Source organism: Triticum dicoccoides, chromosome 3A (assembly GCF_002162155.2).
Source record: "Triticum dicoccoides isolate Atlit2015 ecotype Zavitan chromosome 3A, WEW_v2.0, whole genome shotgun sequence".
Taxonomy (NCBI): Eukaryota; Viridiplantae; Streptophyta; class Magnoliopsida; order Poales; family Poaceae; genus Triticum; species Triticum dicoccoides.
Genome location: NC_041384.1, coordinates 78355204 through 78427292, shown reverse-complemented (window position 1 = coordinate 78427292; position 72089 = coordinate 78355204). Strand labels below are relative to the sequence as shown.

The window sequence follows — 72089 nt, the reverse complement described above, 5'->3', positions numbered from 1 at the left end:
ATCAGAATATACCATATCGAAGGAAAATAACATAAAATTAATTACAGATAACTGAATGATTATATAACACTGAAATAGAGGTCTAGAATTACGTTTATTATCCCTATGCTACGATATGATGTTCTGGCAATAACATGGTTTATTCGTCTATGCTTGCAGGTATCAATGTATGTAGTCTATGCATTATTTTCTGTCATCCCCAAATCAGTATGACCTCACATAACAATGATGACTGAAACCTTCATTGACCTTTTATCATGCGCCCACATACGTCTGGCATATGGACAGTATTATTTACTCTTGAATCCATCTAATGTTTACCATTGCAACACTTAACTATTTTCAGGAAGACACTTAGCTTAACCACCAGAGTTAATGAAAAGTACCTGTGTCGTGACATACTACAGACCATTCCGTATCATTCCAAAATAAAATGTACACATAACATGCATATTTTAATCACACCTCTTACATCTATGTAATTCTACACATGTTTTGTATCTCCAACACATCGTATGGAGGGAGTACTAATACCTCACTGCAGGCTAGGATATGTATTTCTGAACTTATTTTCCTTTTCGTTCAGAATATTGTTTGTCAATGCTAGGGGATAAGATTTCTCATATGGAATTCCCTAGATTCTATATTTTCATTCCTAGACATTAACGCCATGGACAATGCCACCTCCCAATACAAATCTTCAAGGAAAAGTAGTGTGAGCAAAACTAAGTGCAATCTTACTATACAAAACTGCAGAGATGCGAGGTAGTCTCTCAATTTCACCCTCATTGTTTACTATGCTATAAGACAAATTTGCTTGAATTTCCTAAAAGGGACAAGAGGCCCACCAGAACGTGTCCCCATGGATTTTGTTATGCTACTTATATGTAGCATTTATTATGTTTTAGTTCTTATAATATTAATTCAATCAATTCCCGCAGCAACGCGCGGGGCATCACCTAGTTACATTAAATACACAAGTCTCATGTCGCTGTAAGCATGCACCATGACACTTGGGGGCTAATGCAAAGTCATTTTTTTGCTCACCTTATTGAAGACCCGACTCATCACATGGTAATGAGCCGGCCCTTGGGGGCTACCAATTGCCTCTGTCAATAATTTAAGGTACAAAGCTTTTTATCCATTACATTGAAGGGTCCACTGCTCAGTTGGTAAAGCACAAGACTCTTAACCTTGTGGACGTGAGTTCAAGCCCCATGATGGGGGTTACATCATATGATGTTATTTTCATTGAAGAATATATCAAAGTCCCAGCTCAATATTATCTTACTGAGCCGACCCTTGGGGGCTACACGTTGATGATCAAAGTTTACAAGATTATATTTACAAAGTCCTTGCTCATTATTGCATAAATGACCCGGCCCTTGGGGGCTACACTGGTTGAAGTTTTTATGAGAATAAGGCAATTTCAAGTCCCAGGTTGCTGCAAGCATGACAACCCGGCACTTGGGGGCTACATATGTAGAATACTCAATTCTGACTAGTGACTGATGAACAACCTGGATTTCTTCAAGATTATGATATTCATATTGAAGCAAGTCTTAAGCTGATGCTATGCTACCTTCTTAAGACTTGGGGGCTACAAGTGATAGGCATATAAGAGGTATATTTTCAAGCTTCATGTTTGAAAGGGCATTTCCCTACTTTATGTTTTGGATGATGATGACAACCCTTTGTGGTCTAAACGTGTGCTATATGTTTCAGGTTCTCGATGCTTAGGCTTACATCAGATTGCTATTACCTCTCGAAGGAAAAGATCGAAGACGTGTCCTCTACGTTTTTATTTTCTTTGGTCGTAGAGTACCCGTACTATCAAGAGGGAATCCTCATTAGGAAGCTCTGGGGGAATCAGTTCACGTACACTTTTCTCACCCTCTCTTTGCCTTCCTCAGGTGTGTGTGAGAGAGTTTTCCTTGCCTCTTCCCCTCTTTCCTGCTCACTGTTTCTGCCCAGCGGTTGTACCGCTCTCTGGAGCGGTTGTACCGCTGGGTCTTGTCGCTCACCAGCTTTTGCTCGAGCGGTTGTACCGCTGCCTCCGGGCGGTGGTACCGCCACCATGCTCTGCAACAGCTAGGGCGGTGGTTCCGTCCATGTACCGCTCTCGCCTCTGGTTTGATGCTGTTCTTGGGCGGTAGTTGCCCGGTTGGTCCGGTCGTTCCACGATGACCGGTACCATCGATGGTCCGAGCGGTTCTTCCGCTCAGAACTTAGCCGCCCAAGAGCTCAAGGCCATGCTGTTGTTCCGGCCAGGTGCCGCCCAAGTACCGGTCAAGCTCCTGTTTTGATGCGGTGGTTGTGCGGTAGCCAGGCGGTTAGTCCGGTTATCTTTCTTAGCCGATACTACCGCCCGCTTGTCCGGTTGTACCGCTTGGTAGGGTTCTGCTGTTACACCGTGAGTCCCGATTGTACCGGGACGAGGACCGGTTGTACCGCTGCAGTGTAAAAACGCAGTAACGGTTGGATTTTGAGGGTGACTATATAAGGGAGCTTCTCCCACCTACCACTCTCACCTTTGACCTCTCTCACTCCACCATTGATGCCCTTCAAGCTCTCTTGCCCGATCTCTCTCTCTAGCCACTCAAACTTGTTGATTTGCTAGGGATTGAAGGAGGAGACCTAGATCTACACTTCCACCAAAGGATATTTGGTTCCCCCATACTTTCTTGTGTGGATTTTGTTACTCTTGGGTGTTTGAGCACCCTAGATGGTTGAGGTCACCTTGGAGCCATATTCCATTGTGGTGAAGCTTCGTGGTTTTGTTGGGAGCCTCCAATTAAGTTGTGGAGAGAGCCCCAACCTTGTTAGTAAAGGTTCGGTAGCCGCCTTCAAGGGCACCAATAGTGGAATCACGGCATCTCGCATTGTGTGAGGGCGTGAGGAGAATACGGTGGCCCTAGTGGCTTCTTGGGGAGCATTGTGCCTCCACACCGCTCCAACGGAGACGTACTTCCTCTCAAAGGGAAGGAACTTTGGCAACACATCCTCGTCTCCACTGTCTCCACTCTTGGTTATCTCGTGCCTTTATTTAAGCAAGCTTACTTGTTTCATATCTCTTGCTTGCTTGTGTACCTATCCTCGTTGCATCATATAGGTTGCTCACCTAGTTGCATTTCTAGACAACCTATTTTGATGCAAAGTTTAACTTGTTAAAGAAAAGCTAAAAATTGTTAGTTGCCTATTCACCCCCCCCCTCTAGTCAACCATATCGATCCTTTCAATGTTAACTACAATTATGACCTGGTGCCATCAATATTTATAAACCGACAAGTTCAAGTCTTAAACCGGCACAGTTCTACATTCTTAAACCGGCTGAAGATCAAATGAGTATTTCAAAGGCCAATATTTTTGTTAAGCATTGGGAGCTGAAGTCAAAGGAGTTATTCTTCACAATATTTCACTATGACAAACCGATGTCAGCAAATTGATTATGAAGCTGGTCTATTAACTCGGATTTTATAAAAGAAGGAAGTGACAAGGACTTAAGGATAATCAAGATCAGTTTAACATGGATAGATCCAAATTAAACTGGGGGCTAATGTCGGGGATATACCCCGCGGTATGACCCGGCTGGAGTTGTAAACTGGCTGGGATTTGGTAAACCGGCGGATGGTAAACCGGCGGAGAGTTAAGACAGAGAGTCAAGACAGATGGCTAAGGCAGACAATGTTAAACCGGCAGACAATGTTAAAACCGGCAGACAATGTTAAACCAGCAGACAATGTTAAACCGGTAGACAATGTTAAACCGGCAGACAATGTTAAACCAGCAGACAATGTTAAACCGGCAGACAATGTTAAACCGGCAGACAATATTAAACCGGCAGACGTTAAGAAGCCCAGGAAGGGAAGTCAAAATAGTTTAAGTTAAAGTCCAAGTTGGACTCCACATGTAACCCGCCCCTTCAACATATATAAGGAGGGGCAGGGCTCCTCAAAGGGGGACGAGCAAGAAACAATCTTTAGGGTTAGACACAACTAGAGGAGAGCCGGTTTACGGCGGCTCCCTTGTGATGATAATGAGATCTAGCCTCAAACAGCATGTAGGGTTGTTACCGGATGATGTTTCCCGGGGCCCGAAGCTGTCTAAACCCTTGTCTTGTGTTGCCTCTCTCGATTCCACTCAACCCCTCTCAAGCTACCACATAGATGCGTTGGCCTCACGACTAAGTCCTCACACTAAGGACATCTGACGTGTTAATTCCACGACAAGTAGTGTACTTATTGAGGCCTTTTTTGGTTTGTAGGAATGTCATAGGATTTCTATAGGATAGGATTTGCATAATTTTTTTTCTTTGAGGCCCTTTGGTTTGTAGGAATGGATTCCTATTTCTATGTAGGATAGGAATCAATTCTTCATATTTTGGAGGAAAAAAACATTAGTTGAGACTCAATAGAAAAAATTCCTATCCTATACATCAAATGACATCTTTTTCTCTATAGGAATTGTGATGCATATCATCTCATTTCCTATGATTTTCCTATTCCTACAACATTTCTATCCTATCAACCAAAGGAGGCCTGAGAGAGGGTTGTGGTGAGAAACAGATTCACAACACGAGACAGAGACCAGGAGTCCTCCGGTTAGATAGATGGCGGGGGCAGAAACATCTTTGGACTCCGCCTACTGCAACAATCCGGCTTCTCTCGTGGCTAGCGACGCGTTGGATTGGCAGAGTTTCCTATTCGACGCGAAGGCAGGCCCTCCAAGTGATATGGGCCGGGCCATTTAGACCGATTTTTTTCTCTGCTCGTGTATGAACAGCAGGTTTTATGCGAAATCACTAATTAAGGAGTACTCATTGCAAAGAACACTTCACTTTCCCAGGTTGTGACAAGTGGCATACATGCAACGCGCCACTTGTCGCAACCTGGGAGTTTTCCCTTTTTTCGTAGATCCGTTTATTCAAAACGTTTTATCTTTTGAACCGTGTGTCCAAATCTTGAACCGTTTTCATCGTTGGATTCCTCGCGTCAAGATCTTCAAAACTAGATCCCATGTTGATAGGTTTTGACGAACTTTTTTTTTCATGAAAAAACCGGACGAAACCAGGCAAAAAAAACCGAACCGGGAGCACGGTTTTTTTCCCTTTCCGATATAGGCACGCCTGTGCCTCTCGTGAAATCACACACGTGTCTCTTGTGGAAGCAAAACCGTGACTCTCGTGGAAGGAAAAAAACCAGAAAACGCGTTTTTTCGTTTCCGAGAGGCACGGCCGTGACTCTCGCGAAAGCACAACCGTGCCTCTCGTGGAAGCAAAACTGTGACTCTCGTGAAAGAAAAAACAGAAAACGCGTATTTTTCCCTTTCTAAGAGGCACGGCCGTGACTCTCACGAAAGCACAACCGTGCCTCTCGCGGAAGCAAAACCGTGACTCTCGCGAAAGAAAAAAAAACAGAAAACGCGTTTTGTTTTTCCCTTTCCGAGAGGCACGGCCGTGACTCTAGCGAAAGCACAACCGTGCCTCTCGCGGAAGCAAAACCACGACTCTCGTGAAAGAAAAAAAACAGAAAACGCGTTTTTTTCCGTTTCCGAAAGGCACGGCCGTGACTCTCGCTAAAGCACAACCGTGCCTCTTGCGAAAAAAACCGTGACTTTCGCGAAAGAAAAAAAAAGGAAAATGCGTTATTTCGTGCAAAAAAAATCTCGAATTTTTTTTGATCGAAAAGCTAAGGAAGACCGGAAGAAAACCAAACGTCGAAAAAACCCAGGAAAAAACCGTTTAAAAAGCCGAAAATGCGTGCAAAAAAATAAAAAACAAAATCCGGAGGGAACGTCCAGAGCGCGACACGTGGCGAATGGCTGAGAGCACGCCAAGTGGCGCTGATCGTTGCGAGGCTCCCGAAGGAGCGCTCGTTAACTAGTTGCTCCGGGTTTTATGTTCTAAAAAACTAACACCATGTTTTCTTTGGTTTTCATGGATGTTGTTCTGCTTTATATTTTATTTTCAAGTTTTTCAACAGGCTTTCTGTACAGTTTTTAGTTTCTTCTACATAGACAATTTAATTCAAGAATAATTATAAAATTCATGAACTTTTTTAATTGATGAACATTTTGAAAAAGATGAATATTTTTCTATTCTTAAATGCTTTTAAAAATTCTTGATCATTTTCAAATTTCATGAATATTATTTGAATTCACATTTTTAGATCTGTAAATATTTTACATATGTGAACATTTTTTTACTGATTTTTTGACCTAGATCTATGGGTTCTCGAATGGTGAGGCGCACCAGCAAGCTAGTCGAGCGAAGGGAGGGAGAGGGCTATTGGGCTATAGCTTAGGTGCGGGATATAGCGACGATTGCATGCTAAAGGCGTGTATTAGGAGCTCTTCATTTGGGAGCATCCACAACACCTCTCTAACATCAATGGGGTGTGACGATGTTGTGGCACCCGGATAGGGCAAACGAGGCACAACACCATCCCATTGACCGTATGACCCGAGGACTCGTGCCCATCGGCTAGGCGGGGCGCTTCCACCTTCTTGAGGAACAAGGCGGCAAGCCGGCTGACTCGGCAACCTTGGGACCGGTACAATCCGGTAGCACACACATCAATATGTAAACCGACCGAGCTAAGTAACTAAACACAGAAATAACTTGCATTATACTTAATATAACTAAAACATGTAAATTCATCATGTGCCTAACATAAGGAAATTCTGATGGGCCGGAATACTAGTTATGATATACCAAATAAGCAAGCTGATATAAGTAAATACATTAAGTTCCAACACATCACTAAAGCTCAATTTACATGAAACAATTGGATACTTACGCAAGCATTTAGTTAGAACAATCCTTGCCTTTTTTATGAAACAAACTGAATAGAGATTGCAAAAAGAATAAGAAACTAATTAGTAATATATCTTCAATACACACAATGATTTATGAAGTGGATATCACATGCAAGAAAAATGTACAACATCTTTACCAAAGTAATCATACCCACCAACCCTTCGTCAACATACTAAGAGAATAACGAATCATCTACAGTCTCACTCAAGAAATCCCCTTTGCTGCCGACAATATTATTAGTGTCTATAGCCATTCCCATGCTTTAAAAAAGCATCACTATTACAAACAATCAGAGCAACTAAATAATTAGCAAAAAATGGTTAACTACAACTTCCTCTCCTACACATACACAAGTATATATATAATCCACTTTAATAGGCATGACTAATTTGACACAAACATTAGTTCATCAAAATACTTTTTGGTGAAAGGTGCATTTTAGACCAAAAACTAAAATCATATAGCAAGTCATCTACTGTTATGGGCTGCTTAGCTATTAAAACTATAGAAGAAAATAAATTAAATGGACAAAAATAATTGAAAATCTATTTTTGCTCATAGATAGAATTCAACTACTCAAAGGTTGATCTAATACTGAATTGCACATGCATGTACCAATAATTGCATAAAAGCAAGTAATTTCTATTTTCATGCCCCTGGTCCCTTAGTTGTGCTCAGTTTTGCCCAAGCCAACTAAGAGCATCTCCAGCCATTGGCCCCCCGGGGGGCGCCTAAAATCGTCGCCTGGGGGTGAGCCAGCGCAAAAATTGGGCGTGGGGGTGAGTTGGTCCCCAGCCGCTGGCCGCAGGGCCGCCCCCAGGCGCGTTTAAAAATAAAAATTTTATAGCAAATTTCGGTACAGTTCGGCGAAGTTCGGCTAAACACGATAAATTTCGGCAAACTTGGGCATATATTAGACATGTTCGCCGGTTTTCATTACATAGCAAAATAGATAACTAAACTAAAAGAGAAACTGGCTGAACACCGAGTAGTCGCCGTCGTCGCCGCCGTCGTCGGACTTCTCCTCCTTGACGCGTACGACCTAGAACGTACGACCTCGACTTCCTCGGCGAAGTAGTTGGGCTTGGCCACAGCGTCGGGCAACGGGGGAACGGGCACTCCCCCGTCGCTGAGCCTCCACCTCGTCGGCCCGGCCCGCATGTCCAGCGGCGCCGGGATGTTCGCTTGGAACAGGAGCCAGGACTCCTGTTCGCGCAGCGAATGGCGGCCGAAGCCGTTGGCCGCCGCCTCGTCACCGGGAAAACGCTCTGCCATGGCGACGGGCTCGGGAGAGGTAGAGAGGGAGAGGGAGGGGCTAGGCGGCGGCGCTCCGGAGAGGCAGAGGGAGGGGCTGGGGCGGCGGCGAGGGGCGGGGCTGGTGTGGGCACATGCGAGTGAGGCCACCGGCTATATAGCCGCGCCGCACCCGTGTGAACGTGTGCGAGGGAGGGGAAGCGTCGGCGCGCCGTACCGTGACGCGCAGCCCGTGAGAAATCAATGGCAAGGCTGACCAGTGGCAACCTTGCCATTGATTACCCGCGGGAACCGAGGCCGTTGGGGGAAGACGAGGTGCCGTGTCACTGACACGGCTGGCCCGCGGCTTTTTCGCGCCAAAACAGCTCGCCCCGGCGCCCCCCAGCGCGCCGGGTTCGGCCTGGGTCCGCCGGCGCTGTTTTCGGCCCAGGCCGGCGAAAATCGGGCTCCTGAGGGCGCGACTGGGCCGTTTTTTCAGCGCCGGCGCGAGAAAATCGCCTGGGGGGGCCTTCCTGGGGGCGCGGCTGGAGATGCTCTAACCTTGCTCACTTTTACCCTCCCCCGCCATCACCTGCTCACAAAAACCCGAACCCTGCATTATTGTCCGGTCAAAGCCTTTGATTGTTACCTCATGACTAGTTTTTTAGGGGTATCTCCTGACTAGTGATGCCGCCTGATATCTTGACAGGTGGGGCGGAGGCAACTTACTACGGGTGGACGTCTCTCTCTCTCTCTCTCTCTCTCTCTCTCTCTCTCTCTCTCTCTCTCTCTCTCTCTCTCTCTCTCTCTTTTGAATAGCCCGTACCCGAGTCGTTCCACCCATTCAGGAGGTGACACATGGCGCCAATATGCTGACGACAAGGTCGTCGGCATATCCGTGCCATGTGGCGCCTCCTGGTTGGTTCCTATTCGACAGTTATGCCAACGGCCAAGCCACCGGCATAACTTTGCCCTCTGGCGGCCATTGGCCGTCGGCATATCTCTATCTATGCCCGACAGCCCCGACAAAAAGCCGTTGGCATAGAAAATGCCATCAATATATAGGGTTATTCCAGTAGTGAGCGAAGTCTCGTGTCCGGTTGGGGAAAGAAGCTAGGGCGAGAATGCAGAAAGAGATGGAGAGTTTAATTACTCACCATTTAACAAAACAATGTTAAATATTCAAATTAATTACTCCTCAGATCGGTAACACTCTTAGTTCGAAACTGTGACACTTATCTTGGAAGGTGATGCGGATGCAACACTTATGAAATGCACAATCAATTTAATAAGCAGATTATCTATGGGATTACTCTCCGGCTGTTACAGGCACGAGATAGCTGGAGATTGCAGTGCGCATGTAGGTGTTGGGTCTTTGCATATCGAAGTCCTGCACATCCAGCAACTTCCCCTGCTTGATGTCGACAGTGATCACTCTCGAGTTCCTGGAGGTTCTGCTGCTAGCATTGGTCCTGAGGTACAAGAAGCCATCTTCGTGGGCGCTGAGAATGGGGTTGGTAACAAACAGAGACTGGGGCAAGTTGTAGTCGGAGATATCACGAGAATGGAGTTCGTGCTCCTGTCGGAAGCACAAACCACCCGGGGTCGTTCCCAAGCCCTCATTGAGCCCCTCCAGGATCCATGTGACCACCGTCCAGCCAATAGGGGTTTCTGAGTAAGGGATGTTGGGGTCGGTGTGGATCTGCAAGTCAATGAACCTGATGATGCCGGAGTCTTTGACAAAGACAATGTCCCGAAAGCGGCATCCAATGTCCATGGAAATAGGGAGCCAATTTTGCGGCTGCCTTGGCTCCGGAAGGGAGACATAGCGAAGCGGGCTGTAGGGTGTGTGGTCTGCGAGCACGTCGGAGAGTAGTATCCCGTTCCAGAGGTCGACCCAGCCCATGATGCCACGGCTGGAGCCACCGATGGTGATGACCATGTCGATGTCGCAGATATAGTCGGGATGCAGCAGCGGCTGTGGAATAGCAGCTGGCTTCCGGGTCCAAACCTTGGCGTTGGAGTCGTAGATGCACAGGTAGTATGGGCCATGAGGGCTATTGCCAGAGTCGTGGTAATAGTCATAGGCAAGCGCTGCGATTCTGTAGGCATCGAAGTTGTCATCCTCCTTGGGGAGGGGGTGAGCATCATGGGTGGAAATGTTGCTGTTGTAACGCACGACACCAATCGAGCTGGAAGGGATGCAGTCGACTCCCGTACTTGGCAACATGCTGGCGGGGATGTGCGGGACCCAGATGAGTTCCGGGTTCCCCGCCGGTGAGGGTGGTGCCTGGTAGACCAAGTATTCGTAGTTGTCCTTCTTGGACCCGAAGGCGGAGGGACAGCTGCGCCCGTGGCAGAGGGTGATGACGGCGAGGTTACCCTCCACGGCGAACACGAAAGGCTCGCGGAAGAACAAGCGGGTGTCTTCTTCTTCTCCTCCATCGTCGTCAGGGCAGTAGGCGAGGCAGCAGAAGTGGGAGACGCGAGGCGGGGGCGCCAAGCACAAGGTCACCCGCATCTCCAGCCGCTTGCCGTCCAGGTTCCTGGTGAATCGACAGCGGGTGGAGGTGTGGTTTTCGTGGTCGACCATGTAAGCGACGCGGTCGAGGAGGACTTCCCCCCAGTCCCACTCTGTCGCCGCCGGCGCATCATACAAGGCCGGCGGACGCAAAGAGGCTTCGTAATAGCCTTTGTGCGGCATGGTGGGTCTTGTGCGACCTCACACAGGCGTACTCCTAATCCTCCTATCTAGGACTGGTGGTGCTACTTATTGAGAAGAGGGGCGATCGAGGTCTAAGAATCGGAATCAGGTTCTAGTCGGAGCCGGATTCATGGACAAACACGAGATGGAGAGCAAGAGTCCTCCCTCCGGTCAGAAACTTATTTTGTTACCAATCACTTGGTCATGGCCGACGCGCGCTTGCCGATTTGTCTCAAACCGTGGACAGACAGAGTCACCGCCCAGCTGCTTCCTGATAGATACTGTGGATCGGTTAGGCTAGGATTCCGGCAACAGTGATAGGTATTACCTTTCCTTGTGGCTCGAGGAGCTCCGGTTGCCGGCTATGGCACCGGTGCTGGTGTGATGGCAGAGAGTGATGGTGGCGGTGCTTCCCATCAGCACTGCACTAACCCTAAATCGGTAGGGGATTAGGTGGGGTGTACGGCGCTGCGACAAACCTCGTGATGCGAGCCGCCGGCCCCCACCTCTTTATATAGTGCAGGTGACAGGGGCCCATCACCCATAGTGGGTTGAGTGCCCCCGATCAGGGCGCGGATCTAAGGGCCCGGTGGGCCGTTGGGCCCACACGGTGGAGATCCTCCTAGCATTCTCCCCCTTAATCTCAAATTTTACTTTTGACCTTATACTTTTACTTTACTCGTTTTATAACAGATCAATACATAGAACATGTTTCATCGTCACAGCTCAATTACTGATAGAATCGGACGGCCACAACGTACCTCTCTGTTTTGAAACAAATTCTTTAACCTTGGGTCCTTTTATTGTACGGAAATTTTAGACTATACCATAATACCCATGTCGACTGTGTGTTCTCGGAACACACTGGGCGGTAAGCCTTTAATAAGCAGATCTGCAAACACTTGTCTGTTGCTTTTATGCTTCAAGCATTCCTACGTAATTCCGGACTTTCTCCTTTACAACGCATAACTCTGTGTCAGTGTGATTGGCATCAACACTTGACTCGTTGTCATAGGAGCGAAAGACTTAAAATAGTTATCGATGTTGTCAACCATTATCAACTCTGGGTACAGGTCTCCTTAACCATTTTGCCTGTCCCTCAGCCTCATATCAAGCTATAAAATATTGTTGCATCACATTGATGATAATTGCTTCATTCTTTGGAGCTTTTCCAGACAAAAACCTCCAAGTATGAAAGTTAGCGATAATTGTGGATTTCGCTATACATTTCACAAGTCATGTCTTTGTACTCACAATCTTTTGAGAGCGCTTATTTCGTTCAGCATGAGGCCGATATCTTTGACTCCATTCCAGTTATCTATATATGGACTGGACATTGCCAAAACAACCCGGATACGTGAACTGTGCCAGGGTAAAGTATTGAGCTTCCAACAACTGAAGCATATGGTACCATATCTGTTTTCAATCTTTTCTCATCAACTCTTGGAACACCATAGTTTCCAGTTCCATTACCCTTGACTATAAGAACAGGCGTAGGTTTTATCGCATGCATACTTTAGAGACCTTTCTTAGCATGTCCATTCGACATCCCTAATACCCCCTTTTATTCTTTTCTTTGTGAATCTCGCTACTTATAACGAGAGACACTCTACCGAGAACATTCTTTTAACTTTCAGGACAAGAACTTCTTTTCTCCTCCTACAGTAGGTTGACATCACCACTAGCAAGTAGGATGTCATCCACATGCATAGGATTAGGAAATGAATTTCCCATTCTATAACTTTGCACGAATACAATTGTCCTCTCATTTTCTTTAACCCAAAACAACATTTGATTGCTTTAGTCCATAAACGACTTCTTCAGGCAGTATCCCCTGTGTTCTTTACTTTCATCTGATGTAACTCAGATCATGATGTGCTACCAACACTCATTGTAATCTATTCAGTGCAAAACGCGCAAAAACCTTTCGATTTAAGTCATGTTCTACACCTTTACATATTTCCTTTGGAGTCACATTGACCTTGTAGACCCTTTACCGCCTACTGTTTATGCTCCATTGGAAATTACTTATGAGTCCCAAACATCGTTGGGATTCACCAATTTTATTTCATCTCACATAGTCTCTTATCATTTAGATAAGCGGACACTTCTCAAAGCTCGAATGAGCCCTTTAAATGAGGTGGGATCAACCTCCATTTGAATTTCACTAACATAGACTTTATAGTAATCAGAAGTATCTGATTTTCTCATTCCTTGAGACCATCAGTGTCTCAGGTACTGGCACTTCTTTCATATGGGGATGTTGTTGCTCTGTCATTGCAAGAGGCAAACTAATTCTATAGTCTTTCATTTCCAAGAGGCAATAGGTTTTATAGGGACCTGTATCACAAGATCCATGTTTACTCATTCATCCTTTATAGAGCTAACAACATGTGTTGTATAGGTCATACAACATGCTCCCCCAGATTACTCCATCTTCACTAAAAATGGCGTATCTTTAAACTTTATAATTTGGGTTTATTCTGTTAAAACTTTCTTTATGGCACTTTAAGCACCGTCTTAGTATTCCTTACTCTGCTTTCGGAACTGTAAAAGATCCAGAAATACAACTATTTCTTTTCTTTAGGGGTATTAATATGACCGTCATACTCCCCCAGACGATCACATTCTTCATCACATTATCTAAAGTATAGGGGAGTTTCAGCATTCTTAATTTATCTCATATATCTTTCTCCCCCTCGAAATGTGGCAAGAACTTTTCTGCCACAATTTCGAAAACCATTGATAACTTTTGTGAATTGAGGAAACTTTTATTATCTACTTCATTCATCAGATTACTTCATACGAAATGAAGTTATCTCTTCATACAAAATGAAGTTATCTTTTAACTAGTATGGGAGTACTTTTTCCTCATTCCATTTCAGAAAATCAACAGAGTTCTTTATCGTTAGTACTTTTGCAAGTCACACTTGCATATCATTCTTATCTTTAGTTTCGTCTGTAACTTTTACTCTCTTCGGATTTATTGAGTGCTTAATGACCGTTACACATAAGATGTACGGTTGATACTAGGAAAGCATAATAGCTACTCCATATTTTTCTCCCTGAGTGGGACACATTAAAAGCACATGAGTCATCATGTCTTTCTCCTGTCACACAGGATAAGTCTGAGAAAATTTCTGCCGCCATACGGGTTACGCAGGGATTTTCCCAGAATTATCCTGCCATGCGGGATTTATCATAATCATCTTTTCCCGCCATGCGGGTAATTCCCTGCAAGGGACATAAATGCCAGAATTGGCTCTTTTGACTGCATATTCAATCATCAAATTTATAAATAAATCCGAATGCTCTTTGACACACATGCTTGATCCGAAGTTGGTCAAATTAAACACGCATGTTGCTTGTTTTATCTCAAATCATAGAGAGTACATGAAAGACATTCGTCAACTAAGACTCTCAATGATCTATCTGTTTTCTTCTCTTGGATTAATATCCAAGAATTCTTTTCTTTTGAATCCGTTCTTTAGAGAGAACATACTCCCTCACGTTATGACCTTTCCTGGTCATCTTTCGGGTCACAAGTACCCAGCCATTCGCTTTCATGAATGAAAGCATGAAAAACTTTTAGTCTGAGAAAACATAGCCAATAATCAACAATAATGAGCATAAAAATAACCCTACGTTGGTCTGGTTAAAAATTATGCACATTAAACTTTTGTAAAACTTCATTTTTATACTCTAAATCACCGTTGTGGTAGAATTAGAATAAAACTCATTCTTCTACATTAATTCCATATCACCCTTGGGCGGAAATGGAAATAATGCATATAACTCATAAACAATGTGATGATAGTATTCCTATTAAACAACTTTGCTAAGAAATAATCATCATCATCAACTTTATTGCAGCGGAAAACGAGCAATATACATTTCTAGTCTTTATCAAGTTCTCTGAAAAAGGTCACTTTGATACAAAATTTATCAGAGATTTGAACTTTTGAACATAAGACTCATAGAAATATAGTATTGTTATCATCAACGTTGGTCAGAAATAACAATACTATATTTTAACTTTAAAAGAAATATCTTTCTTTTATCATATCGGAAACTATGTGCATCTTATTTCACCCACAGGGAAAAACATTGCTAAGAACAATTCTTCCAATTAATTTAATTGAAGGATAAAACTTTTTCTTTGCAATAGAAACTTTACAATATTCTAATCAGAAACAATTCTGTACTCTTTTACTCTCTAAGCAATTTTAACCGATTTGTTCAAAATTGCATTAGAGAAGCAACAATTTAATCTTTTACTTTAGTTCTATTCACTTTTAGAAGAGCACTTTTATCTATTTGCAGCGGAAATAGATATAAAAATTCATCAACTTTATTGTTTTCATCAACTTTTATTTTACTTTTCTATTTTCTAGACAAAAAAATCTCTGAATAATTTGAATAGAAAAACCGTGTCATATTTGCCCAAAAAAACTGGACAAAAACAAAAAAGGACAGTGAAAGTGTTCTGTGCGCGCGCGCCGCTCGTGGCCCACGGCCTGCTGGGCGAGCTTCGCTCGGCCGCCCGAGCTCCTCGGCCCACGGCCCACAGCGGCAATGTGGCTGCAGCCTGGTCCACCGGACCAAAGACCCGCCTTACTTTCGGCCCATAAGACCCAGCTTCGGCTAGGGTTTTGATCACGGCCGTCCGTGACGATCCGACGGCCCAGCGCGGATATCGCTGGATCAAAACCAGTCCCGATCCGCCTGGGAAACCCTAATCCCATTCGATTCTTTCCCGTCACAGGCTCTTTCTCGCACGCCCGGCCACCGCGCCGCGCCCGGCCGCCGGCTACGGCGTCGACGGCCAACACGCCGCGCCAGGGCGCCGGCGACGGCGTCAACTGCCACCGCGCCGCTTTCTACTTCTCCCTCCTGTTCTTTCCCTACCCACCGTCATCCACTGGCAGAGAGGGAGGGACGTGCTTGCGCCCTCCTCTGCTCCCCTTTGCGCTCGACGGCGCCCTTCTCTGGTGGAGTAGCGGCTGGGAACGGCTGCGCCGGCAGCAAAACCACCGCGCCACGCGAGCGACCTCCCCTCCCCTCTCCTTTTCTTCCTTCTTTTCTGTGGCAAAGAGAACGAGAGAAGGAGAGTGTCGCGGCGCCGCTGCGCCCCCTCTGCCCCCTTCCCATCTGCGACGTTGCCATCCCCTTCGCCGGCTGCGCGTTTGCCTCGCGGTGAGCGCGCCGCCGTCAAACGGTTTGGCCGCGGTGCCCCTTTTTCCTTTTTTTATTCTTCTTCCGACGCCTCGGCTTACCGATGCGCGTCCGGATCGAGAGGAACGGCGCGGCCTTGCGGCGGCGCTCTTTGCCGGCGAGCTCAAGGCCCTGCCCTGTGATTTTCGGGTTTTGCCCTGTCTAGAGTTCTTGGGGGGAAAGGAGGATCTTTCTTTCTCTGTATATGTTTTGTACCGAAGATCTTAGCCTAACATGGCTCTGAAACCATTGATAGATAATGTGGGTCGGTTAGGCTAGGATTCCGCCAACAGTGATAGGTATTACCTTTCCTTGTGGCTTTAGGAGCTCCGGTTGCCGGCTATGGCGCCGGTGCCGGTGTGATGGCAGAGAGTAATGATGGCGGTGCTTCCCATCAGCACTGCACTAACCCTAAATCGGTAGGGGATTAGATGGGGTGTACGGCGCTGCGACAAACCTCGTGATGCGAGCCGCCGGCCCCCACCTCTTTATATAGTGCAGGTGACAGAGGCCCATCACCCATAGTGGGTTGATTGCCCCCGATCAGGGCGCGGATCTAAGGGCCCGATGGGCCGTTGGGCCCACACGGTGGAGATCCTCCTAACACTTCCATCTCCGCGGTAGAGCTGCATTTAAGCTTACGACCTTGCCGCATGGAGCATGCCGAGACCTCCTTCCTCGTCGCGGGAGAGCCACAGCCGCAAGTGGTGCAGCGGAGCGAGGTCCAGGGCCCAGCGAAGGGTGGGGGCGGCCGGGCGGTCCCGGCGATCCTCTCGCTCGTGGTCACCGGCGGCTTAACGTCGGGGCCGTACTAGACGCGCGACCTCGAGCTCGTGGTCATCGCCACCTACCTCCCCGTGGCGCTCTGCTGCTGCCTCCGGAAGCTCGTGCTCCTGCGGCGCGAGGACGACCCGGCGGCCGCGCCCGAGCGGCGGGGGCAGTGCACTGGTTCTCCATGTGGGCGGCCTCGCTGGCGCTGGGGTGCATCATCGCGGCGTGGGTCCCGAATGCGACGCCGAACCATGCGCTCAAGGTCGTCATGTGGGTGCTCGTCGGCCTGGCCATGGGCCTCTCCTGCTACCTCTTATATGCCCGCGACGGCGGCGATGCCCGTGCGGACGGCGGACAATGGCCGGAGAAAGTTCCCCACGATGTGTCCCCGGAGGAGAGGGTTTGAGGATTTGAGCTATACGTGTCGTGGACTTGCCATTGCTTCATTCTTTATTTATTTTGTAATTTTGTTTACTTGATTATTATTGGATGGTAAGCTTTCGAATGAGTTTCGGCTTTCGCCTTTTGATGTTAGGCTTAGGTAAGTGGTTTGGGTAGTGGCCCAGCTAGCACCCCTTCATCATATTGAATAGGAGTAGCGGCATATGTTGCCAAGATGATGAATTCAGGCACATTGTTGTAATACTTTGTACGGTCCTCGAGAATAATCAATAAAGTGGCCGTATGCATCTCCCAGATGCAGAGGCCGGGGTCATCCTCCTTTTCTAAATAAAAAAAATTGGATGGTAAGCTGTTCATATATTGATTGGGTATGGGGACATACGGACAACCCGAACATACTGGGACAGAATGAAGGGTTCAGTTGAGTGACATTTTTCTTTCTCTCTTTTGTTCAAGCAGTTATCGTCCGTCTAAATGTTTGGGTAAAGTTTAAGGAGACCAATTATAGATGTTCTAAGCTTCCTAGACTTGAAGTCTTCTAACGTGTCCGAAGCCATGGAGACGTTGCGGTCCAATGAAAGAGTGTGCCTTGTTGGTTGCGTGTTTTTGTTTGTTTCTATTTTCATCAATTTTCTTTTCTCGGGATTTTTTCTCTTTCTTTTTTTCACGTTTTAATTCATGAACCCTGGTGTGTCGGGTTGTGGCATCACGTGTGCCAGTAAGGGTGTGTGTCACTGGTTGTTGGTCTGTTTTTTACTGACTTTTCTTCTCTTTATTTTGAATTTCTTTTTCACATTCTTCATGCACTTTATTAAAACAATTAACATTATTTAAAATCCTCGAACATTTCTGAAATGCATGAATACTTTTAAAGTTCACAAACATTTTTAAAGTTTATTAATATTTTTAAGTTGCGAACTTGTCTTAAATTGAAAAATAATTTTGAAATCCATGAATATTTTAAAATTCCTGAAACATTTTAATTCATGAATATTTTGAAATCCACAAATAATTTACAAACATTTTTATATAGACCTCACATCTACTCTTACCATGTCAATATGTGAGGTGGTACAGTATTCAAGTTACTGTCATAGTGCGTATACGCTGACTGGCTGGTGACCATACTGCATATAAAAGAATAAAAGGAGTTGCGACCTACTCACTCAGGTCCAGGGAAAAGTTAATGGACAGACCAAAGGCCCAAAAAAGCTTGTAATGTAGTCATTTTTCTTGCACAGGTTCCCTACTAAACACGATCATTTTTCTTGTAAAGCACTCATTTTTCTCTAAAAAAATGAAGCACATCTATAAACAAAGCAAGGGATGAATCCATGCATGCATATATACCGTTTGTATAAACAAGTATGTGTTTTTAGCCACAAATCTTGCAAATTATTATTATATTATTTTCAAATTTGCATCGATTTTGGTTATCATGGTATATATATAGCGAAAGCATATTGAAATAATTTGATATATATCAAAATCAAATGGTATTTCAAGTTTATATTATATTTACAAATCAATACTGTGTAAATCAAAAAACCATAGAAACTGAACCATAGATATTAGAAACTAAATAAACCAAATGCACAAGAAAGTCAGAAGTTGACCACGGTTTGCCAAAGAAAAGGATAACCGCAGGAAGAGTCATACGCGCATGTTAAATTTTAACTGTGATTGTGAAAGGACGTGCTGCCATGGAGCTTCCGCAGAAAGAGTCACACTTGCGGATGCAAGTGGACGCCGTTCGCATGTTCGTGACCATCCGCAAAGCGAAAATTGCACTAATATGTATTACTTTATTTAATAATCATGTTAGTTTAATTGACGGTCTTGTCTTCGTAGGCACGCATCTACTTAGTACCCCCTCTCAAATTTTCATAAGATTTTTATATATGAGTGTGGTTAGATCTTTGTTGACTAAAACTTAATCAAGTCTCAATTAAGCGACAAGAGATATATAAAAAATTACACGGATCATCATGTAAAATTTCATGAGTATAGCATCGACTGAGACTTTAAATCTCAATCGACTTAGATTTAATAGTCCCATCTAAATCTACATATAGATTATCAAAATACTTCTTTGTAAAGAAATTGTATAAGAGAGCGTTTAGATCACTGAAACTTTAAAGTGATCTAAACGCTCATTTATACGTCCACACAGTTGCCAAAGAAAAGGATAAATTTTCAAATAGAGCTCAGCGCAGCAGAGAAACAGTCGACTAGTGCTCCTCGATCCGTCCCCGCCGGAAGCCGCTCAAATGGTGCCCGCGACGTACGCCCCTTTCCCGCTCGCGCAAGATCAAGAAGCGTTGTCGGGGCCGCCGCAGACTGTACACCTGGGCCAGGCGCCACAGCGCGGGGGTGGCTGGCGCGCCTGGGCACGCCGCGCGTACACGGTGATCGCCCTGCTCGCCTTCACCGCCGGCTTCGCGTGGGCGATGCGCCGGACGCGCCGCAGCCCGTGCGACCTCGCGTTCGTGATCACAGCCTACTACCTCGTCGCCGTGCTCTGCTGCTGCGTCAGGAAGCTGCAGCTCCAGCGGCTCGACGACGACCCGTCGTTGGCCCCCGAGCGGCGCCGGGCCAGGCTCGCCGCGTGGGCGGCCTCGGCGCTCTTCGTCGTCGCCTGCTTCGCGTGGGCGGTGTACCGCGCGCGCCGCAGGCCGCGCGCCCTGGCGTTCGTGATCGCCATCTACTACCTCATCGCCGTGCTCTACTGCTGCCTCAGGAAGCTCGAGCTCCTGCGGCTCGAGGACGACCCGGCCGCGGGGCCCGAGCGGCGGCGGACCAGGCTCGCCGCCATGGCGGTCTCGGTGGCGCAGGGCAGCACGGTTGCGCTGAGTGCCGCGGACAGGATGCCGAACCTGGCGCTGAAGCTGGCCGTGTTTGGGCTCACCGCCATGGCGTTGGGCCTCGTGTACTTCTTCATTTTCAGCCGCGTAGATGGGGAGTACGGGCGTGCTCAGTCGGAGAGGCCTTTGCACGAGCAATCCCCGGAGCAGAGGGCCTAGCTATGTGGAATGCGTGCTCGTTGCATTTTGGACCGAGGACCGTATTCGTAGATTGCATTCTGTATAGACAACTTTATTGTGCGCACGGTAACAGAGAATATGAGTATAGTACACGTGTAGTGTAGTTTCAAAAAAGAGAGTACACGTGTAGTGTGCAAAATGGAAAGTCAAAGTGAAAACACTTTAGCTGTATATTGCCTGATTTTCAAATTTTAATAAGTCATTTTTTAAAATTTTGTCAAAGATTTGTGATGTTTTTTTTATTTCTTGTTGTTTCATGGTTTTCTCGCTGAATAAAACAGTGCTCACGTACACACAGAGCTTCATGGTCGAAGGCACCTCATGGTCATGGGGTACTCCGAGGTCGAGCGGCAAAGCATTGCTGGCCGACTCGATTGTCGGATGGGGATTACCTATCTCTTAGTCCTTCTGTTCCCAAATTGATGGCATATAAATTCAGCCAAAAATCAATCTCTCTAAGTTTGACCAAATATATAGTAGAAAATATCAACAACTATAATACTGCATACATAGGTTATGAAAATATATCTAATGATGAATATAATGATATTGATTTGATACTGTTTATTTTCATATAGACTTGATCAAAATTAAAAACATTGACTTTTCTTTATAGAATTTATACACCAACTATTGAGGGGCGGAGGTAGTGTCTGGCAATCCCTATTAGCGAGTCTAGCCTCTCTATTACCGATCTGCGTCCAATTGTGATCAAAATCTAACAAAGAGTCAAGCCTTGGCAGGCAGGTGACTCTTCAAGGCGGCAAGAACAGTGTTGATTTACCCATTCATGTCGAGTCTTCTCATGTTTATTATAGGTTTCTATAACTTTTATGAAACCCTACACCACGAGATTGCAAAGTTTCAATCCAATTTTTTCTGGGCTGACAATAGATGGACAGACATTTGCAAGCCTAAGAAAGAAATACAGTAAATTCCTTTAGAGGAACAATAAATTTCTAATCATAAAAATCATCTTCAGACTAAGTGAGTTGAATTATTCAGAAACTATTTTTTAGTTATCACCTGGCTATCCCATGACCAAATCTGAGGAGAATTATTATTCAGACGCGCTTGCCGATTTGCCTCAACCGTGGACAGAGTCGCCCCTCAAAAAAAGAAAAAAAAACATGGACAGAGTCGCTGTCCGGCTGCTCCGTCTCACCATGACCATATATGAAGGCCAGCGCTGCTCGCGACAGAGAAACACCCTCGCAGCACCGACACCTGCATCGCAACCCGTCCACTCGCGCAGTTACGCCGGCCGGCATCAGGTGCACCCTTTAAGCTCACGACGACCTTGCCCGGCGGCCAGTGGCGTCGATGGAGCCGACAGAGACCGCCTTCCTCGTCGCCGGAGACACGCCGCCGAAGAAGACGGTGCAGCTGGGCCAAGGTGAGGGCTCTGCGAAGCCCGGGTGCGGACGGGCGTTCTGGGCGATCCTCTCGCTCGTCACCGGCAACTTGGCGTGGGGGTTGTACCGCGCGCGCCACAGCAGCGCGCATGACCTCGCCTTCGTGATCATGGCCTACTACCCCACCTACTTCTGTCTCTGGGGGCTCTACGTCTGCACCAGGAGGCGCGAGCTCTTGCGCCGCGACGACGACCCGGCGGCGGCGCCCGAGAGGCGGCGTGCCAGGTTCAGAGTGTGGGCGGCCTCACTGGCGGTGGGCGCCATGATCGTGCTGCAGCTCGCGGGTGACACCCCGGACCTGCCGCCCAAGTTCGCCTTGACCGTGATCGGCTGTCTCGCCATGGCACTCGCCTGGTGCTGCATATACGCCGGCTACAGAGCCCGTGCGGACGCCGCTGGAAGCTGGCCGGAGAAGGATCTTCACGAGGTGTCACCGGAGCACAGGGTTTGAGCTTTGAAGCTTTGAACTGTACATACGTGGAAGCAGCAGGTTGTTTATATTCTTGTTAATCTTGTAACCTTTGTCTCTTGATACTTTTTTTTAAACTGGTATCTTGAAACTTTATTGGTGAACTGTTCCGTCGGCGTCTGTCTATAAACCATACTACCTCTGTATTATAATGTTTTACTTCATCTGTCATCTGTCCTAAAATATTAATGACTCAACTTTATACTAACTCTGTACTAAAGCTAATATAAAATTGAGTCACTTATTTTGGGATGAAGGAAGTATAATAAAAGATGTTTTTTTGACATTTTAAGAAACATCTTATATTATAGTAATGCAGAGGGAGTAACTAGTTGTATGTGTCTATTCTGTAAAGTTTGGCTGATGATTATATTTTTGAGATTTTTTACATCTTTCCGCTGTTGTTTTTTCGTCTCATTTCTTCAACTCTTTCCACCATCGCACAATAATACAGGAACACCCGCATGCCAACAATGTAATCCAACACGACACGCAAAAACATCTTGTCGTCAAAATGCGCTTCTTTTCTCCTATGTGTTTCATAAGCAAAAGTAAAAAAACAAAACAAGGAAACCAAAACCATGTATCAAAATTCTTCAACAACTATCACGCCATGAAGAAGAAGACGGCGAGGGGGATGGGGGCGACCATCCCTGTTCTGACCATAGAACCAGAGAGGTCTTACCTTAGTAGCTTCTTGACAAAGTCGAAGCTGACCGTGCATCGTCAAATAGAGAAGCCATCTTCCCCTAATAATAACTAGCAAAAAAGCCCGTGCGTTGCAACGAGAGAGAAAACATAACACACGCTCTTAACTCAACAATCATCACTCAAGACCACAATAGGTCCATCTTCTTTATTTTTGCGAGGCATCATATTTGTATTGCCGCTTATTCTCCTTCTCATCCTCGCCGGTGATGGCATCAGTGTTCACACAAAACAACAAAAAATGTGTGTTGAATATGGTTAATCCTAAGACGTCTCTCTCTACCTCTCTCCTCCATCTACCTCTCTCTCTCTCTCTAAGAAATCTGTTGTTTTCCCCTGCGACATTTTTCAGAGGTATGCATGCGTAGTTATCGATGTTTTCTTTTCCCTATATAGTTATAGTGGGGTGTTTATTTGCAATCTGGATCGCCGCCGGCATGAAAAAAAGGATCTTGCGCTATAAATTATAAGTTTGCTTCCATAAAAATATTTTAAAAATATTTAACAGGTAAAATAAAAATCATATTTAGATTCAACACATTTTTCTAATAAAATTTCATATATAATATGTTAAAATCAAAGTTACGGTTTAAAAGATATAGATAATTTATAGAATCATTTGGTTGACTCAAATATATTCTAAAATAATATTTTTAAAATACTTAACAAGTAAAAATAATCTCATATTCATATTCTACATATTTTTCTAATCAAATTTCATATATAACATGTTCAAATTGGAGTTACGGTTCAAAAGATATGAATCATTTAAAAAGCATTTTTTTGACTTAAATATGATTCGTTGATGAATTACCTAAAACATTAGGGGGGTTTTGAAAATGTAAAATAACGGTTCGGGTGTGACTTAAATCCGAACGGCGGGTTGATTTCAAGAAAAAAGACAGAGACTTTTGTGTAAAATACGAAAATAACGATTCGTTTTAACTTCAAACAGGACTGCGGGTTGAATTCTCTGAAATAGAAGGACTTTTCTAAAAAACGCCATGACGGCGTTCGTCACAGCATCTTTTAAAAAAGTCCCTCTATTTCAGAGAATTCAACCCACAGTCCTGTTTTAAGTTAAAATCAATTGTTATTTTCGTATCTTTACCTAATAATAAAGCAAATTGGATTTTTTTCGTTCGTCATAGCATTTTTTTAAAAAGTCCCTCTATTTCAGAGAGTTCAACCCGCAGTCTTGTTTTAAGTTAAAACGAATCGTTATTTTCATATTTTACATAAAAGTCCATATCTTTTCTTGAAATCAACCCGCCATCCGGATTTAAGTCACACCCTAACCGTTATTTTACATTTTTTGAAAACCCCCTTGATGTTTTAGATAATTCATCCGCAGATCATATTTAAGTCAAACAAATGCTTCTTAAAATCATTCATATCTTTTAAACCGTAACTCCGATTTAAACATGTTATATATGAAATTTGAATAGAAAAATATGTAAAATATGAATATGAGATTATTTTACCTGTTAAGTATTTTTAAATATTATTTTTAATTATATTTGAGTCAAACTAAATGTTTCTAAATTATCTGTATCTTTTAAACCGTAACTTTGATTTTAACATATTATATATGAAAGTTTATTAGAAAAATATGTGAAATCTAAATATGATGTTAATTTTACCTGTTAAATATTTTTAAAATATTGTTATGGAAGCAAACTTATAATTTATAGCACAAGATTTGTTTTTTTCATACCGGCGGCGATCCGAATTGCAAATAAACACCCCACTATAACCATATACGAAAAAGAAAACATCAATAACTACACATGCATACCTCTGAAAAATGTCGCAGGGGAAAACAACAAATTTTCCATCGCGAGAGTGAGAGAAAGCGAGCGAGAGAGAGAGAGAGAAAGAGAGAGAAAAGGAGAGGGGGGAGAGAGGGAGAGAGAGACGCCTTAGGATTAACCATATTCAAAAACACACGTTTTTTGTTGTTTTATGTGAACACCGAGGCCATCGCTGGCGAGGGTGAGAAGGAGGATAAGCGGCAACACAAATATGTTGTACCAGCTCAGAGCCTAAGTGTTGCAAAACGGTCTAAGCCACGTATAAACGCGTACTGATGGTGTATCCGACCGCTGAGACGTGTGTCAGGGGATGACGTGGCATGCTCTTTTACAAAAAGAACCCTTACTTTTTATTTAATCACGCATATATCCTGTGTGTGTTAAAAAAAGGCCTTGCCACAAAAATAAACGAGATGGACCTATTATGGTCTTGAGTGATGGTTGTTCAGTTAAGAGCGTGTGTTATGTTTTCTCTCCCGTTGCAACGCGCGGGCTTTTTGCTAGTAATAATAACCAACGATTGCTTCTGGTTGTCTGTCATCGGCCTTTTTGCAAAAAGTCCCTCAGTTTCTGCGAAATTAACTCACAGTCCTATTTTAAGTGGATATATGAGAAAACATTTATTTGCAGGAACACCCCTGCATTTGAGAGTATTCAACGTGCGATCCTTATGTTTCTTTTTTTGCGAGTTAATTGCAGGGAACTACCACACTTCAGCACGTCGTAACGAATCAGTACCATTAGTCATTTTTTTGCCATGCAGTACCAGCTCAGAGCCTAAGTGTTGCAAAACGGTCTAAGCCACGTATAAACGCGTACTGATGGTGTATCTGACCGCTGGGACCCGTGTGTCAGGGGATGACGTGGCATGCTCTTTTACAAAAAGAACCCTTACTTTTTATTTAATCACGCATATATCATGTGTGTGTGTGTTAAAAAAAGGCCTTGACACAAAAATAAACGAGATGGACCTATTGTGGTCTTGAGTGATGGTTGTTCAGTTAAGAGCGTGTGTTATGTTTTCTCTCCCGTTGTAACGCGCGGGCTTTTTGCTAGTAATAATAACTAGCTATTGCTTCTGGTTGTCTGTCATCGGCCTTTTTGCAAAAAATCCCTCAGTTTCTGCGAAATTAACCTGCAGTTCTATTTTAAGTGGGTATATGAGAAAACATTTATTTGTAGGAACACCCCTGCATTTGAGAGTATTCAACACGTGATCCTTATGTTTCCTTTTTTGCGAGTTAATTGCAGGGAACTACCACACTTCAGCACGTCGTAACGAATCAATATCATTAGTCATTTTTTTTTTTGCCATGCAGTACCAGCTTAGAGCCTAAATATTGCAAAACGGTCTAAGCCACGTATAAATGCGTACTGATGGTGTGTCTGACCGCTGGGACCCGTGTGTCAGGGGATGACGTGGCATGCTCTTTTACAAAAAGAACCCTTACTTTTTATTTAATCACGCATATATCCTCTGTGCATTAAAAAAAGGCCTTGCCACAAAAACCATGTTTTTCGGGAAATAACAGCCCGCGCATGTGCCGCCGGGTTTCAAACTCGCGACGAGCTGTTGGAGGGGGAAGCTCGCCGTCGCTGCGCTACTACTCGTTTTGCGGTAACAAGCACACGTAAATATTTTTGTACTTTGTGTCATTCGGTTTTTTCTACAAAGTAGAAAATCACGCGCCGGTCCGCCAGAAATCTCGATCTCGCGCACGTTTGCTTGCGCATCCTATGCGTCAACGTACGGGTATACGTCTTTAAACTCCGTGCCGTTCCGGTTTTTATACGATACTAACAAAAATATTATATGACATTAAAAAAAGTTTGTCGCGCCGTATAATTGAAAATATGTTCATTGCATGATATATTAAAAAGTTCATCGTTTATATATTGAACATTTTATAATATACAATGTCTGAAGAATAAACCTGCTGGTCTCTGCCTTGTTTTTGGTTGATGTTCAAAATTTTTAAAATTACTCTGAAAGGTAAATAAAGTGTTTGTGCATTTGAAGAAAAAATGTTCAGAACATTTTTGGGAAATGTTGAACGCGTATTTAACAATTGTAAATGTATTTTATAAAATGTTCGTCATGCATTATAAAATTTATTACGATTACACAATAATTTTTAGTACATGTTATCATTTTTTTGAATAACTGTGCATTAAAAAAATACAACAAATATATGCAGTAACTGTGAGTTGGGCATATAATTTTTTTAATTGTGTATTTCAAAAGTATATTGATGATGCATAATAATTGTGCATGCGTGTGATCCTGAGTGAAGACACATAAATTTTTTCTTACATTTGTGTTTTAATCCACATAAATTTTAGAAAAAAGTTCATACTTGGCACTAAATAATACTAACCCACATAAAAACTTACCGTGCATGGGTCTGGTGCTTTTCACTAAATAGTAGTAACATATAATTCCAAAAAAACTGATAAAGAATGTGCTGGCCTCAGAAAAAAAATATGTTGGCCTCACTGGGCCGCGATTGGGCCGTCCTGCAGCCCATGCTACGCTGGCTCGTCTACCTTGAGGGGATCTGGGACTCGGGGACGAGGCACACAGCGGCGGGGTTCGGATCCAGCGCTGGTTTCCCGTTCGGGCACCGGCGACCACGCCGCTGTGCGGCCCTCAACCCTCGTCGCCTAACACCAGATCTGGGCGACGCCCACGCCGCCACCATCTCCAACCCGTGCGTCCCACCAGCGTCGCCGACCACCACTGCCCTGGCGAGCTAGCAAAGAGGAGAGGAAATAAAGGAGAAGGGAGAGGGGCACCGGGGCTCTGGCGAGCCAGCGGCTGCTCCGGCGAGCCAGCGACTGGTCTCCGGCGAGGGGAGGCCGGCAAGGTCGAGGTGGCGGGGCTTTGAGTGATTAAATTTACAACAAGGGTGTTTTCTGTAAAAAAATATGCCAAGTTTGCTTCTGGCACACAGGTCCCAGCGGTTATATACACTGTCAATACGTGTTTATACATGGCTTAGATCGTTTTGATACTAAGTATTAGTGATAAGATTATAGAAAACGAGTTTTTAGCTGATTTCTAGGAAAACCGGTTTTGCTATCCTTTTTATGGAAAACGTGTTTACAGCAAACTTTGTTTGGGTTAGGAAAATTAATAAACTGGGTCCGTAAAGTTTTGTGTTTGGATAGCAAACATTAGTCTTATACTTCCTCACTTGTGACCTTCTTTGCTTTGCGACTTCCAACCTTGATATCGTACCATACGAGTCCACCGTTCAGACTGCTGCTGTAGTTTCTTCCGGCCTCCATGACTCCGCGTGCGACCTTCAGCGGGCGCTTCCCCTGGTATCGGAGGTCATCTCTCCGGGCTACTTCTTGCCTCCCCATGGACTCCACTGACTCAACGCACGACCGACGGCAAGGGCTTCCGTTGGCCTCCGAGGTTGTCGCCCTCCCCTGCACTAACCCTTCCTCCCGTCGCTTCCCCTCCGACCTCCACTTATTCTGAACGCAGCCGCCGGCGAGGGCTTCCGCTGGTCCTCAGTTCGTCATCCCCCTGCACGACTCCGCACGCAGCCACCGGCGAGGGCTTCCGCTGGTCCTCGAGTTTGTCACCCCCCTGTACTGACTCTTCCGCCGGCTGCATCTCGCGTCCCCTCCGGCTTGCACGACTCCACACGCAGCCACCGGCGAGGGCTTCCGCTGGTCCCCGAGTTCGTCATCCTCCTATACCGACTCTTCCGCCGGCTGCATCCCGCGTCCCCTCCGGCCAGCACGACTCCACACGCAGCCGCCGGCGAGCGATTGCTCTACTCCCCGAGGTCATCGGGCTAAGCGCCCTCGTTGTGCCCCCTTCATCCCGGCCAGGAAGCGCGCTCTGTTTCCGTTGGAATCCAGATTATGTAAATCGCGTTTGTGGAAAAACAAGTAATAGTCGTTTTTCCATATACCTGAAATCTGGGTTTTTGGAAAACTAAGTTTTCTGCATACGCGGATTAGTTGGAGTTGCCAAACAGGATTTTAGTTTTGTTACACCGTTTCCTTGGTTTGTAGAGATCCGGTTTTGTATATACTACCTATCTAAACAACGCCTTAGGCTCTGAGCTGGTACTGCATGGCAAAAAAATGACCAAGTGTGGTAGTTCCCTGCAATTAACTCTTTTTTGCAGGGGGCGGCCATGGGGAGGGGAGGCGAATCGGGGAGGCGATGCTGTGCTCCGGCGCCGGATCAAGCTGCGGGGGAGGCGGGAGCCACGCGAGGAGACGAAGGAGGAGAAAATGAAGAGGCATGGAGGAGAGGCGGGCGAGCGGGAAGGGCTGGGGCGTCGCCCACGACGCCGAGCTTGACGGCGGCCTTGCGATGGTGCAGTCGGCGAGGACCTGTCGGATCTGGCCGGATCCGGTGGGAAATTGCACGCAAGGGGCGGATCTGGAAGGAAGACGGCCGGAGCTTGGAGCACAATGGCTGGTGGACGCGCCATGGCCCACGCCGGCGAGAGAAGAGAGAGATGAGTGGGAGAGAAAAGAGAGGACGGGAAGGAGATGAGAGGCCAGATGGAGAGAGAAGGGAGTGGTGGTCACTTCAACGGGCTGCAGCGTGGCACCGCCCCGGCCGCTGAGCCCGCCCGACCGCCCCATCGCCGAGTCGCCACCCCCACTGACTGCCCCGTGCTCGCCCTTAGACCAAGTCGAGCCAGCGATCGTTGCCCACATCACCGAACCTCTCTCCCCTTCTCCACCCCAGCAAGCACACACGCTTGGAGGCGCCAAGGAGCTCGCCGGCAACACTCAGCAGACGTAGGAGAGCTGCGTGCATGGTGCGTTTGAATGTGCGGACGCGAGGCAGTGGAGGGCTCAGCAAGGTTTGGTTTCGGCTCCAAATTGTTTTCAGAATCATCTTCTAATCTAATCTAATGGCCGTTTCTGCTGCAGTTAACAAATTATATTGCCTTGTACTACTTTTTAACAACTTGGCTCCTACGAAGACTAATGGAAGGATCATCAGACCAACGTAGTCAAATTGGCTGCTTCAAATTTTTGGGTATGTGCATTGACGGTTTACCTTAATGCCAGTAATTCTTGATTTTCGCTTCATATATGAAATGGTTTAAGTAGCTCTTGATGAATATCTTTCGGTACACCTGTAAGTTCTGTAGCAAATGGTTCTTAGCAATTCTGATTGTACACTGAAATTTAGGTGCTTTTGGAGAGCTGATTGTACAATAAAATGATGTACCTTGCAATATCATTTTTCTCGCAAATGATGAAATTCAGAGCATCTAAGTCTTAAATTTATCTGCTAAAATATTGATATCTATCCTTCATGTTGTCCGGTAAGTTGAGATGTGCATTGCTTAATTATGTGATTACAGCCTTGGAGCTGATCAGCAGCACGCGGACATGCATCAGGAAGCCGACGGACAGCCAGAGCAGGAAGGCGTGGATCTTGAGCTGCAGCGACAACAACAACTTGGGCGTTGCCTGCAAAAAAAAACAACAGTTCAAGTGCTCAATCAAGTGTAAGTTTGCATTCAGTCAATTATTGCAGTTCTACAATGACACATTCAGATTCTTGCATCCAAAGTTAGATAGGAACAGGGAAAGAATCTCCAACGCTTATTTACATGGGAAAGAACACTCTTGTAACTTTGGTTCAGATCCTCAGTCTATCTAAAGCACCATAGATTGAGTTTGCAAGCAAAAGGATCACACAATCTGACATTACAAGGAGCAGTCTTTTTCTTCACATCTTTGTTTTAGCTTGCATCCGACAGTTGTGTGATCCAAGATTCGGCAACCAAAACTGAACTTATGACTACATGAGTGCATGAAGAACTGTTAATAACTCTTATTTGACTAATCTTTGGATTGACTGGAGATGAGATTCTCTGGCTTTGGGGATGGTCCTTTGGCGTTCTATTGGGGTTCTATTCATGTGCACTAGGCACTTCTCAACACTTCAATAATTATTCTAGAACCTCTTTAAATTTGCAATGCTCATCAGATTGTACAGGTTTTGCAGTCAACTATTCAGATTATTGACTAGGGACGATATTTTCAGTCCTACTGAGTCTGCAAAGGATGCGCCAAGCCAAGATTAATTATGGTTTTTGTAAATTGCATCGGTTTACTTATGTACCTGCTCCTTAGATGATTGTGAATTTGTGATTCAGTCGTGGAAATTTTGGTGCTTTCTTCGAGTGTCCTGAAAAATGGTTCAACGCGTGTTTGCCAGAAACTGTAGATTAGCAAGACTAACGAGTGTTGAGCATGTCAATCTATGTGTGGGCACGAGTGAAAATGTAAATCATGTTAGAGACGAGTTTCTGGAAAAAGTCCCGGAGACGCGCTGCTGCTGCTGCTGCTCTTGATAGCCAAAGTGGAGGCTGCAGTTCTAAGACTTCAAGGAGGAAAGAATACATGGTTGCTTCTTGGAAAGGTGAGTTGTTTCCCTGCAGAAAAATAAATCTCTTAGAGTTGTTTAACTGAACCTGTTCCACTGTCATTGTTGTGTTCAGATAAAAATTGTTATTGGTCACTCAATCCTAAGCTGTTGTGGATTAATTTGATTTGAATTGGATTGTACTCCAAGAGTCCACAAGATGTCATTTCCGAATGTGGTACTAATTTCAGAACATAGCACCATTTTCTAAAAATAAGGTTGGGCAACATGAGCCAACCACATGGATGTTTCAAGAGGAATAAACTCACTGTAGCTGCCGAATTGGTATTAGTAAGTTGCTGTTCCAACTTCCTAGAGAACCACAGGTTTTTTTTTACTATTATTAGCTGCAGCACATGGTGACAATGACGAGCACTTGTATTTTTAAGTGTTGCACCTCTTTTTCGTTGACCTTTGATTCATGTATATATGTAAATTATATTGAAATGTATCATAGCAAATGTGAATACATAACTCTATGGTTGATGTCTCTATTGATATTGATGTGTCTATTAATATTAAGTTCTTTTTTCATTGGTTTCTTATTTTTCCTGACAGTTATACCAGACTGGGATATATCACCTCCCTATTTTGCCAAAGTTTTTTTTACACACTACTTTGTCAAACCTGACACCCACATAACCCTTGCTCACAGTCCAACTATGAACACGTCACTTAAGTATCCCACTAAGAATATTTTTTTGCATTGTTAAACGTGCATCGCACGTGCATTGTTAAATATCACATGATGTGGGTTGTGCAAAAAACAGCTGCAGAAAAATATATTTTCAAAAAACAAAACATTAAAAAAATATTATACAGAAAAATGCTATTACACCTCAAAAAACAAAACATTATTACCCCTAAAAAAACTCTTTGCAAGAAAAGCATCTGTTCGAAAAATGATCTTTGTCATAAATGTGTTCACATTTCATAAAAATGTTAACTATTCTTAAAAAATATTTCAATTCTTATGTAAACATTACCTTCTATTTTAAAAAAGAAAATTTTAACATTTAACATTATCATTGAAGTTTATTACAATTGGATATAAAATGGTGCATAATGGCACGGGAGGCAGGTTCTGCCATTTTTCGCCCGGTGCAACGCACGGACATGTGTACTAATAAGGCCAAAACATGATCCGTTGACATCCACTCCGCCAATCAACGCCGGCCAAGAACACCTACCTAGACGAAGCATAGACATAAGCTAGACTTAAGACCTGGCCCTTACTGAAGCTCCACATATCCTCCACAAAACACTAATCAGCATCGTCAGACCGAGGACAGGAAGGAGACATCTTATTCCATGCCGTTGATGACATCATCGTCTCGCCACTAGCGACCAAACATCTAGATTGAGCCATGCCCAAAACTAGGACGACCCAGACATGGCCACTCTCAAACCAGGGTCACCAAAGCTCGTCGACGTTAGAAGGCATCCAGAGGCGAGAGCGGAATCGGAGGTGGCGGCACTTACATGGAAACCCTTAGGGCATCTCCAGTCACGCCCCAGGAAGGCCTCTTCAGGCGTTTTTTTTGCGCCGGCGCCGAAAAATTGGCCCAGTCGCGTCCTAGGAGCCCGATTTTCGCCAGCTTGGACCGAAAACAGCGGCGGCGGACCCAGACCGAACCCGGCGCGCTGGGGGGCGTCGGGGCAAACTATTTTGGCGCGAAACAGCCGCGGGCCCGCCGCGTCAGCGACTCTACCCTCTTCTCGGCCCTTCGTCGTCCTCATCGCCTTGTTTCCCGCGTCGAATCAATGTCAAAGCTGCCGCGCTGCCGCGCCGGTCAGCCTGCGTCATTGATGCCTCACGGGCGGCGCAGTGAAGACCGGATGACGCGCGTCCCTCGCCCTCCCTCGCCCGCCACGCGTACTCACGGCGGCTCGCGCACGGGCGGCGCCTCGGCCTATATAAGACGCGCTCCAGAGCACTCAGCGACTCGTACTCTCTCGCCGTCGTCGTTCCTCCCTCGCCTCTCTCTCGCCGTCGTCGTTCCTCCCTCTCCCCTCTCTCGCCGTCTCCAGCACCCATGGCCGAGCGCTTCCCAGGCGACGGCGTAGCGGCGAACGGCTTCGGCCGCCGCCATCTTCACGAGAGCGAGGCTCGCCTCCTTTTCGAGGCCGAGTACCCGGTCCCGCCAGACATGCGGGTACCCGGGGCGTGGAGGATCAGCGCCGGCGGCGTGCCGGTGCCCCCGATACCCACCGGCGCGGCGCGGCGTGCGGAGATCGCACGCATCCGCTCGTCCCTACCGCGTGCGGCGAGGGAGGGACCACGGTATGTCCCTGACAGCCCGCTCTGGGAGCCCTACTTCCGCCGCCGTCACGCCGAGCAGCTCGAGGCCACCAACGGCGTCGAGCCCTCCGGCAGGCTCAACGCCGTCGGCCGGCGTCGGTGGTGGGGCGTGCCCGGGCGCACGTTGGAGGCCGTCCTCGAGTACATCGAGGGCGGCAACACGCCGCGCCTCGAGTACCCCGCTCCCCCGTCCTTCACACGCCGCCGGGGAAGCTCCTGGACCCCGAGGCGCATGGAGACCGGGGGGTCCTCCTCCTCGTCCGGTGGCTCCCCCTGCCTCCACCTCCGCCCCAGGGCGCGCCTGTCAGCGCGCGCACCCGCAGCTCCGGCGTCCGCATCGGCGACAATGCCTCCCCCACCGGCCGCTTCGTCCTCGTCGAGCCCAAGCCGGAGCCCAAGCCGGAGCCCAGCCTCCCCGTGGAGTATGAGGAGATAGCCCGGCGTGGCTTCTCCGACGAGGACGCCCTGCGGTGGGCGCGGGACGACTACCTCCGCGACGAGATGGTCCGGCAGCGCCGGGCCCTGGAGGAGATCGCCGCCCGCAAGCGTGGGCGCGAGGACGAGCACGGCGTCGTGGTCCTCAGCGACGACGACGACGACGCCCCCGGACCGTCCAACCCGCCACGCCAACCGGGGGAGGGATGCAGCAGGGACGGCGGAGGCGTCGGCGGGGGCGACAACGACGACGACGACGGCGATGACTACACGCGGTTCTACCGCCTCCTCGGCATGTAGAATTGCGTGGGCGGGCGGCGAGGGAGACGGTGGGGGTAGCCCGCGGTAGTTTTCCCTTTTTTGTAAACTATGTTTAAATTTGAATGAACTCGCCGATATTTGCGTTAAATTTGAGTTGTGTTTGCGCCGTATTTGACTTTTTTTAAATCCCGTGGGGGGCCGCGACTGGGGGCATCACGTCCCCAGTGCACGGTTTAGCGCCGGTGCGCTCCCAGGAGGCGATTTTTTTCCCCTCTTAAGGGGCCAACGGCTGGAGATACCCTTACCACCTTTCTTTCTAAAGAGGTAGAAGGCGAGAGATAATTCATTGCATATTTCTTGTGTTGCTCTTTTACATGTGCCGGATCACAATATGTCTATCCAAAAAAATCAGCAAAAGTAAAAAAAAAACACCTTGTCACTAAGCGAGTTGGAACTTGGAAGCTAGTACCCAGTTGGCCATGATCATATCTGAGGAGGCGTGGGGAGCGTTCGAAGTATCAAATGCGCTTCCCGGTCTCGTCCTATCGTGGACAGAGACTAGTCAGTAGTCAGTAGTCAGTACAGAGTCGTACTTGATGGCTACTACTCCCTCCGTTTCGAATTACTCCCTCCGTTCCGAATTACTTGTCTTAGATTTATCTAGATACAGAGGTATCTAGCACTAAAATGGGTCTAGATACATCCGTATCTAGACAAATCCAAGACAAGTAATTTGGAACGGAAGGAGTACTTTTTTAGATTTGTCTAGATACGAATGTATCTAGCACTAAAATGAGTCTAGATATATCTATATCTAGACAAATTCAAGACAAATAATTCGAAACGGAAGAAGTAGATATCAATCATCTCTATATGCACCAACGTTTTTTCTATACGGTGTTGCTACTTCTTCGACTGAAATATTGCCAGGACTCATTCTCACCGGCCGTCGGATCAATGAAATAATTAATTAAATGTTCGTGTTCACGATAAATGCGTTCAAGTTGCATGCATAGGCTTGGGCTTTTTCTATTTTCTTCGTGTGGCCTTTTGTTTTGTTGTATGGGCTTTATTAATAGGTCATCAGGTCTCACATGCTAGTATTGTTATCTTCATTTCTTTTTTCAGTTTTTGTTTTTATTGGGATGTTGTTGTGGCCCATTTTTTTTTTGGTAGATGCATTTGGTTGTACCTTTCCGAAACTGACCCACGTGAGGTTCCTACATAGGCAGACTTTTTGGTTTGATCTTCTTTTTCTCTGGTTTCTTCAAAATAAATTATGTTTTCCCTTTTCTATTTCCTTTCTAGTTTTAGTTTTCTTTTTCTTTTTCTGTTTTCCCATTTCATATTTACTAAAGGTTTTTTTTCAATATACATGAATAGTTATAAAATCATATACAAATATATAAAAGTACATGTTATATGAAGAATTGAACACTATTTAATACGTATTACACAATTATTTATGCAATTTCTCTCGCGCATAACTATAGTTGCCCACTCCTGGGTTGTGCGTAGTTGGATGTTCACCCCCAGTGTGCAACTCTTTTGCTAAATTGTTTAATATCTTTTTTCAATATTTTTCTTTTGTTCTCTTTTATTTGTATTTTTAATTTCTATCTTTTTTGCCTGGGCTTATTCATTTTTTTCCCGCCCAAATGTGCCTCTGACTACAACCGCATGTCTTCAAACATTGGCAGAGATGGCGGCCTCTGTGATTAAATTCCCCATAGGTTTCCCTTTATAATTTCTTCGAACTATAATATGTTGCATCATATAACTACTCCCTCCGTTCCTAAATACTTGTCTTTCTAGGCATTTCAACAAATGACTACATACGGAGCAAAATGAGTGAATCTACACTCTAAAATATGTCTACATACATCCGTATGTAGTAGTCATTTGAAATGTCTAGAAAGACAAATATTTAGGAACGGAGGGAGTAGTAATTTGTTGTCACCTGCAAGTGTGTTCACCATTCATTTCAAGGAGCTATAATCAAACAAAACAAGAAATACCAGAGAAAATAGGGTCAACCAATGACCGAGCACCTCATTCTCATATTTCCCTTTGTTTTTGTAGTGGAACTCATTGACCCAAGCCTTTCACTATTTTTCCGGTCGCACTTGGAATTTTGCTAGGTGTGTTCCTCCATATAAGATTAGCATACTCTGGATGATCGACAAAAGGATTTCGGTTGTGCTGGTAAAGGCTACAAACTCTATCATTCCGACGTTGCTCTGATCTCGATGGTGGATCTAGTTCATTCCATTGTAGAAGAGCTGAAAGGAGGCCCATCCTCCTCCTTTCTAAATAAACAAGCAACAAATATTTGGCATTACTAAAGAAGCAATGCAATGTGACTGAAGTATGAAATAATTGACATATATCATGTATGCAGCTAATAATACATGTGTGTGTCAGGCCAATATATCTCTTATATATCTATATCTATACCAATACAAAAATCACCACTACCTTGAAATCTGAATGATCTTCTGCAGCCATCTAGCTATAACCAGGCAATTCTTAAACTTAGTTTTATTTCCCTCCCCCCACAATGTAGCCTTTTTGTTGACCCTCTGTACAATGAACATTAATTTTTAATTTAAGAAAGCACCAGGAGCCTCTCCTGCTGCATTGTGTTGCTCAAAAGGAGATGATTGGTGAGAATACTACTAATTTATCTCAGTTAGTCAAAAAAAAGAAAATGTTATGAAAAAATACACCAGATGTATGAACTACTTACGAATACTTGGCGAATCCGAAAGTTCCAAATGTGGGGCTGCATCTTTCTGTCCAGATCCATAGCTCACAGCCATGTACATCAGGGACCTAGCTACATCTCCACGCACCTGAAGAAAGTAAAAAATAAAATAAAAAACCTGGAAACATTGGTACTCCAAATTGTGAAACCTTACAAGAACAATTGCTCTTCACATGGTCAAAGCCCAGTGGTATTCATGTACAGATGTGCTACTGGACTTTCACTGGTTGCAGTTGACATTCCAACTAATTTAATATAATCTGAAACTTGAAACCCATTTTTAGAATAAGTCCCTCCTATTTATGGCACATAAGTGCAGTTCTCAGTTCTTGCAACTGAAGATATTGCTCAAACGAATATTATAGGTCATATAAAATGTGACACAAATATGGATGAACAATCTGGATAACACATGTGTGTTTCATTATTTGGACAAAGGTTTTTAATACCTGAAAAGGGGGTGCCCATCTTTCACTGTCTGTTTCAGTGTCAGGTGCAGCTTCACGATTTGCTGGCCTTGCACATTTTTTCGACGTCGCCGCACATCCTCCATAATACTTGTTTCCCCTGGACGAATTCACTGAAACAGCATTTCTATATTCAGATAAACATTTGTTTCTCCTCAGGCAAGAAAGCAAACCATTAAATCTGTCACTGATGGAGCACTGTTATCATACTGAAAGAGGAGTTTTCTATGCTCATGGAGTACTTTGGATCAACTACACCGTACAAACCAACTGACCATTGGCATCCGCAGGACGAATGTTGTGCAGATCGGTTAGAGAAGGATGGCGGGTTAGCCCATATGATCGCGGCCAGAGGTGTTCTCCTACACAGCAAAATGCACAAAATATGGCTAGGAAATAACGCAAAGAAAAGATGAACCCATCCTGTCTTGACAAGTCGAGCAAAATTTCAGAATGCAATTACGCAACTCACTGTTCCATCCATCCGACTTGCCTGCCAAGAGCTTCGGCACGGCTCTCTGCGAGTATATCTCGATCCTGGAACAAAGCACCGCAGCTTAAATCAAGTGAGTAACCAAGAGCAAGTGATATATTAGACTGTTATAGACTGTTGGAGAGAAGCATACACTTCAGAGGAGGCTTCTGGGTGGTCTGCATCAGCTGCATCCAGAATCTTGAGCGCTTCCCACACCTACTAAAGATCCATACATCACTTGTAATCATTGTCTGCTCATTCCAACCCAAATGTATTTCACCAAATGAGCACGAAAGCAGATAGCTAGAGGCAAACCAACATCTTTGTAGCGCAGTGAGGCGTGAGGCGAGACGACAGCGCCGAGCTTCGCCATCAGCACGTCACCGGACAAGCCCTCCATGCCCTCGTAATACCTCCGGACGTCTTCGCAGGGATACGGGGTACTCGGCTTCAGACGCTCGCCCATGGAGGAGGCATGGGCAGGGATGATATCCGGAGGACAGAGCACGAGCGCGAGAGCGGCGGCGGCGGCGAGCGCGCGGAGGCAACGTGGCAACCATGGCCGGCGGCAGGAGCGCGCGGATCCCAGTGAGAACAAGATGGACTGGGGTGGTTCAGGGGTGGTTTTCTTAACGCATCGAGCGAGGATTGGGCGGGAGACAGAAGGGGAGCGGATTGTTCTACCGGAGAGCGTGCCGGGAGCGGGGGAGAAGATAACGGCGGCGAAGGCCAACATTTCTTCGTAAGGCTCCTCTATCTCGAAAATGGCTATTTTTTTTAAATAATACATTTTCTTATTAATTTGCACAAATATCTCGAAAATAATACACCGTCGGCCCGCAGCAGGCCGAGTAGACCTAGTCGGCCCACAACAGGCCGACTGAGACCATATCGGCTAGCTGCTGGCCGATTGGCCTGTCGGCCACCAGTTCAGGTCCAGTTGGCCAGTAGTGGGCCGACAGAGTCTAATTGGCCTGCTGTGGGCCGACAGCGACTAATTGGCCAGCTGCGGGCCGACAGGGACTAATTGGCCTGCTGTGGGCTGACTGGTGCATGCCATCATTTTTTTCCCGAACACTCCCTGGATTTTTTTTATAAACTACGACGTATTTCGTGCAACCCTTTGCCCGTAATATTTTCCCGCCATATGTTCGCGCCAACTCTTTCCCGCCATATGTTCGTGCCAACTCTTTCCCACAACCCGTTTCCCGCCATATGTTCGCGCCAGCTCTTTCCCGCCACCCGTTTCCCGCCAATCGTTTCCCGCCAATACCGCAGTCGTTCTTTCCCGCCATTTTCTCATCCCTACCTATAAAACCCCCTTCAGACAGAGGAGGATAAGCATTCCAGTGTAGTGTAGTTGAGATGTCCCATTATCCTTTTGATCGTAGTTTTCACCCTGAGATGAGCAGGACTCTTCTGAGGCTAGCTACCGATTTCAGGATGGACAATAGGATAGTTCCATGGGACGAACTCACCGGTAGTGACACCATAATGAATGAGTTGGCTCATAAATTACGTATGTCTGGGTGGCCTGAAAGGATCTATGAGGAGGTACGTATAGAACTTCTTAGGTTACATGCAAGGTGGAAGAAGGTAGTGGAGCAGGAGAGTGAAACTTTCAGAAGGACTGCAGAAAAGCATCCATTTTTATGGACTGAGGAGAGCGAGGACGAAGATGATATCTTCATGCCGCCGCTTCCGGGTTCTGCATCGTCAAAGAGCAAGAGTTTTGCATCGTCCAAGGGCAAGAGTACTGCATCCTCGAAGGGCAAGAGTTCTGCATCGTCCAAGGGTAAGAGTTCTACATCCTCGAAGGGCAAGAGTTCTGCATCGACGGAGGATGACGATGATGACTTCATGTAGTTTTTATGATGTATGTTGTAATTTTAGTCGTATGTACCGTTAATTTAGATGTAGTTCTATCTAGTTGTTTATACTGTCTTGTTGTACCAGCATTATGTTCTATCTAAATATGATGTTGTAGTTCGGATAACAGAGTACTAAAATAAAGTAGGCATATGTCTCATACATAAGTACATAGTCATTTGTCTCATATATAGAATAGACATAAGTCTCATACATAAGTAGATGGTCATGTTATTGGGTTTCGTAGTAATTTCAAAAAAATTCCTACGCACACGCAAGATCATGTGATGCATAGCAACGAGGGGAGGGGGGGAGTGTGATCTACATACCTAGTAGATCGACAACAGAAGCGTTTGGTTGATGTAGTCGTACGTCTTCACGAACCGACCGATCAAGCACCGAAACTACGGCACCTCCGAGTGTAGCACACGTTCAGCTCGATGATGATCCCCGGACTTCGATCCAGCAAAGTGTTGGGGAAGAGTTCTGTCAGCACGACGGCGTGGTGACGATCTTGATGCACTACAGCAGCAGGGCTTCGCCTAAACGCCGCTACATTATTATCGAGGACTATGGTGGCTGGGGGCGCCGCACACGGCTAAGGAATAGATCACGTGGATCAACTTGTGTGTTCTAGGGTGCCTCTGCCTCAGTATATAAAGGATCAAGGGGGGAAGGTTGGCCGGCCACATAGGACGCGGCAGGAGAGTCCTACTCCCTCTGGGAATAGGATCCCCCCCCAATCCTAGTTGGAATAGGACTTGTGGAGGGGGGAAAAGAGAGAGAGGGGCCGGGCCCCTCTCCTTGTCCAATTCGGACCAAGGGAGGGGAGGGGCGCACGGCCCATGTAGGGCTGCCTCTCCTCTTTTCCACTAAGGCCCATCATGGCCCATTTAGCTCCCGGGGGGTTCCGGTAACCTCCCGGTACTACGGTAAAATCCCGATTTCACCCGGAACACTTCCGATATCCAAACATAGGCTTCCAATATATCAATCTTTATGTATCGACCATTTCGAGACTCCTCGTCATGTCCGTGATCACATCCGGGACTCCGAACAACCTTCGGTACATCAAAATGCATAAACTCATAATATAACTGTCATCGTAACCTTAAGCGTGCGGACCCTACGGGTTCGAGAACAATGTAGACATGACCGAGACATGTCTCCAGTCAATAACCAATAGCGGGACCTGGATGCCCATATTGGCTCCTACATATTCTACGAAGATCTTTATCGGTCAGACCGCATAACAACATACGTCGTTCCCTTTGTCATCGGTGTGTTACTTGCCCGAGATTCGATCGTCGGTATTCCAATACCTAGTTCAATCTCGTTGTCGGCAAGTCTCTTTACTCGTTCTGTAATACATCATCCCGCAACTAACTCATTTATTTGCAATGCTTGCAAGGCTTAAGTGATGTGCATTACCGAGAGGGCCCAGAGATACCTCTCCGACAATCGGAGTGACAAAACCTAATCTCGAAATACGCCAACCCAACATGTACCTTTGGAGACACCTGTAGTACTCCTTTATAATCACCCAGTTACGTTGTGACATTTGGTAGTTCCCAAAGTGTTGCTCCGGTAAACGGGAGTTGCATAATCTCATAGTTATAGGAACATGTATAAGTCATGAAGAAAGCAATAGCAACATACTAAATGATCGGGTGCTAAGCTAATGGAATGGGTCATGTCAATCAGATCATTCTCTCAATGATGTGATCTCGTTAATCAAATAACAACTCTTTGTTCATGGTTAGGAAACATAAGCATCTTTGATTAACAAGCTAGTCAAGTAGAGGCATACTAGTGACACTCTGTTTGTCTATGTATTCACACATGTATTATGTTTCCGGTTAATACAATTCTAGCATGAATAATAAACATTTATCATGATATAAGGAAATACCTAATAACTTTATTATTGCCTCTAGGGCATATTTCCTTCAGTCTCCCACTTGCACTAGAGTCAATAATCTAGTTCACATCGCCATGTGATTCAACACTAATAGTTCACATCACCATGTGATTAACACCCATAGTTCACATTGTCATGTGACCTATACTCAAAGGGTTTACTAGAGTCGGTAATCTAGTTCACATCGTTTATGTGATTAACACCCAAAGAGTACTAAGGTGTGATCGTGTTTTGCTTGTGAGATAATTTTTAGTCAACGGGTCTGTCACATACAGATCCGTAAGTATTTTGCGAATTCTATGTCTACAATGCTCTGCACGGAGCTACTCTAGCTAATTGCTCCCACTTTTAATATGTATCTAGATTGAGACTTAGAGTCATCCAGATCTGTGTCAAAACTTGCATCGACGTAACTTTTTACGACGAACCTTTTTGTTTCTCCTCCATAATTGAGAAATATTTCCTTATTCCACTAAGGATAATTTTGACCGTTGTCCAGTGATCTACTCTTAGATCACTACTGTACTCCCTTGCTTAACACAGTGTAGGGTATACAATAGATCTGGTACACAGCATGGCATACTTTATAGAACCTATGGCTGAGGCATAGGGAATGACTTTCATTCTCTTTCTATCTTCTGCCGTGGTCGGGCTTTGAGTCTTACTCAACTTCATACCTTGTAACACAGGCAAGAAACTTTTTCTTTGACTGTTCCATTTTGAACTACTTCAAAATCTTGTCAAGGTATGTACTCATTGAAAAAACTTATCAAGCGTCTTGATCTATCTCTATAGATCTTGATACTCAATATGTAAGCAGCTTCACCGAGGTCTTTCTTTGAAAAATTCCTTTCAAACACTCCTTTATGCTTTGCAGAATAATTCTACATTATTTCTGATCAACAATATGTCATTCACATATACTTATCAGAAATGCTGTAGTGCTCTCACTCACTTTCTTATAAATAGAGGCTTCACCGTAAGTCTGTATAAAACTATATGCTTTGATCAACTTATCAAAGCGTATATTCCAACTCCGAGATGCTTGCACCAGTCCATAGATGGATCGCTGGAGCTTGCATATTTTGTTAGCACCTTTAGGATTGACAAAACCTTCTGGTTGTATCATATACAACTCTTCTTTAAATCCATTAAGGAATGTAGTTTTGTTTATCCATTTGCCAGATTTCATAAAATTGCGGCAATTGCTAACATGATTTGGACAGACTTAAGCATCGCTACGAGTGAGAAAATTTCATCGTAGTCAACACCTTGAACTTTGTCAAAAACATTTTTCGACAAGTCTAGCTTTGTAGATAGTAACACTACTATCAGCGTCCGTCTTCCTCTTGAAGAACCATTTATTTTCTATGGCTTGCCGATCATCGGGCAAATCCATCAAAGTCCATACTTTGTTCTCATACATGGATCATATCTCAGATTTCATGGCCTCAAACCATTTCGCGGAATCTGGGCTCATCATCGCTTCCTCATAGTTCGCAAGTTCGTCATGGTCTAGTAACATGACTTCCAGAACAGGATTACCGTACCACTCTGGTGCGGATCTCACTCTGGTTTACCTACGATATTCGGTAGTAACTTGATCTGAAGTTACATGATCATCATCATTAGCTTCCTCACTAATTGGTGTAGTAGTCACAAGAACAGATTTCTGTGATGAACTACTTTCCAATAAGGGAGAAGGTACAATTACCTTATCAAGTTTTCTACTTTCCTCCCACTCACTTCTTTCGAGAGAAACTCCTTCTCTAGAGAGTTTCTGAATTTAGCAACAAAAGTCTTGCCTTCGGATCTGTGATAGAAGGTGTATCCAATAGTTTCCTTTGGATATCCTATGAAGACACATTTCTCTGATTTGAGTTTGAGCTTATCAGGTTGAAACTTTTTCACATAAGCATTGCAACCTCAAACTTTAAGAAACGACAACTTTGGTTTCTTGCCAAACCACAGTTCATAAGGCGTCGTCTCAACGGATTTTGATGGTGCCCTATTTAACGTGAATGCAGCTGTCTCTAATGCATGACCCCAAAATGATAGTGGTAAATCAGTAAGAAACATCATAGATTGCACTATATCCAATAAAGTACGGTTATGACGTTCGGACACACCATTATGCTGTGGTGTTCCAGGTGGCATGAGTTTGTGAAACTATTCCACATTGTTTTAATTGAAGACCAAACTCGTAACTCAAATATTTGTCTCCGCGATCAGATCGTAGAAACCTTATTTTTCTTGTTATGATGATTTTCCACTTTACTCTGAAATTCTTTGAACCTTTCAAATGTTTCAGACTTATGTTTCATCAAGTAGATATACCCATATCTGCTCAAATCATCTGTGAAGTTCAGAAAATAACGATACTTGCCGTGAGCCTTAACACTCATCGGACCGCATACATCAGTATGTATTATTTCCAATAAGTCAGTTGCTCGCTCTGGAGAACGGAGTCTTATTCATCTTGCCCATGAGGCATGGTTCGCAAGTATCAAGTGATTCATAATCAAGTGATTCCAAAATCCCATCAGCACGGAGTTTCTTCATGCGCTTTACACCAATATGACCTAAACGGCAGTGCTACAAATAAGTTGCACTATCATTATTAACTTTGCATCTTTTGGTTTCAATATTATGATTATGTGTATCACTACGATCGAGATCCAACGAACTATTTTCATTGGGTGTGTAACCATATAAGGTTTTATTCATGTAAACAGAACAACAATTTATTCTTTTACTTAAATGAATAACCGTATTACAATAAACATGATCAAATCATATTCATGCTTAACGCAAACACCAAATAACACTTAATCAGGCTCAACACTAATCCCGAAAGTATAGGGAGTGTGTGATGATGATCATATCAATCTTGGAACCACTTCCAACACACATCGTCACTTCACCCTTAACTAGTCTCTGTTTATTCTGTAACTCCCGTTTCGAGTTACTAATCTTAACAACTGAACTAGTATCAAATACTGAGGGGTTGCTATAAACACTAGTAAAGTACACATCAATAACATGTATATCAAATATACTTATGTTCACTTTGCCATCCTTCTTATCTGCCAATCACTTGGGGTAGTTCCGCTTCCAGTGACCAGTCCCTTTGCAGTAGAAACACTTAGTCTCAGGCTTAGGACCAGACTTGGGCTTCTTCACTTGAGCAGCAACTTGCTTGCTGTTCTTCTTGAAGTTCCCCTTCTTCCCTCTGCCCTTTTCTTGAAACTAGTGGTCTTGTCTATCATCAACACTTGATGTTTTTCTCGATTTCTACCTTCGTCAATTTCCGCATTACGAAGAGCCTGGGAATTGTTTCCGTTATCCCTTGCATATCATAGTTCATCATGAAGTTCTACTAACTTGGTGATGGTGACTAGAGAATTCTGTCAATCACTATCTTATCTGGAAGATTAACTCCCACTTGATTCAAGCGATTGTAGTACTCAGACAATCTGGGCACATGCTCACTAGTTGAGCAATTCTCCTCCATCTTTTATCTATAGAACTTGTTGGAGACTTCATATCTCTCAACTCGGGTATTTGCTTGAAATATTAACTTCAATTCCTGGAACATCTCATATGGTCCATGACGTTCAAAACGTCTTTGAAGTCCCGATTCTAAGCTGTTAAGCATGGTGCACTAAACTATCAAGTAGTCATCATATTGAGCTAGCCAAATGTTCATAACGTCTGCATCTGCTCCTGCAATAGGCCCGTCACCTAGCGGTGCATCAAGGACATAATTCTTCTGTGCAGCAATGAGGATAAACCTCAGATCACGGATCCAATCCGTATCATTGCTACTAACATCTTTCAACACAATTTTCTCTAGGAACATATCAAAATAAACACAGGGAAGCAACAACGCGAGCTATTGATCTACAACATGATTTGCAAAATACTACCAGGACTAAGTACATGATAAATTTAAGTTCAGTTTAATCATATTACTTAAGAACTCCCACTTAGATAGACATCCCTCTAATCCTCTAAGTGATCACATGATCCAAATCAACTAAACCATGTCCGATCATCACGTGAGATGGAGTAGTTTCATTGGTGAACATCATTATGTTGATCATATCTACTATATGATTCACGCTCGACCTTTCGATCTCCGTGTTCCGAGGCCATATTTGTATATGCTTGGCTCGTCAAGTATAACCTGAGTATTCCGCGTGTGCAACTGTTTTGCACCCGTTGTATTTGAACGTAGAACCTATCACACCCGATCATCACGTGGTGTCTCAGCACGAAGAACTTTCGCAACGGTGCATACTCAGGGAGAACACTTCTTGATAATTTAGTGAGAGATCATCTTATAATGCTACCGTCAATCAAAGCAAGATAAGATGCATAAAAGATAAACATCACATGCAATCAATATAAGTGATATGATATGGCCATCATCATCTTGTGCTTGTGATCTCCATCTCCGAAGCATCGTCGTGATCACCATCGTCACCGGCGTGACACCTTGATCTCCATCGTAGCATCGTTGTCGTCTCGCCAAGCTTGTGCTTCTACGACTATCGCTACCGTTTAGTGATAAAGTAAAGTATTACATCGCGATTGCATTGCATACAATAAAGCGACAACCATATGGCTCCTGCCAGTTGCCGATAACTCGGTTACAAAACATGATCATCTCATACAATAAAATTCAGCATCATGTCTTGACCATATCACATCACAACATGCCCTGCAAAAACAAGTTAGACGTCCTCTACTTTGTTGTTGCAAGTTTTACGTGGCTGCTATGGGCTTAAGCAAGAACTAATCTTACCTACGCATCAGAACCACAACGATAGTTTGTCAATTTGACTCCATTTTAACCTTCGCAAGGACCGGGCGTAGCAACACTTGGTTCAACTAAAGTTGGAGAAACTGTCACCCACAAGCCACCTCTGTGCAAAGCACGTCGGGAGAACCGGTCTCGCATAAGCGTACGCGTAATGTCGGTCTGGGCCGCTTCATCCAACAATACCGCCAAACCAAAGTATGACATGCTGGTAGGCAGTATGACTTATATCGCCCACAACTCACTTGTGTTCTACTCGTGCATATAACATCAACATATAAAACCTAGGCTCGGATGCCACTGTCGGGTTTCGTAGTAATTTCAAAAAAAAAATTTACGCACACGCAAGATCATGTGATGCATAGCAATGAGGGGGGGAGTGTGATCTACATACCTAGTAGATCGACAACGGAAGCGTTTGGTTGATGTAGTCGTACGTCTTCACGAACCGACCGATCAAGCACCGAAACTACGACACCTCCGAGTTCTAGCACACGTTCAGCTCGATGACGATCCCCGGACTCCGATCTAGCAAAGTGTCGGGGAAGAGTTCCGTTAGCACGACGGCGTGGTGATGATCTTGATGCACTACAGCAGCAGGGCTTCGCCTAAACTCCACTACAGTATTATCGAGGACTATGGCGGCTGGGGGCACCGCACACGGCTAAGGAATAGATCACGTGGATCAACTTGTGTGTTCTAGGGTGCCTCTGCCTCAGTATATAAAGGATCAAGGGGGGAGGCTGGCCGGCCACATAGGGCGCGCCAGGAGAGTCCTACTCCCTCTCGGAGTAGGATTCCCCCCCCCCCCCAATCCTAGTTGGAATAGGACTTGTGGAGGGGGGGAAAGAGAGAGAGGGGCCGGCCCCCTCTCCTTGTCCAATTCGGACCAAGGGAGGGGAGGGGCGCGCGGCCCATGTAGGGTTGCCTCTCCTCTTTTCCACTAAGGCCCATCATGGCCCATTTAGCTCCCGGGGGGTTCCGGTAACCTCCCCGTACTCCGGTAAAATCCCGATTTCACCCGGAACACTTCCGATATCCAAACATAGGCTTCCAATATATCAATCTTTATGTCTCGACCATTTCGAGACTCCTCGTCATGTCCGTGATCACATCCGGGACTCCGAACAACCTTCGGCACATCGAAATGCATAAACTCATAATATAACTGTCATCGTAACCTTAAGCGTGCGGACCCTACGGGTTCGAGAACAATGTAGATGTTGGAAATATGCCCTAGAGGCAATAATAAAAGCATTATTATTATATTTCCTTGTTCATGATAATTGTCTTTTCATGCTATAATTGTGTTATTCGGAAATCGTAATACATGTGTGAATAATAGACACCAACATGTCCCTAGTAAGCCTCTAGTTGACTAGCTCGTTGATCTACAGATAGTCATGGTTTCCTGACTATGGACATTGGATGTCATTGATAACGAGATCACATCATTAGGAGAATGATGTGATGGACAAGACCCAATCCTAAACATAGCACAAGATCGTATAGTTCGTTTTGCTAGAGTTTTCCAATGTCAAGTATCTTTTCCTTTGACCATGAGATCGTGTAACTCCCGGATACCGTAGGAGTGCTTTGGGTGTACCAAACGTCACAACGTAACTGGGTGACTATAAAGGTATACTACGGGTATCTCCGAAAGTGTCTGTTGGGTTAACACGGATCAAGACTGGGATTTGTCACTCCGTATGACGGAGAGGTATCACTGGGCCCACTCGGTAATGCATCATCATAATGAGCTCAAAGTGACCAAGTGTCTGGTCACGGGATCATGCATTACGGTACGAGTAAAGTGACTTGCCGGTAACGAGATTTAACGAGGTATTGGGATACCGACGATCGGATCTCGGGCAAGTAACATACCGATTGACAAAGGGAATTGTATACGGGGTTGCTTGAATCCTCGACATCGTGGTTCATCCGATGAGATCATCGAGGAGCATGTGGGAGCCAACATGGGTATCCAGATCCCGCTGTTGATTGTTGACCGGAGAGCGATCTCGGTCATGTCTACATGTCTCCCGAACCCGTAGGGTCTACACACTTAAGGTTCGGTGACGCTAGGGTTATAGGGATATGTATATGCAGTAACCCGAATGTTGTTCGGAGTCCCGGATGAGATCCCGGACGTCACGGGGAGTTCCGGAATGGTCCGGAGGTAAAGAATTATATATATGAAGTGCTATTTCGGCCATCGGGACAAGTTTCGGGGTCACCGGTATTGTACCGGGACCACCGGAAGGGTCCCCGGGGTCCACCGGGTGGGGCCACCTGTCCTGGGGGGCACATGGGTTGTAGGGGGTGCGCCTTGGCCTACATGGGCCAAGGGCACCAGCCCCAAGAGGCCCATGCGCCTAGGGTTTCAAGGAGGGAAGAGTCCCAAAGGGGGAAGGCACCCCTAGGTGCCTTGGGGAGGAGGGATTCCTCCCCTTGGCCGAACCCCCCTAGGAGATTAGATCTCCTAGGGCCAGTGCCCCCCCCCTTGGCCCTCCTATATATAGTGGGGAGATGGAGGACTTCTTACCTTGATCTTCGGTGCCTCCCTCTCCCTCTCCAACACCTCCTCCTCCTCCATAGTGCTTGGCGAAGCCCTGCCGGAGTACTGCAGCTCCACCACCACCACGCCGTCGTGCTGCTGCTGGAGCCATCTTCCTCAACCTCTCCTTCCCTCTTGCTGGATCAAGAAGAAGGAGACGTTACGCTGACCGTACGTGTGTTGAACGCGGAGGTGCCGTCCGTTCGGCGCTAGGATCTCTGGTGATTTGGATCATGTCGAGTACGCCTTCCTCATCCCCGTTCTTTGAACGCTTCCGCGCGTGATCTACAAAGGTATGTAGATGCAATCCGATCACTCGTTTCTAGATGAACTCCTAGATGGATCTTGGTGAAACCGTAGGAAATTTTTTGTTTTCTGCAACGTTCCCCAACAGTGGCATCATGAGGTAGGTCTATGCGTAGTTCTCTTGCACGAGTAGAACACAATTTGTTGTGGGCATTGATGTTGTCAACTTTATTGCCGCTACTAGTCTTATCTTGCTTCAACGGTATTGTGGGATGAAGCGGCCCGGACCAACCTTACACGTACGCTTACGTGAGACCGGTTCCACCGACTAACATGCACAAGTTGCATAAGGTGGCTGGCGGGTGTCTGTCTCTCCTACTTTAGTTGGAGCGGATTCGATGAAAAGGGTCCTTATGAAGGGTAAATAGAAGTTGACAAATCACATTGTGGCTTTCATGTAGGTAAGAAAACGTTCTTGCTAGAACCCTACTTCAGCCACGTAAAACTTGCAACAACAATTAGAGGACGTCTAACTTGTTTTTGCAGCAAGTGCTTTGTGATATGATATGGCCAAAGTTGTGATGAATGATGAATGATCGATATGTGATGTATGAGATGTTCATGCTATTGTAATAGGAATCACGACTTGCATGTCGATGAGTATGACAACCGGCAGGAGCCATAGGAGTTGTCTATATTTTTTGTATGACCTACGTGTCATTGAGAAACGCCATGTAAATTACTTCACTTTATTGCTAAACGCGTTAGCCATAGTAGTAGAAGTAATAGTTGGCGAGCAACTTCATGGAGACATGATGATGGAGATCATGATGATGGAGATCATGGTGTCATGCCGGTGACAAGATGATCATGGAGCCCCAAGATGGAGATCAAAGGAGCTATGTGATATTGGCCATATCATGTCACTATTATTATTTGATTGCATGTGATGTTTATCATGTTTTTGCATCTTGTTTGCTTAGAACGACGGTAGTAAATAAGATGATCCCTCATAATAATTTCAAGAAAGTGTTCCCCCTAACTGTGCACCGTTGCGACAGTTCGTTGTTTCGAAGCACCACGTGATGATCGGGTGTGATAGATTCTAACGTTCACATACAACGGGTGTAAGACAGATTTACACATGCAAAACACTTAGGTTGACTTGACGAGCCTAGCATGTATAGACATGGCCTCGGTACACAGAAGACCGAAAGGTCGAGCATGAGTCGTATAGAAGATACGATTAACATGAAGATGTTCACCGACATTGACTAGTCCGTCTCACGTGATGATCGGACACGGCCTAGTTAACTCGGATCATGTTATACTTAGATGACTGGAGGGATGTCTATCTAAGTGGGAGTTCATTATAATTTGATTAGATGAACTTAATTATCATGAACTTAGTGTAAAATCTTTACAATATGTCTTGTAGATCAAATGGCCAACGTAGTCCTCAACTTCAACGCGTTCCTAGAGAAAACCAAGCTGAAAGACGATGGCAGCAACTACACGGACTGGGTCCGAAACCTGAGGATCATCCTCACAGCTGCCAAGAAAGATTATGTCCTACAAGCACCGCTAGGTGACGCACCTGTTCTCCCTGCAGAACAAGACGTTATGAACGCTTGGCAGGCACGTACCGATGACTACTCCCTCGTTCAGTGTGGCATGCTTTACAGTTTAGAGCCGGGGCTCCAAAAGCGTTTTGAGAGACACGGAGCATATGAGATGTTCGAAGAGCTGAAAATGGTTTTCCAAAGCTCATGCCCGGGTCGAGAGATATGAAGTCTCCGACAAATTCTTCAGCTGTAAGATGGAGGAAAATAGTTCTGTCAGTGAGCACATACTCACAATGTCTGGGTTACATAACCGCTTGACTCAGCTGGGAGTTAATCTCCCGGATGACGCGGTCATTGACAGAATCCTTCAGTCGCTTCCACCGAGCTACAAGAGCTTTGTGATGAACTTCAATATGCAGGGGATGGAAAAGACCATTCCTGAAGTATTTGCAATGCTGAAATCAGCAGAGGTAGAAGTCAAAAAGGAACATGAAGTGTTGATGGTGAATAAAACCACTAAGTCCAAGAAGGGCAAGGGTAAGAAAGCCTTCAAGGAAGATGGCAAGGGAGTTGCCGCGCCCGGCAAGCAAGCTGCCGGGAAGAAGCCAAAGAATGGACCCAAGCCCAAGACTGAGTGCTTTTATTGCAAGGAAAGTGGTCACTGGAAGCGGAACTGCCCCAAATACTTAGCAGACAAGAAGGCCGACAAAACAAAAGGTATATGTGATATACATGTAATTGATGTGTACCTTACCAGTACTCGTAGTAGCTCCTGGGTATTTGATACCGATGCAGTTGCTCACATTTGTAACTCAAAACAGGAGCTGCGGAATAAACGGATACTGGCGAAGGACGAGGTGACGATGCGCGTCGGTAATGGTTCCAAGGTCGATGTGATCGCCGTCGGCACGCTACCTCTACATTTACCTACGGGATTAGTTTTGAACCTCAATAATTGTTATTTAGTGCCAAGTTTGAGCATGAACATTGTATCAGGATCTTGTTTAATTCGAGATGGCTACTCATTTAAATCCGAGAATAATGGTTGTTCTATTTATATGAGAGATATGTTTTATGGTCATGCTCCGATGGTGAATGGTTTATTCTTTATGAATCTCGAGCGTAATGCTACACATATTCATAGTGTAAGTACCAAAATATGTAAGATTGATAATGATAGTCCCACATACTTGTGGCACTGCCGCCTTAGTCACATAGGTGTCAAACGCATGAAGAAGCTCCATGCTGATGGACTTTTAGAGTCTCTTGATTACGAATCATTTGACACGTGCGAACCATGCCTCATGGGTAAAATGACCAAGACTCCGTTCTCAGGAACAATGGAGCGAGCAACCAACTTATTGGAAATCATACATACTGATGTATGCGGTCCAATGAGTGTTGAGGCTCGCGGTGGCTATCGTTATGTTCTCACCCTCACTGATGACTTGAGTAGATATGGGTATGTCTACTTAATGAAACACAAGTCTGAGACCTTTGAAAAGTTCAAAGAATTTTAGAGTGAGGTTGAGAATCAACGTGACAGGAAAATCAAGTTCCTGCGATCAGATCGTGGAGGAGAATACTTGAGTCATGAATTTGGCACACACTTAAGAAAATGTGGAATAGTTTCACAACTCACGCCACCTGGAATACCTCAGCGTAATGGTGTGTCCGAACGTCGTGATCGCACTCTATTAGATATGGTGCGATCTATGATGTCTCTTGCCGATTTACCGCTATCTTTTTGGGGGTATGCTTTAGAGACTGCCGCATTCACTTTAAATAGGGCTCCGCCGAAATCCGTTGAGACGACACCGTATGAATTATGGTTTGGGAAGAAACCTAAGCTATCGTTTCTAAAAGTTTGGGGATGCGATGCTTATGTCAAGAAACTTCAACCTGAAAAGCTCGAACCCAAATCGGAAAAATGCGTCTTCATAGGATACCCTAAAGAAACTATTGGGTATACCTTCTACCTCAGATCCGAAGGCAAGATCTCTATTGCCAAGAATGGATCCTTTCTGGAGAAAGAGTTTCTCTCGAAAGAAGTAAGTGGGAGGAAAGTAGAACTTGATGAAGTATTACCTCTTGAACCGGAAAATGGCGCAACTCAAGAAAATGTTCCTGATGTGCCTGCACCGACTAGAGAGGAAGTTAGCGATGATGATCAAGATACTTCTGATCAAGCTCCTACTGAAATTTGAAGGTCCACAAGGACACGTTCCGCACCAGAGTGGTACGGCAACCCTGTCTTGGAAATCATGTTGTTAGACAACGGTGAACCTTCGAACTATGAAGAAGTGATGGCGGGCCCGGATTCCGACAAATGGCTAGAAGCCATGAAATCCGAGATAGGATCCATGTATGAAAACGAAGTATGGACTTTGACTGACTTGCCCGTTGAGCGGCGAGCCATAGAAAATAAATGGATCTTTAAGAAGAAGAAAGACGCGGATGGTAATGTGACCATCTATAAAGCTCGGCTTGTCGCTAAGGGTTATCGACAAGTTCAAGGGGTTGACTACGATGAGACTTTCTCACCGATAGCGAAGCTGAAGTCCGTCCGAATCATGTTAGCGATTGCCGCATTCTATGATTATGAAATATGGCAAATGGACGTCAAAACGGCATTCCTTAATGGTTTCCTTAAGGAAGAATTGTATATGATGCAGCCAGAAGGTTTTGTCGATCCTAAGTATGCTGACAAGGTGTGCAAGCTCCAATGCTCGATTTATGGGCTGGTGCAAGCATCTCGGAGTTGGAACATTCGCTTTGATGAGATGATTAAAGCGTTTGGGTTTACGCAGACTTATGGAGAAGCCTGTGTTTACAAGAAAGTGAGTGGGAGCTCTATAGCATTTCTCATATTATATGTAGATGACATACTTTTGATGGGAAATGATATAGAACTCTTGGATAGCATCAAGGCCTACTTGAATAAGAGTTTTTCAATGAAGGACCATGGAGAAGCTGCTTATATATTAGACATCAAGATCTATAGAGACAGATCAAGACGCCTCATAGGTCTTTCGCAAAGCACATACCTTGATAAGATATTGAAGAAGTTCAATATGGATCAGTCTAAGAAGGGGTTCTTGCCTGTGTTACAAGGTGTGAAATTGAGCTCGGCTCAATGTTCGACCACGGCAAAAGATATAGAAGAGATGAGTGTCATCCCCTATGCCTCAGCCATAGGTTCTATTATGTATGCCATGCTGTGTACCAGACCTGATGTAAACCTTGCCGTAAGTTTGGTAGGAAGGTACCAAAGTAATCCCGGCAAGGAACACTGGACAGCGGTCAAGAATATCCTGAAGTACCTGAAAAGGACTAAGGAAATGTTTCTCGTCTATGGAGGTGACGAAGAGCTCGCCGTAAAGGGTTACGTCGACGCTAGCTTCGACACAGATCTGGATGACTCTAAGTCACAAACCGGATACGTGTATATTTTGAATGGTGGGGCAGTAAGCTGGTGCAGTTGCAAGCAGAGCGTCGTGGCGGGATCTACATGTGAAGCGGAGTACACGGCAGCCTCGGAGGCAGCACATGAAGCAATTTGGGTGAAGGAGTTCATCACCGACCTAGGAGTCATACCCAATGCGTCAGGGCCGATCAAGCTCTTCTGTGACAACACTGGAGCTATTGCTCTTGCCAAGGAGCCCAGGTTTCACAAGAAGACAAGGCACATCAAGCATCGCTTCAACTCCATTCGTCAAAATGTTCAAGATGGAGACATAGATATTTGTAAAGTACACACGGACCTGAATGTAGCAGATCCGTTGACTAAACCTCTCCCTAGAGCAAAACATGATCAACACCAGAATTCCATGGGTGTTCGATTCATCACAATGTAACTAGATTATTGACTCTAGTGCAAGTGGGAGACTGTTGGAAATATGCCCTAGAGGCAATAATAAAAGCATTATTATTATATTTCCTTGTTCATGATAATTGTCTTTATTCATGCTATAATTGTGTTATCCGGAAATCGTAATACATGTGTGAATAATAGACACCAACATGTCCCTAGTAAGCCTCTAGTTGACTAGCTCGTTGATCAACAGATAGTCATGGTTTCCTGACTATGGACATTGGATGTCATTGATAACGAGATCACATCATTAGGAGAATGATGTGATGGACAAGACCCAATCCTAAACATAGCACAAGATCGTATAGTTCGTTTTGCTAGAGTTTTCCAATGTCAAGTATCTTTTCCTTAGACCATGAGATCGTGTAACTCCCGGATACCGTAGGAGTGCTTTGGGTGTACCAAACGTCACAACGTAACTGGGTGACTATAAAGGTATACTACGGGTATCTCCGAAAGTGTCTGTTGGGTTGACACGGATCAAGACTGGGATTTGTCACTCCGTATGACGGAGAGGTATCACTGGGCCCACTCGGTAATGCATCATCATAATGAGCTCAAAGTGACCAAGTGTCTGTCACGGGATCATGCATTACAGTACGAGTAAAGTGACTTGCCAGTAACGAGATTGAACGAGGTATTGGGATACCGACGATCGGATCTCGGGCAAGTAACATACCGATTGACAAGGGGAATTGTATACGGGGTTGCTTGAATCCTCGACATCGTGGTTCATCCGATGAGATCATCGAGGAGCATGTGGGAGCCAACATGGGTATCCAGATCCCGCTGTTGGTTGTTGACCGGAGAGCGATCTCGGTCATGTCTACATGTCTCCCGAACCCGTAGGGTCTACACACTTAAGGTTCGGTGACGCTAGGGTTATAGGGATATGTATATGCAGTAACCCGAATGTTGTTCGGAGTCCCGGATGAGATCCCGGACGTCACGAGGACTTCCAGAATGGTCCGAAGGTAAAGAATTATATATAGGAAGTGCCATTTCGGCCATCGGGACAAGTTTCGGGGTCACCGGTATTGTACCGGGACCACCGGAAGGGTCCCGGGGGTCCACCGGGTGGGGCCACCTGTCCCGGGGGGCCACATGGGCTGTAGGGGGTGCGCCTTGGCCTACATGGGCCAAGGGCACCAGCCCCAAGAGGCCCATGCGCCTAGGGTTTCAAGGAGGGAAGAGTCCCAAAGGGGGAAGGCACCCCTAGGTGCCTTGGGGAGGAGGGATTCCTCCCCTTGGCCGCACCCCCCTAGGAGATTAGATCTCCTAGGGCCGGCGCCCCCCCCCCTTGGCCCTCCTATATATAGTGGGGAGATGGAGGACTTCTTACCTTGATCTTTGGTGCCTCCCTCTTCCTCTCCAACACCTCCTCCTCCTCCATAGTGCTTGGCGAAGCCCTGCCGGAGTACTGCAGCTCCACCACCACCACGTCGTCGTGCTGCTGCTGGAGCCATCTTCCTTAACCTCTCCTTCCCTCTTGCTGGATCAAGAAGAAGGAGACGTTACGCTGACCATACATGTGTTGAACGCGGAGGTGTCGTCCGTTCGGCGCTAGGATCTCCGGTGATTTGGATCACGTCGAGTACGCCTTCCTCATCCCCGTTCTTTGAACGCTTCCGCGCGTGATCTACAAAGGTATGTAGATGCAATCCGATCACTCGTTGCTAGATGAACTCCTAGATGGATCATGGTGAAACCGTAGGAAAATTTTTGTTTTCTGCAACGTTCCCCAACAGTAGACATGACCGAGACATGTCTCCAGTCAATAACCAATAGCGGGACCTGGATGCCCATATTGGCTCCTACATATTCTACGAAGATCTTTATCAGTCAGACCGCATAACAACATACGTCGTTCCCTTTGTCATCGGTATGTTACTTTCCCGAGATTCGATCGTCGGTATTCCAATACCTAGTTCAATCTCGTTGCCGGCAAGTCTCTTTACTCGTTCTGTAATACATCATCCCGCAACTAACTCAGTTAGTTGCAATGCTTGCAAGACTTAAGTGATGTGCATTACCGAGAGGGCCCAGAGATACCTCTCCGACAATCGGAGTGACAAAACCTAATCTCGAAATATGCCAACCCAACATGTACCTTTGGAGACACCTGTAGTACTCCTTTATAATCACCCAGTTACGTTGTGACATTTGGTAGTACCCAAAGTGTTCCTCCGGTAAATGGGAGTTGCATAATCTCATAGTTATAGGAACATGTATAAGTCATGAAGAAAGCAATAGCAACGTACTAAACGATCGGGTGCTAAGCTAATGGAATGGGTCATGTCCATCAGATCATTCTCTCAATGATGTGATCTCGTTAATCAAATAACAACTCTTTGTTCATGGTTAGGAAACATAACCATCTTTGATTAACGAGCTAGTCAAGTAGAGGCATACTAGTGACACTCTGTTTGTCTATGTATTCACACATGTATTATGTTTCCGGTTAATACAATTCTAGCATGAATAATAAACATTTATCATGATATAAGGAAATAAATAATAACTTTATTATTGCCTCTAGGGCATATTTCCTTCACATGTATCTACTGATAGATGGAAGCGTCAGTGACGATGTCTGGCCTGGCGGGGAGGCGGATCTGGAAGCGGCGACCATCCGAACCTGTTAGGTGGCCTAATGTTACGAGGAGGAATTTCAGACTCTCCCTGGTCATGGTGTGTATCCTGTGTGGGGCCTGGTGGAGGAGTCGAATACATGTTCATCCACTGGGTGTGCTGCGACATCTGAGCATGTATGTTCTCCTCGGGATGTTGATCACTCCCCCACATATCATGTGATGCTGACATAGACGCATGATATCTGTAGTCTCCTGCATGATGGAACGTTTAGTCATGAAGAATGAGGTCGCCTCAATTAATATTGAAAACAATAAAAATGAAGACACTTACCTGCTGGTTGTGACGGCTGCTCTGGCTCAAACACGAAGCTTGACGAGGGACCGTGCTGCTGTGGCTGTGGAGAAAACACGAAGCTCGACGAGGGACCGTGTTGCTGTGGCTGTGGAGAAAACACGAAGCTCGACGTGGGACCATATTGCTATGGTTGCTGCCACGTTGAACTACCAGGTTGGTCAGGACGGGGTGGCCTGGTTGTCGGTTGATGTGCTAGACATGGACGTGGTTGATGTTGGTCCATGGAGTGACGCGGCTGCTGCTGCTGGTGCTGAACAACGTCAGTTCTCCGGGTGCACATGATAGCCTCGTACACAGTCTGTATCTTGTTTTGAATTCGTTCCAAGAAGGGCTGTAGCACTGGACGGTGCTGAAGAAGAGGTCCAGACGACAGTGATCGTCCAAAGGTGGTCACGTCCTGGTAGAGTTCGTGTGTCAAGGTAGCCTGCAAATTTCCATGACGATTAATAATGTATGTCTCTTGCACATCAAAGTATGTGACAACATTACTTAAAGAAAATATATCTTACCGCGTACTGCCTAGAGCCCGAAGTGTCATAGCTCGGGTACATATCCGACGGAGTACGATCCGGTATCTCCTCTGGGTGGGAGTGCTCAACGATGCATAATCGTGTTCCGGTCATGTAGCGCCGCAAATAGAGATTGAATTTATTGAGATCAAAATTGTGATTCTCATGCCATAGATGTGTGTTTGCTGTCTCCCATTCTATAACATACGGCTCTAGTCTAACTAGCCAATCAGCAGTTGTCCTGGTCATGCCCTTCCTTGTCGTCCTAAAATTGTGGTGTGTGTTCAACAATTACCTAAAGCTTTGAATGAAGTACTATGAAAGATAATGCAACATTGAAAAATTAGTTAATACCTGTGGATGTGTGCTGGCACTGGGTTCTCTATAGGGGGAGGCTGCTCCAACTGCAGAAGACCAAATTGCCTCATAACCCTTTGTTGTGCCATCTCCTCGACGAAGACATCGAAGATGATTTTTGATTTTGTCATCCAATAATCTCGGTCCCTTGTGCATAGCACAGACAGACCACCAGGGTATCTCGCTTGTATGGCTGCTTCCGTGTAGGGCTGCCAGATGACCCCGGTGTACGCATCGAACTGCTCGTTCAATGGTGTGTATGCCTTCCTGGTCTGATCACTAGCAAAGTGTCAGTGTCCTTATCGCACTGAGTATACCTGCATGCCTGTCATGAAGGATGCACACATTGGGCTTCTCCTTCACAACTGATATTTTCAACTGCCTGAAGACCATGTCCAACTTTCAATGTTCTCACTCTCCACAAAAGCAAATGCAAGTGGGACGACTTGATTTTGGCCGTCTTGACCTATGGCTGTCAGGATCTGACCCTTGTACTTGCCTGTGAGAAAAGTACCGTCAACACATATCACCGGTTGGCAATGCCTGAAAGCTTCGATGCATACACCAAAAGAGAAGAAGAGACGATGCAGCACCCTCACAGTTGGGAACTCTGGCATGAACTTGTCTTGGATATCGATATAGGTGCCTGGATTCCGCTGCTGCAGGGTGTGGAGGAGCTGGACAACAGAGTCATATGCATCAAAATAAGAACCAAATCTCCTCTCAAGCGCTGCATGCTTAGCCCTCCAAGCATTGCCATAAGAAATTCTGTACTTGAACCTGGCGAAGACTTTTGTCTGGACTGCCTTCACTTCCATAGCTTTGCCCTACACTATCTCATCGTAAAAAACCGAGCAATAAGCGTGGATGAAAGGTTGGCATGATCCTGAGGGATGCAGGGAATAAAACAAGTGTGATTAACTAAGTCACTTATCACCCAACTTGTGCCATACTTAGGGAGAAAGCCGTGCACCCTGGCGGGACAATCTGCGTTCTTGCAAACCATTGTCAGGAATTTCTAACTGGACACCTGAGCTGTGAAAACCCTTTGCGTGGACATTGCCCAGTTAATTATTGCATCTTTCAGGGCTTGCTTGTTCGGATACATAGCACCCGTCGCAATATTGTTCTTGTGATATTGCCAGGCTGAATCATGTCCATCATTCACAGTCATTGCAGATGAGAAGTCATGATTCCACGATGCAGGATTCAGGACCTCCTCTGCATTTTCTTCTTCATCTGACTCGTCAGAATCATCGGCATGACCCCTTTCAACATCAGTGTTGTCTTCTTCCATCTGGTCCTGCATGTGCCCATGTACCTCGTCAGCATCCACCTCGCCATTGTAATCATCATCGGCATTTCCTCCTTCTACCTGACTACTCTGCCCTGGTTCATAACCATAAGCATTTCCTCCTTCTACCTGACTGCTCTGTCCTTGTTCGTAACAATCATCTCCAGCATTTGACATAGATAACTACCTCCCTACACTGCTATGATCAGGATCGTAGCCACCCTCGCCTTCATGTGCAGTGACCTCCTTCACGACGGGAAGAACTAAAGCAACAGGATTGCATCCCCTTCGTTCACAACATTGTAACCACCGCACCCATTCGGAGTCTCGCTCTATCGGCCTCAAATAAAAGTAAATTATTGAACTTGACCGTGTCCACAATGCATGAACACCGATGGTGTGTGTTTCAGTATCAAGACCTAAACTTGCCGCAATCCATTCTTTCAACTGACTGACAAACCATGTTTGAGGTGCGCTCATTGGCACATCTATATGAGTAAATTCACTCAGATCTGCTCCCATCTCAGTTGTTTGGACAGTACCAGGACCATAGCAAAATCTGAAGTTCACTACATCAGACATCTCGGCTCACCTTTTTTTTCAACAACGAAATACAGGTATTAAGCAACAACTTAATATACCCCCACTAAGAAATATTAGACATGTCTATATATTAGCTAGCTATATATTACAGAATATTAACGGAGCAACTAATACAAGTATTAAGCAACAACTTATAATGCTCACCAAGAACACCTAAATATTTACGTTTACTACCGGAGCAACTCCAATTACTGACACACCTAAATATATTTACGTTTACTACCGGAGCAAATAACAATAATCGCACACCAGAACTGGAAAATAAAATGCTCACCACGACCACCTAAATATATTTACGTTACTACCGGAGCAAATAACAATAATTGCACACCGGTACCGAGAAATAAAATGCTCACCACGACCACCTAAATATATTTACGTTACTATCGGAGCAAATAACAATAATTGCACACCGGTACCGGGAAATAAAATGCTCACCACGACCACCTAAATATATTTACGTTACTACCGGAGCAAATAACAATAATCGCACATCGGAACCGGGAAATAAAATGCTCACTACGACCACCTAAATATATTTACGTTACTACCGGAGCAAATAACAATAATTGCACACCGGTACCGGGAAATAAAATGCCCACCACGACTACCTAAATATATTTACATTACTACCGGAGCAAATAACAATAATTGCACGCAACTTCGAAAATAAAAATGTTTGTTGAAATATACCCTTGTAGCGTGCGTGTGAACGACGAACGGCAGCCTTCAATCACCGGAACTGGAGCCGGAAACTCCACCAAACTACCGGAGCTTCACCTCCACCATACTGCTCCAGCTTCACCACCACCACCTCCACCTCCACCACCGCCACAACCTCCACCAATGCGCTGAAAAAATGCTCCAACAAAATGCTCACCACAACCACCACAAGCTACCCCATCAGTAGATCGAGGTCTCTTTTGGCTCCCCTAACTGTGTAGAACCCATTCACGGTGCCAAATCCGCGAAAAAACGGGGCATTTTGGTGTATTAATTGGAGCTAGTTTGTGTAAGAGAGAGGAGGAAGGAAGAACAGAGAGAAGCTTGTGGTGGGAGAAAGGGAAAGAAGAAGGAGAGGAGAAAGGGGCGTGCGCTCCGGGGCCGGCTCCCTGTCGGCCAGCAGCTGGCCGATCGGTTGGCAGCTGGCTGACTGGGTCGCCCGTGACCCAGCCCGCGCCGACAGCCAGCGCCCGACGTGGCCTGGCCAATAGTCGGCCTCCGCGTGGCCGAGAAGCTACCTGTCAGCTCGCAGTTGGCCGATAAGGCCCAGTCGGCCTGCTGCTAGCTGACTAGGACCAGTCGGCCAGCTGCTGGCCGATGGTGTATTATTTTTGAAAATAAATTTTTAGGCATAATATTTGTGCAAATTACTAAAAAAAATGTATTATTTTAAAAAAATTAGCTCGAAAATGTCCAAACTTTTCCTGAGCCATTCATTAATTAAGGAAGAGATAAACACCCAAATATCCTAGTAAATATCAAGAAAACAGTAAACAATACTACGACAGAAAATAATATAGGAAAAAAAGGATCATCGAAAACATAAAATTAGATAAAAAAATTATAGAGTCTTTTTTTAACACAGTACAATCGAAGTCACACAAGCATATATTCATTTTTATAAACGCACGCACAACCGTCTTCTTTCTTTGATAGTACAATGTCTGTGGAGCTTGAAAAACACATGAAACTAATAATAGTAAAGAAAGAGACGCGTGCAAATGGCCTTGTCATACCAAAATATGAAGACCGCAATAGGCATTCGCTGCTAGAAACAAGGTCTAGTTATTTAAGAAATATGGGTTGGACATCACCCTCACAACACATGCTTGCGACAATTCACTACTGGTTCAAAGGTTGAGGATGGAACCTTACTAAAGCTGGCGATGAAGACTCGCCACAACGACAAGCAACAAACCGGTTGCGTGTATCAATAGATGGCGGTTGGGGGTCAGTCCTAGTGCGTGGGTCGCCAATGGGGCGATGCAATACGACACCATCACAGATTTCTCTCCCACCATCGAGCGCCTTCCGATTTTTTCGGCCCAACCAACCCTCTGGTCCAGCATACTCAACCACAAGAACCAAAAAGCCATCCCACCCCTCCGGTTCCTCCTCCCATCTCGTATGCCCCCGTTAGGGTAAGCGGCGCTGCCATCGCCCCCCGTCCTCCCCTCCTCCCGGGCCCTTCTTCTGCGTCGGCGTCCTCCTCCGATCTGATGCATCACAACAACTCTCGGCAACATCCAATGCTTGCAACAGTCGTGGATGGTGGCGTACAAGACCTGCGGTGGGTGCCGATGTGCAAGAGATCAACATGAGTGCCGCTGTCACAGAGATTCGTTGTCAAGGTCCATGTCCTTGATACGTCTCTAACGTATCTATAATTTTTTATTGCTCCATGCTATATTACCTACTATTTTGGACTATATTGGGCTTTATTTTCCACTTTTATATTATTTTTGGGACTAACCTATTAACCGGAGGCCCAGCCCAGAATTGTTGTTTTTTGCCTATTTCAGTGTTTCGGAGAAACAAAATATCAAACAGAGTCCAAACGGAATGAAACCTTCGGGAACGCGATTTTCTCATCAGATAAGACCCCGGGAGACTTGGACCTGAAGGAAATATGCCCTAGAGGCAATAATAAAGTTATTATTTATTTCCTTATTTAATGATAAATGTTTCTTATTCATGCTAGAATTGTATTAACCGGAAACATAATACATGTGTGAATACATAGACAAACAGAGTGTCACTAGTATGCCTCTACTTGACTAGCTCGTTAATCAAAGATGGTTATGTTTCCTAACCATAGACAAAGAGTTGTTATTTGATTAACGGAATCACATCATTAGGAGAATGATGTGATTGACTTGACCCATTCTGTTAGCTTAGCACTCGATCGTTTAGTATGTTGCTATTGCTTTCTTCATGACTTATACATGTTCCTATGACTATGAGATTATGCAACTCCCGTTTACCGGAGGAACACTTTGTGTGCTACCAAACGTCACAACGTAACTGGGTGATTATAAAGGAGCTCTACAGGTGTCTCCAAAGGTACATGTTGGGTTGGCGTATTTCGAGATTATGATTTGTCACTCCGATTATCGGAGAGGTATCTCTGGGCCCTCTCGGTAATGCACATCATCTAAGCCTTGCAAGCATTGTAACTAATGAGTTAGTTGCGAGATGATGTATTATGAAACGAGTAAAGAGACTTGCCGGTAACGAGATTGAACTAGGTATTGAGATATCGACGATCGAATCTCGGGAAAGTAACATACCGATGACAAAGGGAACAACGTATGTTGTTATGCGGTCTGACCGATAAAGATCTTCGTAGAATATGTAGGAGCCAATATGAGCATCCAGGTTCCGCTATTGGTTATTGACCAGAGACGTGTCTCGGTCATGTCTACATTGTTCTCGAACCCGTAGGGTCCGCACGCTTAAGGTTTCGATGACAGTTATATTATGAGTTTATGAGTTTTTATGTACCGAAGGAGTTCGGAGTCTCGGATGAGATCGGGGACATGACGAGGAGTCTCGAAATGGTCGAGACGTAAAGATCGATATATTGGACGACTATATTCGGACATCGGAAAGGTTCCGAGTGGTTCGGGTATTTTTCGGAATACCGGGGAGTTACGGGAATACGGGAGAAGAAGTATATAGGCCTTATTGGGCTTTAGGGGAGAGGGAGAGGCAGGCCGCGCGCCCCCCCAAGGCCTAGTCCGAATTGGACTAGGGGGAGGGGCTGCGCCCCCTCCTTCCTTCTCTTCCCTCTTCCCCTTCCTTGTCTCCTACTCCTACTACATGGAAGGACTCCTAGTTGGACTAGGAAAGGGGGAATCCTACTCCCGGTGGGAGTAGGACTCCCCTAGGGCGCGCCATAGAGAGGGCCGGCCCTCCCCTCCTCCACTCCTTTATATACGGGGGCAGGGGGCATCCCATAGACACACAAGTTGATCCACGTGATCATATTCTTAGCCGTGTGTGGTGCCCCCTTCCACCATAATCCTCGATAATATTGTAGCGGTGCTTAGGCGAAGCCCTGCGACGGTAGTACATCAAGATCGTCACCACGCCGTCGTGCTAACGGAACTCTTCCCCGACACTTTGCTGGATCGGAGTCCGGGGATCGTCATCGAGCTGAACGTGTGCTAAAACTCGGAGGTGCCGTAGTTTCGGTGCTTGATCGGTCGGGCCGTGAAGACGTATGACTACATCAACCGCATTGTGCTAACGCTTCCGCTGTCGGTCTATAAGGGTACATAGATCGCACTCTTCCCTCTCGTTGCTATGCATCACCATGATCTTGCGTGTGCGTAGGACAATTTTGAAATTACTACGTTCCCCAACAGTGGCATCCGAGCCTAGGTTTTATGTGTTGATGTTATATGCACGAGTAGAACACAAGTGAGTTGTGGGCGATATAAGTCATACTACTTACCAGCATGTCATACTTTCGTTCGGCGGTATTGTTGGATGAAGCGGCCCGGACCGACATTACGCGTACGCTTACGCGAGACCGATTCTCCCGACGTGCTTGGCACAAAGGTGGCTCGCGGGTGATAGTTTCTCCAACTTTAGTTGAACCGAGTGTGGCTACGCCCGGTCCTTACGAAGGTTAAAACAGCACCAACTTGACAAACTATCGTTGTGGTTTTGATGCGTAGGTAAGATTGGTTCTTGCTTAAGCCCATAGCAGCCACGTAAAACTTGCAACAACAAAGTAGAGGACGTCTAACTTGTTTTTGCAGGACATGTTTTGATGTGATATGGTCAAGACATGATGCTAAATTTTATTGTACGAGATGATCATGTTTTGTAACCAAGTTATCGGCAACTGGCAGGAACCATATGGTTGTTGCTTTATTGTATGCAATGCAATTGCGCTGTAATGCTTTACATTATCACGAAGCGGTAGCGATAGTCGTGGAAGCATAAGATTGGCGAGACGACAACGATGCTACGATGGTGATCAAGGTGTCGCGCCGGTGACGATGGTGATCACGACGGTGCTTCGAAGATGGAGATCACAAGCACAAGATGATGATGGCCATATCATATCACTTATATTGATTGCATGTGATGTTTATCTTTTATGCATCTTATCTTGCTTTGATTGACGGTAGCATTTTAAGATGATCTCTCACTAATTATCAAGAAGTGTTCTCCCTGAGTATGCACCGTTGCGAAAGTTCTTCGTGCTGAGACACCACGTGATGATCGGGTGTGATAGGCTCTACGTTCAAATACAACGGGTGCAAAACAGTTGCACACGCGGAATACTCAGGTTATACTTGACGAGGCAAGCATATACAGATATGGCCTGGGAACACGGAGACCGAAAGGTCGAGCGTGAATCATATAGTAGATATGATCAACATAGTGATGTTCACCAATGAAACTACTCCATCTCACGTGATGATCGGACATGGTTTAGTTGATTTGGATCACGTAATCACTTAGAGGATTAGAGGGATGTCTATCTAAGTGGGAGTTCTGAAGTAATATGATTAATTGAACTTAAATTTATCATGAACTTAGTCCTGGTAGTATTTTGCAAATTATGTTATAGATCAATAGCTCGCGTTGTTGCTTCCCTATGTTTATTTTGATATGTTCCTAGAGAAAATTGTATTGAAAGATGTTAGTAGCAATGATGCGCATTGGATCCGTGATCTGAGGTTTATCCTCATTGCTGCACAGAAGAATTATGTCCTTGATGCACCGCTAGGTGACAGACCTATTGCAGGAGCAGATGCAGACGTTATGAACGTTTGGCTAGCTCAATATGATGACTACTTGATAGTTTAGCGCACCATGCTTAACGGCTTAGAATCGGGACTTCAAAGACGTTTTTGAACGTCATGGACCATATGAGATGTTCCAGGAGTTGAAGTTAATATTTCAAGAAAATACCCGAGTTGAGAGATATGAAGTCTCCAACAAGTTCTATAGCTAAAAGATGGAAGAGAATCGCTCAACTAGTGAGCATGTGCTCAGATTGTCTGGGTACTACAATCGCTTGAATCAAGTGGGAGTTAATCTTCCAGATAAAATAGTGATTGACAGAATTCTCTAGTCACCATCACCAAGTTAGTAGAACTTCATGATGAACTATATTATTCAAGGGATGACGAAAATGACTCCCAAGTTTTTCATGATGATGAAATCAATGAAGGTATAAATCAAGAAAGAGCATCAAGTGTTGATGGTTGACAAGACCACTAGTTTCAAGAAAAAGGGCAAAGGGAAGAAGGGGAACTTCAAGAAGAACGGCAAGCAAGTTGCTACTCAAGTGAAGAAGCCCAAGTCTGATCGTAAGCCTGAGACTAAGTGCTTCTACTGCAAAGGAACTGGTCACTGGAAGCGGAACTACCCCAAGTGATTGGCGGATAAGAAGGATGGCAAAGTGAACATAAGTATATTTGATATACATGTTATTGATGTGTACTTTACTAGTGTTTATAGCAACCCCTTAGTATTTGATACTAGTTCAGTTACTAAGATTAGTAACTCGAAACAGGAGTTGCAGAATAAACAAAGACTAGTAAAGGGTGAGGTGACGATGTGTGTTGGAAGTAGTTCCAAGATTGATATGATCATCATCGCACACTCCCTATACTTTCGGGATTAGTGTTGAAACTAAATAAGTGCTATTTGGTGTTTGCATTGAGCATGAATATTATTTGATCATGTTTATTGCAATACGGTTATTCATTAAAATCAGAGAATAATTGTTGTTATGTTTACATGAATAAAACCTTCGATGGTCATACACCCAATGAAAATAGTCCGTTGGATCTCGATCGTAGTGTTACACATATTCATAATATTGAAGCCAAAAGATGCAAAGTTAATAATGATAGTGCAACTTATTTGTGGCACTACCGTTTAGGTCATATCGGTGTAAAGCGCATGAAGAAACTCCATACTGATGGACTTTTGGAACCACTTGATTATGAATCACTTGGTACTTGCGAACCATGCCTCATGGGCAAGATGACTAAGACTCCGTTCTCCGAAACAATGGAGCAAGCAACAAACTTGATTGGAAATAATACATACTGATGTATGCAGTCCAATGAGTGTTGAGGCTCGCGGTGGGTATCGTTATTTTCTGACTTTCACAGATGATTTGAGCAGATATGAGTATATCTACTTGATGAAACATAAGTCTGAAACATTTGAAAAGTTCAAATAATTTCAGGGTGAAGTGGAAAATCATCGTGACAAGAAAATAAGGTTTCTACAATCTGATCGCGGAGACAAATATTTGAGTCACGAGTTTGGTCTTCAATTAAAAACATTGTGGAATAGTTTCACAAACTCATGCCACCTGGAATACCACAGCATAATGGTGTGTTCGATCGTCATAACCATACTTTATTGGATATAGTGCAATCTATGATGTCTCTTACCGATCTACCACTATCGTTTTGGGGTTATGCATTAGAGACAGCTGCATTCACGTTAAAAAGGGCACCATCTAAATCCGTTGGGATGACACAATCTGAATTATGGTTTGGCAAGAAACCAAAGTTGTCGTTTCTTAAAGTTTTGGGTTGTGATGCTTATGTGAAAAAGTTTCATCCTGATAAGCTCAAACCCAAATCGGAGAAATGTGTCTTCATAGGATACCCAAAGGAGACTGTTGGGTACACCTTCTATCACAGATCCGAAGGCAAGACATTCGTTGCTAAGAATGGATCCTTTCTAGAGAAGGAGTTTCTCTCGAAAGAAGTGAGTGGGAGGAAAGTAGAAAACTTGATAAGGTAATTGTACCTTCTTCCTTATTGGAAAGAAGTTCATCACAGAAATCTGTTCTTGTGACTACTACACCAATTAATGAGGAAGCTAATGATGATGATCATGTAACTTCAGATCAAGTTACTACCGAATCTCGTAGGTAAACCAGAGTGAGATCCGCACCAGAGTGGTACGGTAATCCTGTTCTGGAAGTCATGTTACTAGACCATGACGAACTTGCGAACTATGAGGAAGCAATGATGAGCCCAGATTCCGCGAAATGGTTTGAGGCCATGAAATCTTAGATATGATCCATGTATGAGAACAAAGTATGGACTTTGATGGATTTGCCCGATGATCGGCAAGCCATAGAAAATAAATGGATCTTCAAGAGGAAGACGAACGCTGATAGTAGTGTTACTATCTACAAAGCTAGACTTGTCGAAAAAGGTTTTTGACAAAGTTCAAGGTGTTGACTACGATGAAATTTTCTCACTCGTAGCGATGCTTAAGTCTGTCCAAATCATGTTAGCAATTGCCGCATTTTTATGAAATCTGGCAAATGGATAAACAAAACTACATTCCTTAATGGATTTAAAGAATAGTTGTATATGATGCAACCATAAGGTTTTGTCAAACCTAAAGGTGCTAACAAAATATGCAAGCTCCAGCGATCCATCTATGGACTGGTGCAAGCATCTCGGAGTTGGAATATACGCTTTGATAAGTTGATCAAAGCATATAGTTTTATACAGACTTGCGGTGAAGCCTGTATTTACAAGAAAGTGAGTGGGAGCACTACAGCATTTCTGACAAGTATATGTGAATGACATATTATTGATCGGAAATAATGTAGAATTATTCTGCAAAGCATAAAGGAGTGTTTGAAAGAAGTTTTTCAAAGAAAGACCTCGGCAAAGCTGCTTACATATTAAGCATCAAGATCTATAGAGATAGATCAAGATGCTTGATAAGTTTTTTCAATGAGTACATACCTTGACAATATTTTGAAGTAGTTCAAAATGGAACAGTCAAAGAAAAGAGTTCTTCGCTGTGTTACAAGGTGTGAAATTGAGTAAGACTCAAAGCCCGACCACGGCAGAAGATAGAAAGAGAATGAAAGTCATTCCCTATGCCTCAGCCATAGGTTCTATAAAGTATGCCATGCTATGTACCAGATCTATTGTATACCCTACACTGTGTTAAGCAAGGGAGTACAATAGTGATCTAGGAGTAGATCACTGGACAGCGGTCAAAATTATCCTTAGTGGAATAAGGATATGTTTCTCGATTATGGATGTGACAAAAGGTTCGTCGTAAAGGGGTTACGTCGATACAAGTTTTGGCACTGATCCGGATGACTCTTAGTCTCAATCTGGATGCATATTGAAAGTGAGAGCAATTAGCTAGAGTAGCTCCGTGCAGAGCATTGTTGACATAGAAATTTGCAAAATACATACGGATCTGAATATGGCAGACCCGTTGACTAAACTTCTCTCACAGGCAAAACATGATCACACCTTAGTACTCTTTGGGTGTTAATCACATAGCGATGTGAACTAGATTATTGACTCTAGTAAACCCTTTGAGTGTTGGTCACATAATGATGTGAACTATTGATGTTAAATCACATGGCAATGTGAACTAGATTATTGACTCTAGTGCAAGTGGGAGACTGAAGGAAATATGCCCTAGAGGCAATAATAAAGTTATTATTTATTTCCTTATTTAATGATAAATGTTTCTTATTCATGCTAGAATTGTATTAACCGGAAACATAATACATGTGTGAATACATAGACAAACAGAGTGTCACTAGTATGCCTCTACTTGACTAGCTCGTTAATCAAAGATGGTTATGTTTCCTAACCATAGACAAAGAGTTGTTATTTGATTAACGGAATCACGTCATTAGGAGAATGATGTGATTGACTTGACCCATTCTGTTAGCTTAGCACTCGATCATTTAGTATGTTGCTATTGCTTTCTTCATGACTTATACATGTTCCTATGACTATGATGTTGGGTTTCGTAGTAATTTCAAAAAATTTCCTACGCACACGCAAGATCATGTGATGCATAGCAACGAGGGGAGAGTATTGTCTACGTACCCAACGCAGACCGACTGCGGAAGCAATGACACGACGTAGAGGAAGTAGTCGTACGTCTTCTCGATCCAACCGATCAAGCACCGAAACTACGGCACCTCCGAGTTCGAGCACACGTTCAGCTCGATGACGATCCCCGGACTCCGATCCAGCAAAGTGTCGGGGAAGAGTTCCGTCAGCACGACGGCGTGGTGACAATCTTGATGAACTACAGCAGCAGGGCTTCGCCTAAACTCCGCTACAGTATTATCGAGGAATATGGTGGCTGGGGGCGCCGCACGCGGCTAAGGAATAGATCACGTGGATCAACTTGTGTCCCTTTGGTGCTAGCCCTGCCCCTCTATTTATATGTTGAGCCCCGGGGTCGAAACTTGGAGCAAAAGCCTCCTCAAAGTCGGTTTTGCCCGAAAGGCAAGAGTCCCACTCGGACTCCAGGACCAAACGCCACAATCCTTGGCGTCTGACCCAGACGCCATGGGCCTCGGCGTCTGGCCCAGGGCCAGACGCCAGGGTCTCCGGCGTTTGGCCCCCTGGCCTCCGCAAAACTCCTTTTGCACCGACCTAAAGCCTCATGGGCTTGACCCCTTGGCCTAACCATATCATCCAATATATGAATCTTTACGTCTCGACCATTTCGAGACTCCTCGTCATGTCCCCGATCTCATCCGGGACTCCGAACTCCTTCGGTACATCAAAACATGTAAACTCATAATATAACTGTCATCGTAACCTTAAGCGTGCGGACCCTACGGGTTCGAGAACAATGTAGACATGACCAAGACACGTCTCTGGTCAATAACCAATAGCGGGACCTGGATGCCCATATTGGCTCCTACATATTCTACGAAGATCTTTATCGGTCAGACCGCATAACAACATACGTTGTTCCCTTTGTCATCGGTATGTTACTTGCCCGAGATTCGATCGTTGGTATCCAATACCTAGTTCAATCTCGTTACCGGCAAGTCTCTTTACTCGTTCCATAATACATCATCTCACAACTAACATATTAGTTGTAATGCTTGCAAGGCTTATGTGATGTGTATTACCGAGAGGGCCCAGAGATACCTCTCCGACAATCGGAGTGACAAATCCTAATCTCGAAATACGCCAACCCAACATCGACCATTGGAGACACCTGTAGTACTCCTTTATAATCACCCAGTTACGTTGTGACGTTTGGTAGTACCCAAAGTGTTCCTCCGGTAAACGGGAGTTGCATAATCTCATAGTCATAGGAACATGTATAAGTCATGAAAAAAGCAATAGCAACATACTAAACGATCGGGTGCTAAGCTAATGGAATGGGTCATGTCAATCAGATCATTCTACTAATGATGTGACCTCGTTAATCAAATAACAACTCATTGTTCATGGTTAGGAAACATAACCATCTTTGATTAACGAGCTAGTCAAGTAGAGGCATACTAGTGACACTTTGTTTGTCTATATATTCACACATGTATTATGTTTCCGGTAAATACAATTCTAGCATGAATAATAAACATTTATCATGATTATAAGGAAATAAATAATAACTTTATTATTGCCTCTAGGGCATATTTCCTTCAGTCTCCCACTTGCACTAGAGTCAATAATCTAGTTCACATCGTCATGTGATTTAACACCAATATTCATATCTGTATATGATTAACACCCATAGTTCACATCATCATGTGACCAACACCCAAAGGGTTTACTAGAGTCAATAATCTAGTTCATATCGCTATGTGATTAACATCCAAAGAGTACTAAGGTGTGATCATGTTTTGCTCGTGAGAGAAGCTTAGTCAACGGGTCTGTCACATTCAGAGCCGTATGTATTTTGCAAATATTCTATGTCTACAATGCTCTGTACGGAGCTACTCTAGCTAATCGCTCCCACTTTCAATATGTATCCAGATTGAGACTTAGAGTCATCTG

General features: G+C 44.9%; 2 protein-coding genes across 4 annotated transcripts; one reads left to right on the top strand and one right to left on the bottom strand.

Annotated features, from left to right (window-relative positions):
• Positions 1–28776: 28776 nt before the first annotated feature.
• LOC119267264 lies at positions 28777–31492 on the top strand. 2 transcript variants are annotated; one of them, XR_005132356.1, is made up of 4 exons: positions 28777–29435; positions 29506–29614; positions 29946–31012; positions 31092–31492. XR_005132356.1 is itself a non-coding variant. In XM_037548628.1 (3 exons), the coding sequence occupies exons 1-3, from the start codon at positions 29388–29390 to the stop codon at positions 30245–30247; spliced, it is 459 nt and encodes a 152-aa protein (XP_037404525.1). In that variant the 5' UTR covers positions 28779–29387; the 3' UTR covers positions 30248–31492. The 2 variants fall into 2 exon arrangements, 1 of the variants encoding a protein (XP_037404525.1); XM_037548628.1 differs by having other exon boundaries at positions 28779–29435; positions 29946–31492.
• Positions 31493–35980: 4488 nt separating this feature from the next.
• LOC119267263 (extracellular ribonuclease-like) lies at positions 35981–38460 on the bottom strand. Of its 2 annotated transcripts, XM_037548626.1 has the most exons (8): positions 38042–38460; positions 37874–37938; positions 37720–37784; positions 37523–37609; positions 37230–37360; positions 36763–36868; positions 36492–36595; positions 36183–36322 (listed from the first exon to the last, which is right to left on the bottom strand). In XM_037548626.1, the coding sequence occupies exons 1-7, from the start codon at positions 38456–38458 to the stop codon at positions 36555–36557; spliced, it is 912 nt and encodes a 303-aa protein (XP_037404523.1). In that variant the 5' UTR covers positions 38459–38460; the 3' UTR covers positions 36183–36322; positions 36492–36554. The 2 variants fall into 2 exon arrangements, with proteins under 2 accessions (XP_037404524.1, XP_037404523.1); XM_037548627.1 differs by lacking the exon at positions 36492–36595 and having other exon boundaries at positions 35981–36322.
• Positions 38461–72089: the final 33629 nt, after the last annotated feature.

Excerpts from the sequence above, each read along its gene's own strand:
- LOC119267263 (XM_037548627.1), bottom strand. The coding sequence starts at position 38,458 with ATGTTGGCCTTCGCCGCCGTTATCTTCTCCCCCGCTCCCGGCACGCTC. Across the intron at positions 37,785-37,873 it reads CCAGAAGCCTCCTCTGAAGT|GATCGAGATATACTCGCAGA; the intron begins GTATGCTTCTCT and ends GCTTTGTTCCAG. Across the intron at positions 37,361-37,522 it reads TCGTCCTGCGGATGCCAATG|TGAATTCGTCCAGGGGAAAC; the intron begins GTCAGTTGGTTT and ends ATGCTGTTTCAG.
- LOC119267264 (XM_037548628.1), top strand. The coding sequence starts at position 29,388 with ATGGTGCGTTTGAATGTGCGGACGCGAGGCAGTGGAGGGCTCAGCAAG. Across the intron at positions 29,436-29,505 it reads GCAGTGGAGGGCTCAGCAAG|TTAACAAATTATATTGCCTT; the intron begins GTTTGGTTTCGG and ends TTTCTGCTGCAG. Across the intron at positions 29,615-29,945 it reads TGGCTGCTTCAAATTTTTGG|CCTTGGAGCTGATCAGCAGC; the intron begins GTATGTGCATTG and ends ATGTGATTACAG.